This window comes from Brachyhypopomus gauderio, chromosome 6 (assembly GCF_052324685.1).
Source record: "Brachyhypopomus gauderio isolate BG-103 chromosome 6, BGAUD_0.2, whole genome shotgun sequence".
NCBI lineage: Eukaryota > Metazoa > Chordata > Actinopteri > Gymnotiformes > Hypopomidae > Brachyhypopomus > Brachyhypopomus gauderio.
Genome location: NC_135216.1, coordinates 28,922,011 through 28,994,099, shown reverse-complemented (window position 1 = coordinate 28,994,099; position 72,089 = coordinate 28,922,011). Strand labels below are relative to the sequence as shown.

The window sequence follows — 72,089 nt, the reverse complement described above, 5'->3', positions numbered from 1 at the left end:
AAATCACAGCTACATATCTTACAGAATGAGTAGCTATGCCCCTTCATGCTCCTCTTTAGGAAAGTAAATTCCCTGTCCCAGTCGTCAAAGTACTTACACGTACGCTTAGCTTTTTAGGCAGGACTGCCTTCTCTCGTTAAATCCATCTCGGATTTGTTGTTCCAGGTTTGCTCCCACTGTCGACACTAAACCCGCGAATTTTCAATTTTTATATTTTTAAAGCATTCATGTGCCGCGCCAAACAGATTATGTCACTAGCCTCGCGAGAACTGCTACCTGCAGTAGTCTGGGTGGTCTCATCCCTTTAGAAGAATTTGCATTTCGTGCTTCTGTTTCTTTTTGAGCCTGCTTGAAATTTAACTTCGAGATACGTGGACCATTACATTATATTCTTGTTTATTGTTTCCTTGAGTTTTATCCCAGTCTGTACAGGTTTAGGTAGCTTTTTAAGGGTCCCAAGACAACGTGTTGGTCAGATGAACCATGATAACTGTGGGCACAGACTAACCACATGCTAAACTAGTGCACATTTCTTGATCACAAGATTTCCCTTCGTTTTAGGTTAATTGCATTTCAAAAATATGGCTGATTTAAATGTGAATATCTTTGGACTGGCTTGATCAAATTTGACAATTAAGGCACTTTTTGTTTAGTTACATTGTGCTGCATCTAATAAAACTATTTTAAATGTGATTAAGTAATGTTGAAAAAAATGTCCAAGTCACTACATAATGTACAAACGCATTATTTTACAGAATAAAATAAATACAAAATAAATCTAAAGTACAAAATAAAATACAGTATATAAATATGTACAATGTAACATATGTACATACTAGCACCATATATATTAAATAAGTGACTTAGAGTTAAAGTCCTACTGTGTGCTGTTCAGCAGTCTGATGGCCAGGAGAAAGAAGCCATCTCTAAACCAGCTGGTTCTTGACTGAACGCATCTAAACCTATTCCCACTCTGCATCCTCGTGAACAGACGATGACTTGGATGGGTGGAGTCCTTTAAGATTTTAGTGGTTCTCCTCAGGCAGCGGCTGGTATACAGATCCTGGAGGTTTGGCAGTTGAGCTCTGGTAATGTGCTGGGCTATCTGAACCACCCTGTGCTGAGTTTTATGCTCCAGGGGACTCATGTACAAATAATTTCTTAATGAAACCTGGCATACGGACAAATCTAGAAAATGGGGTAAGCAAAAAAACAATCCGAATGTATCAAACCGTGCTTAAGCCGGAATACACGTACATTTCTTTTGTACATCCCAATCAACGTGGAATAGAGTGCACATGAGAGAGTGGCTGACTCCTCCTGTGACACGCCCCCCTATAAATAAGCAAATTCATTAAAATTTGCCCTGCACCAGAGGAGTTTCCTCTCTGATCTATCACAAACCATGGCTGTGTTTGAAATAGCCTACTACATACTACTGGCATACTGCTTGGGCCCCAAATCAGTATGCAGTATGCGAATAAAAAGAATTTTTCCAGTAAGCGAAACATTCCCGGATGACCTACTACTTCTGCGAAATATTCCAGTACGCGAACAGAGCTATCTTCGTGGTGTACTGCATCCCATCATGCAACGCTACGTTCACGTGACCCCGTAGTGTGCTATGCTTTTGTCACACTGGAAACTGTACTGCATACTACTACGGGGAGGAAGAAGAGGAACTTCACCGAATGTGAAGTTGAGACGCTCCTGAATGAGGCAGAGGCCCTGAAAAAATGTTTGTTTGGCACATTGTGGCATCACGGTAAAGCGCAAAAGGTCTGAGTGGGACAGCGTGTGAAGCTGTAAATGCTGTGGGGTCAGAACAACGCACACTGGCAGAAATAAAATAGTGGTCAGACATTAAGGTGGATGTGAAGCGCAGGCTGACTGCACATCGCCAGAGTGTGACCCAAACAGGCGGGGGGGCAGGAGATAGTGCCTTTATAGAAATGTGTGTGCAGTCACTCTGATTACATTAGGGAAACCGGCTATCGCTGCAAATTGTGCTTTAATATTTGCCTGGTCAAGTGCATAATATGGGACTTTATATACCTAGCTGACATGCAGATGATCCCATCCAAAACAGCTGGCATGGCCCAGCTCAAAGATGACTGGGACATCCCCGACCTGTCTGCCAGTTCTCTTTGAAACGAGCCAGTCGCCAGGAAGCCGAGCGTTGTCAGACCTGTAAAGGAACTGGCAATGTACGACTCCTCACGTTTCTCTCACCACATCACACCTGTTCTCCTTCACTCATCACAACATCACAACTGTTCTCCTTCACTCATCACCACATCACACCTGTTTACCTTCACTCATCACCTCATCACACCTGTTCTCCTTCATTCATCACCACATCACACCTGTTCTCTTTCACTCATCACCACATCACACCTGTTCTCTTTCACTCATCACTTCATCACACCTGTTCTCCTTCACTCATCACCACATCACACCTGTTCTCTTTCACTCATCACCACATCACACCTGTTCACCTTCACTCATCACCACATCACACCTGTTTCACTCATCACCACATCACACCTGTTCTCTTTCACTCATCACCACATCACACCTGTTCACTTTCACTCATCACCACATCACACCTGTTCACCTTCACTCATCACCACATCACACCTTTTTCACTCATCACCACATCACACCTGTTCTCTTTCACTCATCACCACATCACATCTGTTCACCTTCACTCATCACCACATCACACCTGTTCACCTTCACTCATCACCACATCACACCTGTTCTCTTTCACTCATCACCACATCACACCTGTTCTCCTTCACTCGTCACCCCATCACACCTGTTTACCTTCACTCATCACCACATCACACCTGTTCTCTTTCACTCATCACTTCAACACACCTGTTCTCCACTCATCACCACATCACACCTGTTCACCTTCACTCATCACCACATCACACCTGTTTCACTCATCACCACATCACACCTGTTCTCTTTCACTCATCACCACATCACACCTGTTCTCTTTCACTCATCACCACATCACACCTGTTCACCTTCACTCATCACCACATCACACCTTTTTCACTCATCACCACATCACACCTGTTCTCTTTCACTCATCACCACATCACATCTGTTCACCTTCACTCATCACCACATCACACCTGTTCACCTTCACTCATCACCACATCACACCTGTTCTCTTTCACTCATCACCACATCACACCTGTTCTCCTTCACTCGTCACCCCATCACACCTGTTTACCTTCACTCATCACCACATCACACCTGTTCTCTTTCACTCATCACTTCAACACACCTGTTCTCCACTCATCACCACATCACACCTGTTCACCTTCACTCATCACCACATCACACCTGTTTCACTCATCACCACATCACACCTGTTCTCTTTCACTCATCACCACATCACACCTGTTCTCTTTCACTCATCACCACATCACACCTGTTCACCTTCACTCATCACCACATCACACCTTTTTCACTCATCACCACATCACACCTGTTCTCTTTCACTCATCACCACATCACACCTGTTCACCTTCACTCATCACCACATCACACCTGTTCTCTTTCACTCATCACCACATCACACCTGTTCTCTTTCACTCATCACCACATCACACCTGTTCTCCTTCACTCGTCACCCCATCACACCTGTTTACCTTCACTCATCACCACATCACACCTGTTCTCTTTCACTCATCACTTCAACACACCTGTTCTCCACTCATCACCACATCACACCTGTTCACCTTCACTCATCACCACATCACACCTGTTTCACTCATCACCACATCACACCTGTTTCACTCATCACCACATCACACCTGTTCTCTTTCACTCATCACCACATCACACCTGTTCTCTTTCACTCATCACATCACACCTGTTTCACTCATCACCCCATCACACCTGTTTACCTTCACTCATCACCACATCTCACCTGTTCTCTTTCACTCATCACTTCATCACACCTGTTCTCCACTCATCACCCCATCACACCTGTTCTCCTTCACTCATCACCACATCACACCTGTTCTCTTTCACTCATCACATCACACCTGTTCTCCACTCATCACCACATCACACCTGTTCTCTTTCACTCATCACCACATCACATCTGTTCACCTTCACTCATCACCACATCACACCTGTTCACCTTCACTCATCACCACATCACACCTGTTCTCTTTCACTCATCACCACATCACACCTGTTCTCCTTCACTCGTCACCCCATCACACCTGTTTACCTTCACTCATCACCACATCACACCTGTTCTCTTTCACTCATCACTTCAACACACCTGTTCTCCACTCATCACCACATCACACCTGTTCACCTTCACTCATCACCACATCACACCTGTTTCACTCATCACCACATCACACCTGTTCTCTTTCACTCATCACCACATCACACCTGTTCTCTTTCACTCATCACCACATCACACCTGTTCACCTTCACTCATCACCACATCACACCTTTTTCACTCATCACCACATCACACCTGTTCTCTTTCACTCATCACCACATCACACCTGTTCACCTTCACTCATCACCACATCACACCTGTTCTCTTTCACTCATCACCACATCACACCTGTTCTCTTTCACTCATCACCACATCACACCTGTTCTCCTTCACTCGTCACCCCATCACACCTGTTTACCTTCACTCATCACCACATCACACCTGTTCTCTTTCACTCATCACTTCAACACACCTGTTCTCCACTCATCACCACATCACACCTGTTCACCTTCACTCATCACCACATCACACCTGTTTCACTCATCACCACATCACACCTGTTTCACTCATCACCACATCACACCTGTTCTCTTTCACTCATCACCACATCACACCTGTTCTCTTTCACTCATCACATCACACCTGTTTCACTCATCACCCCATCACACCTGTTTACCTTCACTCATCACCACATCTCACCTGTTCTCTTTCACTCATCACTTCATCACACCTGTTCTCCACTCATCACCCCATCACACCTGTTCTCCTTCACTCATCACCACATCACACCTGTTCTCTTTCACTCATCACATCACACCTGTTCTCCACTCATCACCACATCACACCTGTTTACCTTCACTCATCACCACATCACACCTGTTTACCTTCACTCATCACCACATCACACCTGTTCTCTTTCAGTCATCACCACATCACACCTGTTCTCCTTCACTCATCACCTCATCACACCTGTTCTCTTTCACTCATCACCACATCACACCTGTTCTCTTTCACTCATCACCACATCACACCTGTTTCACTCATCACCACATCACACCTGTTTCACTCATCACCACATCACACCTGTTCACCTTCACTCATCACCACATCACACCTGTTCTCTTTCACTCATCACCACATCACACCTGTTTCACTCATCACCACATCACACCTGTTCTCTTTGACTCATCACCACATCACACCTGTTCTCCTTCACTCATCACCACATCACACCTGTTCTCTTTCACTCATCACTTCATCACACCTGTTCTCCACTCATCACCACATCACACCTGTTCTCTTTCACTCATCACTTCATCACACCTGTTCTCCACTCATCACCACATCACACCTGTTCTCTTTCACTCATTACCACATCACACCTGTTCACCTTCACTCATCACCACATCACACCTGTTTACCTTCACTCATCACCACATCACACCTGTTCTCCACTCATCATCCCATCACACCTGTTCTCCTTCACTCATCACCACATCACACCTGTTCTCTTTCACTCATCACTTCATCACACCTGTTCTCCACTCATCACCACATCACACCTGTTCTCCTTCACTCATCACCACATCACACCTGTTCTCTTTCACTCATCACTTCATCACACCTGTTCTCCACTCATCACCACATCACAACTGTTCTCCTTCACTCATCACCACATCACACCTGTTCACCTTCACTCATCACCACATCACACCTGTTCTCTTTCACTCATCACCACATCACACCTGTTCTCTTTCACTCATCACCACATCACACCTGTTCACCTTCACTCATAACCACATCACACCTGTTCTCTTTCACTCATTACCACATCACACCTGTTCACCTTCACTCATCACCACATAACACCTGTTTACCTTCACTCATCACCACATCTCACCTGTCCTCTTTCACTCATTACCACATCACACCTGTTCTTTCACTCATCACCATATCACACCTCTTCTCTTTCACTCATCACATCACACCTGTTCTCCTTCACTCATCACCCCATCACACCTGTTTACCTTCACTCATCACCACATCACACCTGTTCTCTTTCACTCATCACCACATCACACCTGTTCACCTTCACTCATCACCACATCACACCTGTTCTCTTTCACTCATCAATCCATCACACCTGTTCTCCACTCATCACCACATCACACCTGTTCTCCACTCATCACCACATCACACCTGTTCTCCTTCACTCATCACCACATCACACCTGTTCTCTTTCACTCATCAATCCATCACACCTGTTCTCCACTCATCACCACATCACACCTGTTTACCTTCACTCATCACCACATCACACCTGTTCTCTTTCACTCATCAATCCATCACACCTGTTCTCCACTCATCACCACATCACACCTGTTCTCCTACACTCATCACCACATCACACCTGTTCACCTTCACTCATCACCACATCACACCTGTTCTCTTTCACTCATCAATCCATCACACCTGTTCTCCACTCATCACCACATCACACCTGTTCTCCACTCATCACCACATCACACCTGTTCTTCTTCACTCACCACAGCACAACTGTTCTACAGTATCTTCACTGGCTCCCCATTTAATACCGGATCCAATTCAAGATTCTTCTACTCACCAACAAGGCCCTAAACAATCTTGCACCTTCTTAATTTAAAATTCCAGTCTGGTTTTCGCCCCCTCCACAGCACGGAGACTGCCCTTATCAAAATCACAAATGACCTCCTTATGACTGCTGACTCTAATTCTTTCTCCATATTGATTCTCCTTGATCTGACTGCAGCTTTTGACACCATTTCCCACACCATCCTTTTAAATAGATTATCTTCCATAGGCATTAACCATATCACACTCAACTGGTTTCACTCTTATCTCTCTGGCCGCACACAGTTCATACAACTTAAATCCTTCAGGTCTCAGTCCTCTCTGGTTTCTTCTGGTGTGCCCCAGGGGTCTGTCCTGGGGCCCCTCCTTTTCATCATCTATCTGCTACCCCTTGGAAATATATTTCGCACATTTAACATTGATTTCCACTGCTATGCGGATGACACCCAGCTCTACATAGCCAGTAAACCTAGCTCTCCATTCCCTCCCTCATCCCTCTCCAATTGTCTGTCTGAAATAAAAACCTGGTTCTCCTCTAATTTCCTTAAACTAAACTCTGATAAAACAGAAATATTGCTCTGCGGTACAAAATGCACACAAATGCACAATCCAAAGTTCACAGTTCCTCTATCCTGATTGACAGCTCCATAGTCTCCCCTCACCACAGGTTAAGAGTCTGGGTGTCATCTTATGGCGCATTTCCACTAGGGCCTGCTTGGCGCGGTACGGTTCGATTCGCGACGGATTGTGAGTGTTTCCATTAGTACCAGGTCCCGGTTAGCCGGTACTTCCGGGTACTATTTTCGTACCTGCTCGCTCGAGGTTCTAACCGTTCCGAAGCGGTACAGTTCTGTGACATGGAGGAACAGCATGACACTGATTGGCCAGGGAGTGTCGTCACAGGTTGCGTCAGGAGAGCGACTCCTCCGCTATGCTATGGACTCCTTAGCCATTTTTAAAACCCAAGGAGCGAAGTCTGTTCCCTGGTCAAACGCCGAGGTACAAACCTTTCTGTTAATAATCAGCGTTTAAAAAATCCAGGGCGAACTGGACGGGGCCACTAGAAATGTAAAGGTTTTTAGCGAGGTTTCCGCACTAATGGCCACTCATGGCTACCAGCGGTCCATTCAGCAGTGCCGGTCGGTCCAAGCTAAAAAAGCTTAACGCAATTACCCGGCGGTGAAGGACCATAACGGACGCAGCGGAGCAAACCGCAAAGACTGGAAATGGGTCCAGCAAATGGATGTCATATACAGTCACCGGCCAGCCAGTAACGGAAGAGAAAACGTGCTGGACAATGTCGGTGCTGGAGGCCATGGAGAATGGTGAGTGTATTGTGATTTCACAGTTTTACTACTAGGCTTGTAAAAGATGTAATATGAACGTAATATGAACGCATCTATTGTAAACGCAGGAATTTAGAGCTGTGTTTGTAGTTAATGTTACCACCACAGTCACTACTGTACAATAGCTAGCTCTTAGCCTTGCTAGTTGCTAGTTAGCTGTAGCCATAAACACAGCATGAGCAGCGATGACGTGCTACACATTTTGTGCAGTTACGCTATATTGTTGTTGCTTTCACGAGAATGCTTGTGTTTAATATTTGTTATTTTTTACGTTCAAGATTCCCCTTCCACTGACGAGGCGAGCGGAGTTGGCGGAAAATGTTTCCTTCAACCGGGCTTTCCTCGGGGTGCTTGGCAAACTTGTGAACACCATGCGAGACAGACGCCAGTAAAAGCACACAAAATGTTGCTATAAATATTTATTTCATATAAAGCTATACGTATATATTTGCTTTTTGCACTTTTTTTAACTATAACTACATTATTTACATATGTTGTACTTTAAATATCTATATTTCATAATAAAGTTTGATTTCATTTGATTGTGTGACTGATGCTTTTTATGCAGGGTGTGTTCAGCCTGTTTGAGTAATACCAAATTATTATCAATAATTAGAGCAACCACATACAATAATGAAGATAAAGATAAATAAGATACAATAATGCTATGTGTTAAGGGGCATCGACCGGTGTTGTGGTCGCATACAAATGATGTCACGACACTACAACCCGCGCGCCAACAGCGACTCCACCCACATTGGGGTGGTTCACCATTGTAATGGAAACACAACGCGACCGTACCGTTCCGTTGCGAATCGACCCGTATCGAACCGTACCGCGTATCGAACCGTACTCTATTCTTGTTCACAGCCTCGTTACCTCCCGTATTGATTATTGCAACTCTCTCCTTTATGGCCTTCCTCAAAAGTCCCTCAATAAACTTCAACTGGTTCAGAATGCAGCCGCTCATATTATCTTTAGAACACCCTCATCTCACCACATCTCACCTATCCTCAAACAACTCCACTGGCTACCGGTTAGATTCAGAATACATTTTTAAATCCTCTTATATACATTCAAGGCACTCCACAATCTGGCTCCACCATATCTCTCAAACCTCCTCACTATCACATCTTCCTCCCGCTCCCTCAGATCCTCCTCCTCCACTCATCTATCTGTGCCACATGCTCGTTTAAGTACTATGGGGTACAGAGCTTTCAGCCGCTCTGCTCCCAAACTCTGGAACGCTATTCCGCCAGACATCCGCAATATAGATTCACTCCCTCTTTTCAAAACACGACTTAAAACTCACCTGTTCAACATCGCTTACTCCCAATGACCTCTTTGTCTGTTTTTTGTTTAGGTATGTGTTGTTTTGGTACTGTATGTGCTGCATGTTTTCTAATTTCTTGGAAAGTGTCCTTGGGTGTCCTGAAAGGCGTTTGAAATAAAATGTATTATTATTATTATTATTATTATTTGTCCAAACTTCTTCTTCCCCACAAACCATCTTGTTCTCTTAGGTCTTCTACTGCCGGGCTTCTAACTGTCCTGACATCTAAACTCTGTGATTTTGGTTGATCAGGCATTTTCCAGACTTACTCTTCGCCTGTGGAACTCTCTCCCAACTGGGATCAAACAATCCATCTTTCCATCTTTAAATCTAATCTTAAAACTCCCCTCTTCTCTCTCGCCTGTGGTCTTTCTTCTGCCTGATCTCCCCTTAACCCTCAATTGCTCACTTGTATAAAAAATGATATAAAAATGTAAGTCGCTCTGGATAAGGGCGTCTGCCAAATACCATAAATGTAAATGTAAATGTACTGCCCCTACACTACTGCCCCTACTCTACTGCCCCTACTCTACTGCCCCAACTCTACTGCCCCTACTCTACTGCCCCTACTCTACTGCGCCTACACTACTGCCCCTACTCTACTGCCCCTACTCTACTGCGCCTACACTACTGCCCCTACACTACTGCCCCTACTCTACTGCCCCTACACTACTGCCCCTACACTACTGCCCTAACTCTACTGCCCCTACTCTACTGCCCCTACACTACTGCCCCTACTCTACTGCCCCTACACTACTGCCCCTACTCTACTGCCCCAACTCTACTGCCCCTACTCTACTGCCCCTACACTACTGCCCCTACTCTACTGCCCCTACACTACTGCCCCTACTCTACTGCCCCTACACTACTGCCCCAACTCTACTGCCCCTACTCTACTGCCCCCACTCTACTGCCCCAACTCTACTGCCCCTACACTACTGCCCCAACTCTACTGCCCCAACTCTACTGCCCCTACTCTACTGCCCCTACACTACTGCCCCAACTCTACTGCCCCTACTCTACTGCCCCTACTCTACTGCCCCAACTCTACTGCCCCTACTCTACTGCCCCCACTCTACTGCCCCAACTCTACTGCCCCTACACTACTGCCCCAACTCTACTGCCCCAACTCTACTGCCCCTACTCTACTGCCCCTACACTACTGCCCCAACTCTACTGCCCCTACTCTACTGCCCCTACTCTACTGCCCCAACTCTACTGCCCCTACTCTACTGCCCCTACTCTACTGCCCCAACTCTACTGCCCCAACTCTACTGCCCCTACACTACTGCCCCTACTCTACTGCCCCTACACTACTGCCCCAACTCTACTGCCCCTACTCTACTGCCCCTACACTACTGCCCCTACTCTACTGCCCCAACTCTACTGCCCCTACACTACTGCCCCTACACTACTGCCCCAACTCTACTGCCCCTACTCTACTGCCCCTACTCTACTGCCCCAACTCTACTGCTCCTACTCTACTGCCCCTACTCTACTGCCCCAACTCTACTGCCCCTACTCTACTGCCCCAACTCTACTGCCCCAACTCTACTGCCCCTACTCTACTGCCCCAACTCTACTGCCCCTACACTACTGCCCCTACACTACTGCCCCTACTCTACTGCCCCTACACTACTGCCCCTACTCTACTGCCCCTACTCTACTGCCCCTACACTACTGCCCCAACACTACTGCCCCTACTCTACTGCCCCTACACTACTGCCCCAACTCTACTGCCCCTACTCTACTGCCCCTACTCTACTGCCCCAACTCTACTGCCCCTACTCTACTGCCCCTACACTACTGCCCCTACACTACTGCCCCTACTCTACTGCCCCAACTCTACTGCCCCTACTCTACTGCCCCTACACTACTGCCCCTACACTACTGCCCCAACTCTACTGCCCCTACTCTACTGCCCCTACTCTACTGCCCCTACACTACTGCCCCTACACTACTGTCCCAACTCTACTGCCCCTACTCTACTGCCCCAACTCTACTGCACCTACACTACTGCCCCTACACTACTGCCCCAACTCTACTGCCCCTACTCTATTGCCCCTACTCTACTGCCCCTACACTACTGCCCCAACACTACTGCCCCTACTCTACTGCCCCTACACTACTGCCCCAACTCTACTGCCCCTACTCTACTGCCCCTACACTACTGCCCCAACTCTACTGCCCCTACACTACTGCCCCTACTCTACTGCCCCTACTCTACTGCCCCTACACTACTGCCCCTACTCTACTGCCCCCTGCTGATCCTCATTTGTGATATCGATGCCTCTAATAACTCTTGAGTCTGCTCTCTGTGCCTTTTTACTGTCCTATGTACTGATGGTTGTAAGCGTCTTTGGGTTTTAGAAAAACGCTATATAAAAATAAAGTATTATTATTATTGTTATTACACACAACCCCCCTCCCAAACACACACAATAAACACAGATCCTCGCAAACACACAACACACACATCCTACCCATCAACACACAAAGATAGTACACACAAGCTGCCCCTCAACACACAATATACACCCCCACCCATGACAGTTAGATTAGTTAGGGTTTATCAGGGTTAGTTAGGGCTCATCATGGTTAGTTGAATAAAAATATCATTTAAAAAGTTTAATACATTCAGAAAGAAAATAATCTTGCAACTCCGCACAGCATGTGACTCTGCTATTTGTAGATGTTTGTTGTGCTGGGTGTTTCAGTCTTACATTTAGCAGTGTGAGAGAATATTACCAGGCCACTTACACCAGACAGCATGGTGATCAGTATGAGGATCCATTTACACATCTGTGTTAAAATCTGAATCATTAAATTGTTCTTTAGGAAGTAACTGCAGTGTTCTGTAAAACACGCAGTGCTAGTCGGAGGTAGTTTACAACACGAGGTTTTCAGAGACCAGATATTTCAAACTGCAGTTCTTCGTCTGTATAAACTACTGTGGATGTTTTATCAGTCTGTGGTTGCCAGTGTCCTATTCTACACTGTGGTGTGCTGGGGGAGCAGCATATCCAAGAAGGACACACACAGGCTGAACAAACTCATCAGACGGGCTGGCTCGGTGGTCGGCATGAAGCTGGACACTCTGGTGACTGTGGCAGAGAAGAGGACCCTGGTCAAACTGCTGGGCATCATGGACGATGCCAGTCATCCTCTGAACACTGTCATCAGTAACCAGAGGAGTCTGTTCAGTGACCGACTGCTCCTTCCAAAGTGCAGGACCAACAGGTATAAAAACTCCTTTGTCCTGCATGCCATTGGATTGTACAACTCCTCTTTGCAGGGGAGGAGAGGCCACAGGAAAATGGACTGATCAATCAACACTAACCGGACTACGCACAATAACCTTAAGGCTCATACAACATATCCAGTGCAATAACATTTTAAATAGTGCAATAAGCATGTGCAATTCATCTTTGGCTCTTTATATTCTATTGTTTTTATATCCTATTGTTTTTAGTATTGTTTATTTTTTATTCTGTGTTTGTATTTATTATTATTAGTAATAGCTTAATCTCTGTTATCACTATCTCTTTTTAATCTTCTATTTTTATCACTGTTCTATTACTGTCATGCTGCTGGAATCTTAATTTCCCTGAGGGAAACCTCCCAAAGGGATCAATAAAGATCTATCTATCTATCTAAATGCTGTAGCATCTGCAGCACACACAGCACTAACACACGGGCCCTGACCTCTGTAGCTCAGTCTGTGGCTGTACCATCTCAGCACTGTATAACTCGGGTTGTCATCCCATAATCTCTTATATCTACTCTGCTATCTTAATACGAAGTTGCATTTATATTAGCAATTACTAATATTCCTTACGTGTAACTGACTCTTTTTCAGATTGTCTACAAAAGATCCATCACCACCCTGAGAATCCGAACATTCATTGGCTCTGTCCTCATATGTCTTGAGCTCTTCAAAATATAGGATAACCCTAACTGCGTACCCTTTAAAACCCTAGAAACCCTGAGTAGATGTGCACGTGATGACAATCAACAGGCCATCTAAACAGGTTACAAACCGAACGGTACTAAGCGATCTGCCGTTGTTTTGCGCCCTCTGGTGTTCAGAAATGTTCAATACATGTTGAATAGCATAATCCACCTCCCTGTGAAACTCCGCTGTTTCTCCTCTATGTTGTAGCCACGAGGAAACTGGAAAGGGGAGGAGAGGAGGAGGAGAGGAGAGAGGGGGAGGAGAGAAGGGAGGGAAAGGGAGGGAAGGGGAAGAGAGGGGTAGGAGAGAAGGGAAGAGAGGAGGGAGGAGAGGAGAGAGGGGGAGGAGAGGAGGGAGGATAGGAGAGAGGGGGAGGAGAAAAGGGAGGGAAGGAGAGAAGGGGAGGAGAGGGGGAGGAGAGAAGGAAGAGAGGAGAGAACTGAAGACGCGATAGAGAGAAAATTATGTTCCTTACTACCCAACACACGGCAATAGGATCTGACAAGCCGCCCGAAACCGCACGGAACCGATCAAACAGACAGGAGTGCAAATCACGCAAACTTCTTACTCGGGTTGGACGATCATCTGCACTAAGGAGATACCGAAGATCAAACAGCACAAGCCGCTGTGTGCAGGGGAGAAACGGCAGCTAGATGGCAGAAAGGAAAGTTAATTAGCGAGAGGAAGACGATTTAGTTTATTCTCAGATTGACGCGATTACATCGCTATACATCGATTATAGTTATATAGTTAAATAGTTTATATGCTGTGTTAACGAATGTTCATACAGTGTTATTTGTTCATTTAAAGTCCCTTATTTTGATCCCACTAACCGAACAGTACTAGAACCATCGTTGGTGTCTTTAACGCAGGGACACCTGGTACTGGTACTGAGTACTGGTACTGGGCCGGTGTAGCACCATCGAGCGGTGTGACGATGTCGGTAACGGGTCTGACATGATCCGCTCCGCCTGCATCACGGTGCATCCTGCCCTGTTGGACTTATTTTGACTTTCCTTCATGACGCTTAGGCCAGTAGGCTAATGTAAGTTAACTCGAATGGTCTGAGATATAATTCAGACTCAAACTCATTGCAGTCGTGTTTTCTTGGGTTTTGTTGCTGGTTTTCGCCGTTTGAGGACAGAGGCTGTCGTGTAAGGTTGTGTTTTCAGTCTTTCAGTGCTGCGTTGTCGGGTCGTTTCTGTCCCAACGAGCGTGTCTAATTTAAACTGGTCCCAGTGTGAAAGAGAATCGGTTTGATCTTTGTGAGAGGGCGGATCACGTTACATCCACACAGGCAGGTAAAAATAGACGCGAGGACTCCGGGAATGTTCATGTCGAGCGACGCAGCATCTGATCCGCTGCCCGTTAACGGGGGAACCACGGACCGTGAAACGGGCACCGACGGGCTTCGGGGGACGAAGCGAGGAGGACCCGACACACCGGCCACTTCGACCGACTTGGCCGGAGCAGAATGCAAACGACCACGGATAGACGGTACCGGGGAGACCGGCCAGGTGAGGAGGATGGGGTGGTTGCTAGGAAACGGTCTGGCGCTGCGCGTGTGCTCATATTACAGAGCCGCGCGCCCATTCTTACGGTAAAGCGTGTTTAGGTGTGTAGCGCGTGTCATAAGCAGTGCTATACACCAAACAAAAACTATGATGGAATTGAAACAAATAATAAAACGTCTTAAATCCTGATATACAGCCTTGCAGAAGTCGTTTATGATAAAAGGTTATATAAATGGATCAGCTGATTTAGCCTAATCAGAATAGCCAAAGCAAGTGTTATTGCTTCTCTTATCTGTCCTGTTGTTACACTTCACACAAAACTGTCCAGCAAGCAGATAGATGACATTCTCTTACACATACAACATTCACTGTGCATTAAGGGGACAGAAGACTTGTTTTATTTCATTTTACACATACACGCCTCAAATTGACAATCCATCAGTTCTGACCTGCTTTCACTTGTCAAATTACACATTGTCTGACCGACTGAAGAGCAGGAGTTAAGCTATCAGGTACAGGCACAGAGGGAACTGGGTTGTCGCCATCGATAGGTACTGCTTACAGAGGTCAGCATTTGCTATCAGAAGGGTTGGTGACTGGGGAGCCGATTAAGGACAAACTAAAGGACTGTATGGAAAGAAAGAGGGAGGTGGGAGAAAACTCTCCTGGTGAAAGCTGTACAACTCATTGGATACAAGGGTAAGATAACTGAACCATCAAATATGGTTAAGATGAGTCTAAAGCTTCCAGGACTAAACCACCACGGATCCACAGAGAGAGAGAAACAGTGAGAAGGGCCAGTGTTGATAGAGAGTATGGAGGGTTAGTGTTGATAGAGAGTATGGAGGGTTAGTGTTGATAAAGAGTATGGAGGGTTAGTGTTGATAGAGAGTATGGAGGGTTAGTGTTGATAAAGAGTATGGAGGGTTAGTGTTGATAGAGAGTATTAGTGGGTTAGTGTTGATAGAGAGTATGGAGGGTCAGTGTTGGTAGACAGTATTAGAGGGTTAGTGTTGATAGAGAGTATGGAGGGTTAGTGTTGATAGAGAGTATGGAGGGTTAGTGTTGATAGAGAGTATGGAGGGTCAGTGTTGATAGAGAGTATGGAGGGTTAGTGTTGATAGAGAGTATGTAGGGTCAGTGTTGGTAGAGAGTATTAGAGGGTTAGTGTTGATAGAGAGTATGGAGGGTTAGTGGTGATAGAGAGTATGGAGGGTCAGTGTTGATAGAGAGTATGGAGGGTTAGTGTTGATAGAGAGTATGGAGGGTCAGTGTTGATAGAGAGTATGTAGGGTCAGTGTTGGTAGAGAGTATTAGAGGGTTAGTGTTGATAGAGAGTATGGAGGGTCAGTGTTGGTAGAGAGTATGTAGGGTCAGTGTTGGTAGAGAGTATTAGAGGGTTAGTGTTGATAGAGAGTATTGAGGGTCAGTGTTGATAGAGAGTATGGAGGGTCAGTGTTGATAGAGAATATTAGTGGGTTAGTGTTGATAGAGTATGGAGGGTTAGTGTTGATAGAGAGTATGGAGGGTCAGTGTTGGTAGAGAGTATGGAGGGTCAGTGTTGATAGAGAGTATGGAGGGTCAGTGTTGATATAGAGCTGAGATATGAGATGGTAGTGGCAGACATATCAGCACAGTAGGGTGTGAAACTGTAAATCTGTGAGGTAAAGGGTTATGGTAAAGGGAGGAGATACACACAGACACAGACACAAATGTACATACAGATACACAAATATACACACAAACCTACGCAGACATTAACAACACACACAGCTAAATACGCAGACTATAAAAAGGCACACATTGTATTTGTCTTGAACCTGTACAAACGAAGCAGGAGTTTGTTCTGCATGGACGGCAGTCAGGCTGGTTTCCAGTCGGGGTTGGACTCCGCCCCTGTGATTCCGCACATACCTTATATGGGCAGGGTTTCTTGGAGCAGGCAAACGGAGTTCGGTTGGTTGGCATCAGGATTTCACATCTCCTTTTTGTGAGTGATGTGCTGCAGTGATTTGGACTCTGAACCGTTGAGCTGAGTCAAAAGGCAAAGCTCTCAACTTACTGGGCAATCTATGATCCGACTCTCACCTATGGACACAAGCTCTGGGTAGTGACCGAAGGAATGAGATCACAAATACAAGCGGCTGAAATGAGTGTAATGTCCAGGCTCTCCCTTGGAGATAAGGTGAGGAGTTCGGTCATTCAGGAGAGACTTATTTGAAGTAGAGCCGCTGCTCCTCCACGTAGAGAGGAGCCAGTAGAGGTGGTTCGGGTGTCTGGTCCAGATGCCACCTGGGTGCCTCCCTGTCAGGTGTTCTGGCATGTCCAACTGGGAGGAGACCTGGGGAAGACCCAGGACATGTTGGAGAGACTATGGTTGTTTTAGGGTTGTATGTTTAGACCATTGCTGTACACACTGATGACACACAACTGTAGAGCTTACAAAGTTCACAAATGATGGTGTGTGGTGGCTGGACTTTACATTGAACAGCTGTGGAGAAGGGTTCCATCCTTATGTGCCTTGGAGTGCACCTGAGTCACACCCTTACCTGGCGAACCAACACCATTGCAGCTGTAAAAAAGGCCCTCCAATGGTTGTATTTTCTGAGGAAGCTAAAGAGGGCGGGCCTAAATAAAGAGGGTGGGCCTAATAATAACAATAATAATAATAATCTTTATTTGTATAGCACCTTTCATACATACATGCAACTCGAAGTGCTTTACAGTATAAATAAAAAGAAACATTAAATGGAAGCAAAGAAAGACAAAAAGAAAATGGTAAAAGAAATTAAAGATAAAAATATTAAAATAACAAAAAGTAAAGTAAATAAGATAATAAAAAAGTAAAGTAAATAAGATAATAATTATCGGGAAAACTATTAAAATAATTAGAACAGATTTAGCTACTCACCCACGCTCTCTCATACAACAAACACTCACACAGAGCGCAACCTCAGTTACCCTGCCTGGTAACCACCAATGGTGCCACCTGTATACCCCCCAGTGGAGTTCGACCGCCAAACCTCTGGACTCTTGTCGAGTTAGATCCCCTGATCCTGACAGTTCCCTATGAACTGTGTCTGGCGTCGCCTGTGTATACATGTACCAGGAGAGAAGTCACAACCTCTGCAATAAGTTTCTGCTGAGTAGAGAGACAAAGTTTAACTAAAAGCAGATCTAAAGAGGGAGCAAAGATAAGAAGATAAAAATAAAATATTAAAATTAAAGGAAGCAAACAAACACAATAAAATAATGAAATAAAGTGACATAAAATAATAGACAACATAATGTAATAAAGTAAATGTCACGCTACGGTCCCCGAACCCTTCCTTTGGGGCGTGTGTTAATGTTGTCTGCGTCTATTCGTCTGCGTCTGTGTACCTCCGTGGGTGTGGGTGCGTCTTGTCATTATCCGTCTCACCTGTGGCTCTTCTCGTCATCACGTGGGGTTGATGTGGTCTGTCTATTTAATGTGCGTTCGCGCAGTGTCTTGTGCTCGTCGTTGTCTAATGTTGGAGTCTGCACGTTGTGTGTGCTTGTTTTCTGTGCGCTAAACAAAGCGCTTTATACGTAATAATAAAAGTGACGTCTGTCGCAACAAGGACTCTGTGTCTCGTCCGTCTGCCGCCGCCCAGCTTCACAGTAAATAAGAGTTAGAGTTTCTTAACTAAAAGCAGATCTAAACAGGAAGGTTTTGAGACTGTTCTTGAAGCTATGCAGGGATGAAATGCCTCTGAGCTCTTCAGGAAGAGAGTTCCAGAGCTTTGAGCCATAGTTGCTAAAAGCACCCTCGCCAATCTTTAATCGGCTTTTAGGAATCACCTGTAGATTACTGTTTGAAGACCTGAGAGACCTTACTGGAACATATCTAACCATCATTTCACTGAGGTAAAGAGGGGCAAGACCATGAAGACATTTAAAAACCATGACTAGAACCTTAAAATCTATTCTAAAGCCGACAGGTAACCAGTGCAGTGAGTGGAGTGCAGGTGTAATAAATAAAGACGCCCCAGGTCCTTCCATAACTGTGTGGTGGAGAGCTTCTGCTTAACATAATGTTATAATGTTATAATGTTTATAATGTTATAATGTTTATAATGTTTATAATGTTATAATGTTTATAATGTTATAATGTTTATGTTTATAATGTTATAATGTTATAATGTTTATAATGTTATAATGTTTATAATGTTATAATGTTATAATGTTTATAATGTTATGTTTATAATGTTATAATGTTATAATGTTTATAATGTTTATAATGTTATAATGTTATAATGTTTATAATATGTATGTTTAAATAATGTTTCACCAGCTCTTCTGGTGATCTTTATATGCATATACATCATACTTATACATTTCAGTACTTCTACATAGCTTAGGTTTAGATTAGGGGTTAGGTTTAGGGGTTAGGGTTAGGGTACGTACTCGCTCCTGGTCTGTCCCATTCATCTCTTGATCATATGCTTCCTTGTCACATGTACATGTGTGTAAAGTCAGTCAAAGTGCTTCTTATTTTCTATCTGTATATGTTTCAGTACAAGCTTTCTCAGATGTTCAGTCTATGTATATGTCTGTGTATATGGTTTTCAGTCTTAATAATGCATGGAGTTGCTATAAATTTTCGTCTAGTGGTTTTTCCTAGAGTACCTAGAGTTAGAGTACCTTGTGTTCAGGACTATCTATACTACCTTGGAGATTCCAAACAACTACATAGCACTTTTGTAAGTCGCTCTGGATAAGAGCGTCTGCTAAATGGGCAACACGGTGGCTTGGTGGTTAGCACGTTTGCCACTCAGCACTGGGGTCTTGGGTTCAAGTCCCTATCTGAGTGGAGTTTCCATGTTCTCCCCGTGTCTGCGTGGGTTTCCTCCAGGGTCTCCGGTTTCCACCCACAGTCCAAAAACATGGAGGTTAGGTAAATTGGCAGTCAACAAATTCTCCCTGAGTGTGTGTCTGTGTCTCTATGTTCAATAGAAACTAGTGTCTGAGTGTGTGTTTGTGTGCTTGTATGCCCAGTGGTGGATGGTGCTCTGCCACTAGGGTCTGTCCTCTCTCCCCTTCCTGCACCCCATTCAGTCCCCCAGGGGGCTGTGGCTTCCGGTGGAGAGTACGCTGTGCGCAATTGGCTGCCGCTTCTCGCCGGTGTGTGATTGGTTGTCTGTGACTTGTACCTGTGTTAAATTGTAAAGCGCCTTGGGAATTTGGAAGGTGCTATATAAATCGAACATTCATTCATTCATTCAAATGCCATAAATGTAAATTTTTCATGGAAGCAATTCTCACCTCTACCCCACTGGCCCTTTCTCCTGTTTTAAGGGTTAAGGGTTCCCGTAATTCTGCAGGTGTACAGGAAGACTGGGTGAGCCCACCCTGTACCTGTGTCCCTACCCACTCACAGAATGGTGCTATGGTGATGTGACCCCACACTGTACCTGTGTTCCTACCCCCTCACAGAATTGTGCTGTGGTGATGTCAGAGGCAGGATTTGAATCCTCAAGGGTGGAGATTACATCACACCCCAAAACATCCGCCAACACTCCTCCAGCGCTCAACAACACACCTGTAAGAACCTGAACTCAGTGGTGAAAGTGATGTGGGTGTGTGTGGGTAAATACATGTGAGTGGCTGTGTGTGTGGTGTTTGTATGGGGGGTATGATTGGTGATGGGTGGTGTGGTGTTAGTATGGGGGGTATAATTGGTGATGGGTGGTGTGGTGTTCGTATGGGGGGTATGATTGGTGATGGGTGGTGTTCGTATGGGGGGTATAATTGGTGATGGGTGGTGTGGTGTTTGTATGGGGGGTATGATTGGTGATGGGTGGTGTTCGTATGGGGGGTATGATTGGTGATGGGTGGTGTGGTGTTTGTATGGGGGGTATGATTGGTGATGGGTGGTGTGGTGTTCGTATGGGGGTATAATTGGTGATGGGTGGTGTGGTGTTTGTATGGGGGATATGATTGGTGATGGGTGGTGTTCGTATGGGGGGTATGATTGGTGATGGGTGGTGTGGTGTTCGTATGGGGAGTATAATTGGTGATGGGTGGTGTTTGTATGGGGGGTATGATTGGTGATGGGTGGTGTGGTGTTCGTATGGGGGGTATGATTGGTGATGGGTGGTGTGGTGTGGTGTTTGTATGGGGGGTATGATTGGTGATGGGTGGTGTGGTGTTCGTATGGGGGTATGATTGGTGATGGGTGGTGTGGTGTTTGTATGGAGGGTATGATTGGTGATGGGTGGTATTTGTATGGGGGTATGATTGGTGATGGGTGGTGTGGTGTTCGTATGGGGGGTATGATTGGTGATGGGTGGTGTGGTGTGGTGTTTGTATGGGGGGTATGATTGGTGATGGGTGGTGTGGTGTTCGTATGGGGGTATGATTGGTGATGGGTGGTGTGGTGTTTGTATGGAGGGTATGATTGGTGATGGGTGGTATTTGTATGGGGGTATGATTGGTGATGGGTGGTGTGGTGTTCGTATGGGGGGTATGATTGGTGATGGGTGGTGTGGTGTGGTGTTTGTATGGGGGGTATGATTGGTGATGGGTGGTGTGGTGTTCGTATGGGGGTATGATTGGTGATGGGTGGTGTGGTGTTTGTATGGAGGGTATGATTGGTGATGGGTGGTATTTGTATGGGGGTATGATTGGTGATGGGTGGTGTGGTGTTCGTATGGGGGGTATGATTGGTGATGGGTGGTGTGGTGTTCATATGGGGGGTATAATTGGTGATGGGTGGTGTTTGTATGGGGGTATGATTGGTGATGGGTGGTGTGGTGTTCGTATGGGGGGTATGATTGGTAATGGGTGGTGTGGTGTTTGTATGGGGGGTATGATTGGTGATGGCTGGTGTTCGTATGGGGGGTATGATTGGTGATGGGTGGTGTGGTGTTTGTATGGGGGGGTATGATTGGTGATGGGTGGTGTGGTGTTTGTATGGGGGTGTGATTGGTGATGGGTGGTGTTCGTATGGGGGTATGATTGGTGATGGGTGGTGTGGTGTTCGTATGGGGGGTATGATTGGTGATGGGTGGTATTTGTATGGGGGGCATGATTGGTGATGGGTGGTGTGGTGTATGTTTGTCAATGGATCAGGATGTGTTGAGGTGAGTGGGTGAAGTTGAATGTATGTGTATCTAAGGTTACTGTATCTAAGATACCACACTAGAATATAATTGTGATTTTCCCCAGATGGGAAAAGTCCTCCACATTTTCCCATCTGTGCAGTGAGAACATACACACACACACACACACACACACACACACACACTAGTGATCACTAGGGGGCTGTGGTGAACATACACACACACACTAGTGATCACTAGGGGGCTGTGGTGAACATACACACACACACACACACACACACACACACACACTAGTGATCACTATGGGACTGTGGTGAACATAAACACACTCACACTGGTGATCACTAGAGGGCTGTGGTGCACACGTGCCTAGAGTGGTGTGTTTGCTCAAGGGCACTTCAGTCATGGCCGGGGAATCAAACCCACAACCCTCTAGTCACAAGACCAGTTCCCTAACCACCAGACCATGACTGCCCCATAAGGATGTGTATGTTACCCCCCTGATCAGATATGTGAGACTCATGTTAGGGTTTGGTTTAGAATAGGGATTACGGTAGGGTTAGGGTTTGGTTTAGAATAGGGATTACGGTAGGGTTAGGGTTTGGTTTAGAATAGGGATTACGGTAGGGTTAGGGTTTGATTGCTTCTTCAGCTGTCTTTGTATTTCCCAGAGCCAGGGTTAGGGTTAGCATAGGGTTATGTTTTGGAAGGTTAATTTGAGGGTAAGTTTATGGTAGGTTTATGGTTAGGATAGGATTAGGCATGGGTCAATATTATGGATTTAATGTTATATAATGTGTCATAACTGAAACTACCTGCTCTCTGCAAAAAATGCCCCCTAACCCCTAACCCTTCTCTCTTTTCCCAGCAGTCTGATGGCTCTTCTCAGGCAGAGGGCGGAGCTCAGTGTAGTGGGGGTGGAGTGATGCGTGTTGATGGTGATGATGGGGTGGAGTCTAATTGTGCACCAAAGCGACTGCATGTGTCAAATATTCCTTTCCGTTTCCGTGATCCTGACCTGCGACAGATGTTTGGGGTGAGACTAACATTACACACACACACACACACACACACACACACACACACACAAACACACACACACAAACACACACACACACTGCCACATGTCTATACGTATCAGACAGTGTATGTTAAAGGTTATCAGTGTGTGTAATTGAGCGATGAACTGGAGGATAGGAGAGACACACTCAAATGTTAATGCTGCCCCTTACTGAATTACTGACTAGTTTGGTACTGATGTACTGATACTGAATTACTGACTAGTCTGGTACAGATGTACTGATACTGAATTACTGACTAGTCTGGTACTGATGTACTGATACTGAATTACTGACTAGTCTGGTACTGAGTTACTGGTACTGAATTACTGACCAGTCTGGTACTGAGTTACTGGTACTAGGGTTAGGGTTAGGGTTACTACTGACTAGTCTGGTAGTGATGTACTGATACTGAATTACTGACTAGTCTGGTACTGATGTACTGATACTGAATTACTGACTAGTCTGGTAGTGATGTACTGATACTGAATTACTGTCTAGTCTGGTAGTGATGTACTGATACTGAATTACTGACTAGTCTGGTACTGATGTACTGATACTGAATTACTGACTAGTCTGGTACTGATGTACTGATACTGAATTACTGACTAGTCTGGTACTGATGTACTGATACTGAATTACTGACTAGTCTGGTGTAACCTGTCCAAGCTGGACGGACTACTTTAACCCAGACTACGCCACCTAGGAGGAAGAGAGCCCTAGGAACTCTTAATAAAATAGTCGTATTTCACCCACAGGTTCCAGATCAGGTGGTGAGCAATCAAAACACTAAAGGATATATTCCACAAATTTATTACAATATAGCATAAAACACCTTGGATCTGCCCTCACAGAAGATGCCGCCAGACAACCTACCAAAAATAAAACCCACCAAAGTAAAACCCACACAGCAAACTAAAATAACCAAAAAGTACACAAACACGTTGCCATTAAAATATAATCCACCACAAATCACACACGGAGTCTACCGGCAACCACCGGAGGGGACTGTCCACACAACACTATACGGGAAAAATAATAAAATGATAAAAGTCCAGGGGAGGAGTCGACGAGGAGTCCACCACCAATCCAATTGGTCCCGCGTCACCGTTTCGGCCACGTCGCGCTGAAACACAGGAGAACTGGAGCAGTACTCGATCGCAAAAACCACAGCCCACAAGAGCTGTGGAAGCAGTAAATCTCTAATCGCGGCTTTAATTCGCAGCAACTATACTCACGCTTTGCCCGGGAGCAAGCAACGCCTACTCCCAGTGAAGCGGTACACAGCGCAGGTAGAACTCACTCCGGCAGTCTCAGCCAGCGGCATCACCCACGGACTCCTCGCTCAGGCGATGTCACTATGGCGTAACCTGATGCCCGCCGTCTGCCGTTCCACAGTCAAACCGACGTGTGGTAGTAATCACTCTTGTCGCGGTTTTTCCAGTTAAACCAACCCCGGACGAAACTGCTCCATGTCCTTTAAAAAGCGCGCTCCTCTCCATTTATCTTCTGTCCCCATTTATAGGGACAACGTCCAGACTCCTCCCCTCCTAACAGTCCACACCAGGTAACAATCCAATCAATTACAACCAGAATTGCACTGATTAAAACATTGTCACTCCTCACACCCCCCCATTCTTTAATCTTGTCAGTCCCTGACAAACACACAGAATAGGGATGGGTCACTCCCTATAACGGGCAGGAGGTTGTCCGAAGTTTGTCCGCACTGAACGTCGGGGAACATCCAGTCCATTTCCTCCTTCCGGGGCAACATTCACATACAACCCACATATTGGTACAGGGGGTTCACAAACAATCACTTCATCCCTTACCTCTGCAGGTGCACCTTCTGGGCTCGACACGCATGGCTTCAAAGCATTCCGATGTAAAACTTTTTCTTTCCCACCCTGCTCTGATCTTAAATGGTAGACCACCCCTGTCTCCCCCACTAAGCCTATAACCACATAGACTTCTGGATTCCAAAACCCCCCCCATCTTGCCTCTACCTTGTCTTCCCCGATCTCGAATCCACACCCTCTCTCCAGGCAGTAGTGGGGCAGCATCAGCTCTACGATCATACTGACGCTTACCCTGGGCAGCAGCCACACTGGCTCTCCGTCTGGCTAGCTGGAAAGCATATGACATTTTTCCATTATGCACCCGTACCCACTCTCCGTGGGTTAGCCTATCTACAGGGGAATCTATACCCAGTGTAATGTGGACAGGCAGACGACAGTGTCGTCCAAACATCAAGAAGGCAGGGGAGAAATTAGTAGCACCATGCACAGTATTATTATAGGCTAAAAGCAACTCTGGGAGGTATTCAGGCCAATGGTTCTGTTTTTCTTCCTCCAAGGTCCGCAACATGTTTAACAGAGTCTGATTCAACCTCTCTGTTCTACCATTTCCACTGGGATGATATGGGGTAGTCCGACTTTTGACTGTCCCATACAAAGTACACAGCTCCTTTATCAAGGCAGACTCGAAATTTGGACCTTGATCAGAATGGAACCGCATGGGGCACCCAAAAGTACTAATCACATGGGACCAAAGCACTTTCACAGTGGTGAGGGCTGTTTGATCTCGTGTTGGGATGGCCCATGCATAACGTGTGAACATATCTGTGATCACCAGAATGTTCTGATAAACATCGCTAGGTCTACTTAAAGAAAGGAAATCCAATGCTATAACCTCCATGGGAAAAGATACCTCTATTGGGTTCAAAGGGGCCCGAACCTCGGCTCTGTCTTTCTGCAGACTGCAGGTTGCACACCTCGCCTGAAAGCCACGCACCTCCTCTTCCATCCTTGGCCAGAAATAGTGCCTGCGAATATTTGGCAAAGTACGCTCAACCCCTGCATGCCCTGCAGCTTCATGATGTTTCCTCCATACCTCTTGGCACTTGGAGGCAGGGCAGACGACCTGCAAAAACAACTCATGAGTATTAGGATCTATAGCCTTTCTCCACAGCACATGGTCTTGAACCAGTAACTTCCTCCTCTGCTGCAGAAGGCGGTTAGCACGAAGGGGTAATGCTCTACGCTCATCTCTACTGGGTACGTGCCCAGCCTTGATATAACCCTTAACCTTCTCAATATCAGGGTCACCCTCTTGATACGTTTGCCACTCCTTATATCCCACAGCCTCTTCGAGTTGGTCTAGAGATGCCTCTACCACTTGCACATCAGCCTTATCCACAGAAACTGTGGGTCGGAATAATCTGGAAAGCGCATCTGCGCCGACATTTTCCTTACCAGGGCGGTACTTCACCTCAAAATCAAATGATGACAGTTGGGCCACCCACCGCTGCTCGGTTGCTCCCAGCCGGGCAGTCTGCAAATGGGCCACAGGGTTGTTATCTGTGAACACAGTAAACTTTGTACCCATTAAGTAATCTTTAAACTTCTCCGTAACCGCCCACTTCAGTGCCAACAGCTCCAACTTGAAGGAACTATAATTAGAGTCATTGCGTTCGGTAGGGTGAAGAGTTCGACTGGCATAAGCGATTACTCGCTCTCTACCATCCTGAACCTGAGCCAAGATGGCACCCAACCCTTGATTGCTTGCATCAGTATACACCATGAAGGGTAGGGAAAAATCTGCATAGGCTAAAATAGGGGCCTGCGTCAGCGCCACCTTCAACTGATCAAATGCATCTTGACATGCTGCCGTCCACTCAACCTTCTGTGGTCGTGAGCTAGCAGCCGAAGTACCAGAGAGGAGCCGTGTCAATGGCAAAGCCATCCGGGCAAACCCTGGAATGAACCGCCGATAATATCCAGCAAGGCCCAAAAAGGCTCGTACCTGCCTCACAGTAACTGGGGCAATACAATCCTGAACTGCTGTAACCTTCTCAGGATCGGGCCTCACCCCTCGGCTGTCCACCACATGTCCCAAGAACTTGACTTCCCTCTGTAACAGCTTACATTTATCAGGCCGCAACTTCAGCCCATGTTCCCACAACCGCATGAAAACTGCATCTAGGTGCTGCAAATGAGTTGAAAAATCAGAGGAATACACAATAATGTCATCCAAATAAACCAATGATGATTCAGTAAGCAACCCACTCAGACACTGCTGCATCAATCGCTGGAAGGTAGCCGGCGCATTGCACAATCCGAATGGCATCCGCTCAAATTCATATAGGCCTAGCGGAGTAACAAATGCCGTCTTTTCCCGATCTCGGGGGTCCATACCCACCTGCCAATATCCACTAGCCAAATCCAAGGTAGAAAACCACCTAGATTGAGTCAATGTTGTCAAAGTTTCCTCAATCCTAGGCAAAGGGAAAGCATCCTTATGTGTAACAGCATTAAGCTTCCGATAGTCCACACAAAATCGCCAACTCCCATCTTTCTTCCTAACCATCACAATCGGTGCGGCCCACGGGCTAACGCTCTCCCGAATAATACCTTTATTCAGCATCTCAGCCAGCAAAACCTTCATCTCCTTATACATCTTAGGAGGTAAAGGGCGGTGCCTCTCTCGAATTGGCGCAGCGTCACCAGTCAAAATCTGATGCTGGACCACTTCAGTTCTTCCAAAATCCTCATCGCCGGTAGCAAACACCTTGCGCCATTTCTGCAAAAAAATCTTGAACTCACATTGTTGTTGTGAAGTTAGATCGGCATCCCCAACTAGGAGATCCATCATCTGACTTCTATCCTCAGGGACAGTGGTAGCAACCTCGACAATCTGAACCTGTACAGCCCCATCAGGTTCAGAGATCAAATGAAGATCTCGTTCCCCACATACTTCAGCCTCATCTACTCTGAATAACCGGCCCAACTTCTGATATCGCCCAACCGACACAACGTAAGGATTGACATTACGTATTCGTACTGAAACTTGACCATGCCTTACTGTGGTGATTGTTCGAGCTACCTCAATTGGAAGGGGTCCTGGCATTGCCTCCACCAACCCACAATACTCTGCTCCATGAGGTCCAGTCCGCACACAGCCCAACACCACAACTTCACTCCTGGCAGGTATTTTAATCCCATGGCGACTGGCAGGCCACACATACCCCACAAACCCATCTTTTGATGCCGAACTGGACTGGCACAGGGCAAAAGCCTGAGTCCAACCCTGTTGAGAGCAGCCAGTTAAAGAAGCAGTCGGCTGCTTCTGAAAAAGGGCTTCCCAGCAGTCAGCAACAACGTTCATACCAATAATAAAAGGGCTAGACAAATGCTCATCATGTACGATCACTACTCCACATGAGGGAATTTTCACTCCTTCTACCTCAAAATCCATTACTGCATATCCCGTGTATGGGATCTTAAGTCCATTAGCTGCTCTAAGGGTTAACACTGTCGGAACTTCCTGAAGGCCCATGCCTCCAAATGTTTCATCATACACACCTTGTCGCATTAGTGTCACTTGCGAACCTGTGTCCACAAGCCCAGTGAGTTGAACACCCCCCACATAAACTTGCACCCATGGACACTCCCCAATTATCCTATCAGTGGTCCCGATGTGCCCCCCTATTCCTGCAGCTTGGACCTCAGCAGCAGGAACATTTAGTTTAAAGGTGGTCTAATTTCAACACCATTCCTACAATTTCGGCCCAAATGACCTGGTTGATTACACCGACGACAAATTGGCCTCCCCTCTGGATCCCATGAATCGGTAGCCAAGGGAAGACGCCGTTTCCCTACAGCTGGCCTATCCGACCTAGATCTAAAAGGCATGGGACTTGTAGCTGATTTTATCTCTCTAAGTAACTCACGTGTCAATTCTTTCATCTGTCCATTCACTTCTCCCAGAATCTCACGCTTCAGTGTTTGTCTCCAATCCTCTTCCTGTGGGTAAGACTTAACACTTGAACATGCCCCCCTAATATAATCCCCTGTACCTGGGAGCTCAGGTCCATGGTGTTCCCCATCCAATAATTCAGCCTCCCGGCACACTGCCGAAAAGGACTCCTCAGGGTTCCGCCGTACATATGTCTTAAGGGCTTGTCGCAGGCTTCCATTATGGAGACCCAATAATAATTGATCACGTAATTGAGAGTCGGAGGGGGCCTCAGCCTCATCGCGTCCCCGTAGTCTAACAAACAACTCCCTTAAACGTAAAATAAAAGCTCTCAGTGGTTCACCATCTTTCTGCATACAACCAAAAAATCTGGAACGCAAAACTGCAAGGCTCATCTGATCCCCATATAGCCCATCTAAAAACTGCAAAATTTTGCCAGTTCTATCCCGCTCCCCTGGTTCTAAAACATTTACTTCCCGTTTAGCATCGCCAGTTAATGCGCCAATAATTAAACTAACTTGTTGAGCCTCCGTATATTGTGTAACAGCCAATACCCCTTGGATCTGCTCTTTCCATTCTGAATAATTAAGTTCCCCTTTTCCCCCATTGAATTTTGGAAGCCAAGGTGCACCTGCAAATATAGGCATCATCATTTTAAAAGAAAATGTATTAAATAATAAAAAAACCTACTAAGATTGCTCACAATACCTGATCCTGCCGACTGCGCCAGAAATTGTAACCTGTCCAAGCTGGACGGACTACTTTAACCCAGACTACGCCACCTAGGAGGAAGAGAGCCCTAGGAACTCTTAATAAAATAGTCGTATTTCACCCACAGGTTCCAGATCAGGTGGTGAGCAATCAAAACACTAAAGGATATATTTATTACAAATTTATTACAATATAGCATAAAACACCTTGGATCTGCCCTCACAGAAGATGCCGCCAGACAACCTACCAAAAATACCCACCAAAGTAAAACCCACACAGCAAACTAAAATAACCAAAAAGTACACAAACACGTTGCCACTAAAATATAATCCACCACAAATCACACACGGAGTCTACCGGCAACCACCGGAGGGGACTGTCCACACAACACTATACGGGAAAAATAATAAAATGATAAAAGTCCAGGGGAGGAGTCGACGAGGAGTCCACCACCAATCCAATTGGTCCCGCGTCACCGTTTCGGCCACGTCGCGCTGAAACACAGGAGAACTGGAGCAGTACTCGATCGCAAAAACCACAGCCCACAAGAGCTGTGGAAGCAGTAAATCTCTAATCGCGGCTTTAATTCGCAGCAACTATACTCACGCTTTGCCCGGGAGCAAGCAACGCCTACTCCCAGTGAAGCGGTACACAGCGCAGGTAGAACTCACTCCGGCAGTCTCAGCCAGCGGCATCACCCACGGACTCCTCGCTCAGGCGATGTCACTATGGCGTAACCTGATGCCCGCCGTCTGCCGTTCCACAGTCAAACCGACGTGTAGTAGTAATCACTCTTGTCGCGGTTTTTCCAGTTAAACCAACCCCGGACGAAACTGCTCCATGTCCTTTAAAAAGCGCGCTCCTCTCCATTTATCTTCTGTCCCCATTTATAGGGACAACGTCCAGACTCCTCCCCTCCTAACAGTCCACACCAGGTAACAATCCAATCAATTACAACCAGAATTGCACTGATTAAAACATTGTCACTCCTCACACTGGTACTGAGTTACTGATACTGAATTACTGAGTCTGGTACTGATGTACTGATACTGAATTACTAAGTCTGGTACTGATGTACTGATACTGAATTACTGACTAGTCTGGTACTGATGTACTGATACTGAATTACTGACTAGTAAAGGATATGTGACTGCTATTTGGCCACTGCCACTACACTATGTTAAAGTCTCACAAAGCTGTGTTCCCAGACATTTAAATACATCCACTAATGAGACATCTATTAGAGTTAGGATTAGGGTTATCTCAAATAGGGTTAATTAGAGTTATCTCAATTACCGTTAGGGTTAGGGATAACTGCATTAGGGTTAGGGTGAACTACATTGTGGTTAGGGTTGGGGTTGGGGTTAGGATTAGGGTTAGGATTAGGATTAGGATTATCTCAGACTGGAAACGTGTTAACCTAACAATACATGAATAGTACAATTATATATGAGCACCAGATACCTACATTGATAAAGGTGTTATTGGATAAACAAGTATATGCCCACCCTGTCCATTATATGTCATTTAAACATCCACAGAGCTCAAATCAAAATCAAATCAAATTTATTTATAAAGCACCTTAAAATCAATGTCATTGGCCAAGGTGCTGTACACAAGTAGGAGCATAAAATACATATAAAAGACAACCACAATTAAAACAAAAACAAGCTCTCAACACACACAACATCTCAGACTGGGTTAAAAGCCAAAGAGAAAAAATGTGTTTTAAGAGCACATTTAAAAGCAGAGAGTGAGTCAGCCTGCCTGATATGCAAAGGGAGATTGTTCCAAAGTTTTGGGGCAGCGACTGAAAAGGCCCGGTCACCTCTCATCTTCCTCTTAGTCTTTGGGATGACTAAAAGTTACCGATCAGCTGACCTGAGTGAGCGTGAAGGGGCGCATGAGTGGAGGAGGTCAGATAGATACGATGGGGCAAGGCCATGAAGACCCTTAAAAACCAATACAAGAATTTTAAAATCAATCCTAAAACGAACTGGGAGCCAGTGAAGTGAGACTAAAATCGGTGTGATGTGCTCACATTTTTTGACACCAACTAAAAGTCGAGCAGCAGCATTTTGTACCATCTGTAGTCGGGTAAGTAGTGTCTGGTTCAGACCAACATAAAGTACATTGCAATAATCCAAACGAGTTGTGATAAAAGCATGGATTAAAATCTCAAACTGGTGCCGTGAAAGAAATTGCTTCACCTTTGTCAGTTGTCTCAATTGAAAAAAGCTGGACTTGACTACTGACTTAATCTGAGCATCAAATTTTAGATTACTGTCCAGTTTTACACCCAGATTTGTTGCCGTCTGTGTCTGATATTGATTCAAAGGACCAAGATCAACATTAATTTTGGCGGTGTCACTAGGTCCAAACAGCATGACCTCAGTCTTCTCATCATTCAGGTGCAAAAAATTTGTGGACAGCCATGCCTTGATGTCTCCAATGCACTTTAAAAGATGGTCTTCAGAATATGCATTTTGCTGCTTTAATGGAACAAAAATTTGACAGTCATCAGCATAAAAGTGGAAAGCGATGTCATGTCTCCTAAAAATCGATCCCATTGGCAGTAGATACAGAGAGAACAGAAGAGGGCCAAGTATAGAGCCTTGAGGTACCCCACATGTAAGCGGTGATGTACAGGATTCAGAAGCTCCAATATGGACACAAAAACTTCTCTCTGATAAATAGGATCTGAAACAATCTAAAACAACACCCTTAATGCCCACCCAATTTTCCAAACGAGACAGAAGGATCTGATGGTCCACTGTATCGAAGGCCGCTGTTAGATCCAACAGGACCAAAGCAACACAGTGACCAGAGTCAGTGGATAAAAGAATGTCATTAAAAACCCGCAGCAGTGCTGACTCAGTACTGTGACAGGATTTAAAACCGGACTGGAACACTTCCAGGGTGTCATAATTATGTAAAAATGCACTCAGCTGGCAGTAGACAACTTTCTCTAAAATTTTTGAAAGAAATGGAAGTTTGGAAATTGGTCTAAAATTGGACAGTTTAGAGGAGTCTAGATCAGGTTTTTTCAGAAGTGGGGTTACCACTGCATGCTTAAAACTGACAGGCACTATACCATTAGCTAAGCTTCCATTAATAATATTAAGTAAATAAGGTGCCAAGGTGGGAAGGACCTCTTTAAAAAGTCGGGGTGGAATGAGGTCATTTGGAGACCCAGCAGGCTTCATAAGACCAATGATATCTCTCAGTGATGGCAAAGTGACAGGCTCAAACTGGTCAAAAACAGCTGGGCATGTCTCAGAGATCAGAGGGTCATAAACGGGAGAACTAATGAGGGCCCTAATGCTAGAAACCTTATTAATAAAAAAGCTCAAGAAATTCTCACACAATTCAGTGGAGCTCTCCAGGCAAACCGATTGTGGTGCATTTAGGGCAGAATTTACAGTTTTAAAAAGAACGCGAGGATTGTTACAGTTAGAAGAAATAATATCAGAAAAGTACTTGGATCTAGCAACTTTTACAGATTTCTGATAAAAATGCCAACTGTCACGTAACAACTGGAAGGACACCTGTAACTTGTCCTTCTTCCACTTACGCTCAGCTCTCCTGCAATCGCGCCTGGCAGCGCGCGTATGCTCGCTTATCCAAGGCTCAGATCGAGGTTTGGAAGATCTAGTTTTCAGCAAAGCCACAGTATCTAAAACAGTCTGGCAGGTGGAGTTAAATCGAGAAGTGAATGCCTCGACATCGGAATTAAAATCAAGAGACTCAGAACGGCTGATCGTAGCATTAAAGGCTGCCAAGAACCGAGCGGCGGTAGAAGAATTAAAAACACGACAGTGCCGTGTAGCAATGCGAGATTTCACCATATGACATAAGAAAGGCATGTCAAAAATAACAGGCATATGGTCAGAAAAAACTGCGTCACAAACCTCCAAGTTAGAAACAGTAAAACCATATGTTAAAACAAGGTCAAGAGTGTGCCCACGCTCCTGTGTTGAACCAGACACACTCTGTACAAAATTAAAAGAATCAATAAGATGTAGGAAATCATTGGCCAACGGTTTCGAGGGACAGCATACATGAATATTAAAATCACCAACTAATAAAATCCGATCATAATATGGCATTAATTCTGCCAAAAAGTCTGCAAAGTCCCCGATAAAATCTTTGTTATACTTAGGTGGCCTGTATACAACAGCGCACAACACTGGGGATGCAGAGCAAAGTTCAAATAAGTGAACCTCAAAGCTGGAATAAGATGTTGTCGGATTGACCCGTTTACATTTATACTGTTCTTTGTAAACAGTCGCTGTGCCTCCGCCGCGTCCTGAATAAGTGCAATCGGGTGGCAGAAGTTCACAAAAGCACTAGACTCACCAACAGCCAACCATGTCTCGGTAACACAGAGAAAATCCAGACTGTGGGACGTAAAAAAATCCTTCAGGATAAACGTTTTGTTGGCTAGTGATCTAGAATTTACCAGCGCCATCCTGACAGCAGCCGGAGCATTAGCTGACTGCCGGGCCCGAGCAAGAGGCTGCAGGTTGCATAGGTTCACCCCACGGCCGCAGAGGTAAGGAAAAGAGACGCCTGTCAGTTGCACCTTATCCGAGCCGATCAAAGAAACCAACGTGGAGGCGATCGGATCCAGGAAGCGCCATGAAATGAAACGAAGAGAGGCCGACTCAGTAGCTCCAGAGAAGGTGACAGAAGAGCACGCCAAGCTGACTTTAAGTTTTATCAACCTGCCGCCGCGTTTACCACGACGTCTGCGCCTTCTGCATGCAGATAGAGCTGGAAAACGGCGGAGGCAAGCTGGTATACTCAAAGGAGGTGGTAGGTAGAAGGTCCTCGGTCCGTCTTGATTGAAACGTTCCCAGCATACGCATGATTTACGTATATTTAAGAGTGTTTGGCGATCATATACCAGTAGAGAGTTGACATTCAATATAACAAGCAAACAAAACAGCAGGAACACAACCACAGTTCGTAGAGACAGAAGGCAGGCCACAGACACTGGCGCCATCTTGTCCCAAGTCTTGACCAGCACTCATTTAATTGACTCAACTGACATGAAATGAGGGTTTCCTAATGGATTTTGAATGTTTGCATGATAAAATTGTATATGTGGTCTTAACATGTTTTTGTTTGGCAGCCTGACAGCACAACATATTTCCCTTCAGGAAAAAAACAGTATTGATTGAATGGTAGATGTCTAAGATTTTAACTTAGGGTTACCCTACCCTAACCCTAACCCTACCCTACCCTACCCTAACCCTACCCTACCCTAACCCTAATCCTACCCTTACCCTACCCTAATCCTACCCTAACCCTACCCCACCCTACCCTAACCCTACCCTTACCCTACCCTAATCCTACCCTACCCTACCCTAACCCTACCCTACCGTAATTCTACCCTACCCTAATCCTACCCTACCCTAATCCTACCGTACCCTAACCCTACCCTACCCTAATCCTACCCTACCCTAACCCTACTCTAACACTAGCTGAGTGGGGAAGGGTTGGCCAGGGTTCTGCTGTGGTGTAGCCTCAATGTCTAAGTGTTCTGCAGATAATACAATACTTCTCCATGGAAGAGGAGCCTTGGACCTGAGTCTGCTATCACTCTAGAGCTCACACTGTCTCATTTACTTTACAGCAATTTGGGAAGATTTTGGATGTAGAGATCATTTTCAACGAGAGGGGTTCTAAGGTGAGTTTGACAGGGGTAATAGGAGGGTTTTAATCTGGATTTCTGTGTGATGGTGCCATGAAGAACACTATGTGAGAGTCACTAATCACTCAGATAGGTAAAACCATGTGATCAGTGGAGATAAGCATGTGTAGCATTTTGTGCCTTTTGTTAAAGTTCATTGATATTTTTTTGCTTTATGTATATACTGTATATTGTAATCAGCGTGGTAAATTTGAATACTGTAAGATTATAAATGGAAAGTTGCCTAATGCTAATCATTTGAAGCTAAGCTAATGAGGTGGAGAAAACCAGAGACTGACAATTATATTCTTTTTTTTTTTACTGTAATCTCCAAACAGCGTTTTTATTGTTTTGACTGTAATCTATGCACAGGGTTTTTACTGTTTGACTGTAATCTCTGCACAGGGTTTTTATTGTTTGACTGTAATCTCTGCACAGGGTTTTGGTTTTGTGACGTTTGAGTCAAGTGTGGATGCAGAAGAAGCCAGAGAACACTTGCATGGCACGCTGGTGGAGGGGAGGAAGATTGAGGTACACAGTGTTTGTCTTCCTCACAGATACATTCAGTCATACATGCTATAACACACACCGTTTATTTTAGTCAAGTATACATTACAATAAGGTGGCCTGTGCATTCACTAAGGTTGGGGATATTATGTTAGGGTTGGGGATATTATGTTAGGGTTGGTGATATTGGGTTAGGGTTGGGTATATTATGTTAGGGTTGGGTATATTATGTTAGGGTTGGTGATATTGGGTTAGGGTTGGTTAGGGTTGGGTATATTATGTTAGGGTTGGTGATATTAGTCTTGCTCTAGTGGGTCACACTGGAGGTTCTTGTTTAAATGTCATATGAACATGAGAAACTACACACACTGCTACCCCACAACCCCACACACACCTCTACAACCACCCCGTCCTTCTGATGTTATCTGAATACCCCGTGTACCACACACCCACATACACCCCTCACTCATATACCCATACACACATCCATACCCCCAAACACACTCACACACCCACCCCCATACACACCCCTCACTCATATACCCATACACACATCCATACCCCCAACCACACTCACACACCCACCCCCATACACACCTCTAAATACACCACATCCCATACACCCTCCCATACACATGTGTGTGCATGTTTGGAGATGTGTGTGTATACACATGTGTGTGCGTGTTTGTGTTTGTAACTGTGTGTTTTGTCTGGTTTAGAGCTGTTGGGGTTGAGGGTGCGTGTCTATAAGCAGTAGGTAGTGTGTATGTGTGTGATTTTGAGCTGTACAGTGTGTGTGTGTGTGTGTGTGTGTGTGTGTGTGTGTGTGTGTGTGTGTGTGTGTGTGTGTGCGTTTGTGTGTTTGATGATGGTGTATGTGCATGTGTTTGATGATGTATGTGGGTGTGTGTGTGTGTGTGTGTGTGTGTGTGCATGTGTGTGGTTGATGTATGCATGTGTGTGTGCAATGCATGGGCTTTTCTCCTGCAAGTTGCTATGCAACTAGATGACAAGCATGCACAAGCCCCTCCCTTACAGGAATGTTTTTAATTTGTGCCCTTAAAGCTCTCAGCCAATCAGCAAGCAGTATTCTGTCTAAAGCATGAAACACCGACCAATCACTGGTTTTTATGTAAGGGAGTCTCTCTGAACTTGAGTGTGTGTGTGTGTGTGTGTGTGTGTGTGTGTGTGTGTGTGTGTGTGTGTGTGTGTGTGTGTGTGTATTTGTGTGTGTGTGTGTGTGTGTGTGTGTGTGTGTGTGTGTGTGTGTGTGTGTGTTTATTTTAACATTAGTATGATGCATGATGAACTATTATTTGTTTTGCTCCTTTAATCCAAATTAAATGGTGAATGTTGTTGTTGACAGTTCACACGTGTGGTAACATATGATATGCTTTAAGACTATGGTCAGTGAAAATTAATCCATCACACACACACACACACACACACACACACACACACATACAAACATCTCTAATGAAAACATACCATACTAACACTAACCATATCCAGGGCTTAATTTGAGCCGGATCCTGTTGGAAGTCTTTCATTTTGAAGGGTGCGTTCCGGGAACTGTCTGCCTCGATCCAGTAACTTTCAGGCCTACTAATTATAAGTTATGAAGAAATCTGTCTGCGTTGAACCAATTGATTGAACAAATAATTATATAAAATACATTTTTTTTTACATTTTTCTATTCCGCCTTTCCGTGTCTCCCCTATAAAATTTTTTCAGTTTTAGTCAGTTTTTTCAAATTAAGCACTGACCATAACCCTAACCTAGCTAGCCAGACTAGGTATTTCGAATCAGGAAACAATGGTTTCCACTTCCTTCTGTTAGAGGTAAATACTTAGTGATGTCATGATTATTTATTGATCATGTTGCAATAAATGACACATGAATCTCCCAATCATATAGAGAAGTGGCAGGTGTAAATCTGTATATATATGTATATAAATGTATATATATATATATATATATATATATATATATATATATATATATATATATATATATATATATATATATATATATATACATTTTTCTGTTTCCCTTGATGATTTGTGTGTGTTGCCAGTCTCCACAGTAACCACTTGCTGTTCCCATGGCTTCGGTAAGTTGCGTGAATATGGTATCACTGACTGACTCTGTGTTAACGCATAAGCAGATATTATCTTTTAATGTTTTAATCATTCATTTAATTAAAATATTAATTATTGCGTTGGTGCAGAAGATTCCTCATCCCCATTCATCCTTAGATTTCATCCTGAGATTCAGTCATTATGAGAGATTTGTGTATAATGAGATTAGAATGTACTGAGATTAGAATATACTCAGAATGTACTGAGATTAGAATATACTCAGAATGTACTGAGATTAGAATATACTCAGAATGTACTGAATGTATGTGATATGTGAAGCATAATAAGTGCCATTGTGTTGACTTAGTTGTTGGTTCACCTTTTTGACACACACGTACAGTTTGTTAACATTATACCATATGTCTTACTTGCACTAACACTGCATAAAGAATTAGTGTGTAATTCAACTGTGTTTAGATTTCTCACCAATAACCTGTTGCACCTGTTTACACTCATACACATTTGACCCCAAACCTTGACTGCACCCAGATCTGTAGCTTCAGCTCAAGACTTTCTGTACATCACCTGCATATCTCTACTGTCAGAATACATTTTAGACCAGGTGGTATGTATAATGGATGGAACTTGTCAGTCATCCTTAATAGACCAGAGGTTCATAACAAACGTAACATTGATCTCAACTATGTGTGTGCAGTTCATATTGTGTATAGAAGAGAGTTGATGTTGTGTGTTATAGGAGTGACGGTCTCGTTGTAGTGTAATGTGTTCTATTAGAAATATGTTCACCTGGTTATACAACATGTACTTCACCCTGTGGGCTGTAGAGGGCAGCAAACGCTTTCACTTTACCAGATCTTTTCCTTTCACTGTTTTTTCCACTACTGTAATTTTAGTTGTTTTGTAATTTCTGATGTAATAATATTGCTTGGCAGTGTTTTAGTGTTTAGTTTTAGTGTTTAGTGTTTAGTCTTCATGTGATTTTTCTGTGTTCTTTATTTGATGGTCTGTCTGTTGGGGATGAAGGTTGCTGTTCCCTTTCTCTTTCCCATGGTGTAATTCATAACCCCTAACCCTAATCCCTAACTCTACCCTAACCCTAATCCCTAACTCTACCCTAACCCTAACTGCTCTCCCCCACATGTCAGAAATATTGGGGAATGGGCCCTTAATCAAGATTCTTTATGAATGATGCACTTTGGTATTAGTTTTTTGTTTATGTATTGTGCACTTTGGTTTAGTCTGATTATTTGTTGGTTTGTGTGTTTGCGTTGCTTATATAGATGAAGTGTATCTCTTTGTTCTTATATAAATTAAGCGTATCTCTTTGTTCTTATATAAATGAAGCGTATCTCTTTGTTCTTATATAGATGAAGCGTATCTCTTTGTTCTATATAGATGAAGTGTATCTCTTTGTTCTTATATAAATGAAGCGTATCTCTTTGTTCTTATATAAATGAAGCGTATCTCTGTTCTTATATAGATGAAGCGTATCTCTTTGTTCTTATAGATGAAGCGTATCTCTTTGTTCTTATATAGATGAAGCGTATCTCTGTTCTTATATAGATGAAGCGTATCTTTGTTCTATATAGATGAAGCGTATCTCTTTGTTCTTATATAGATTAAGTGTATCTCTTTGTTCTATATAGATGAAGCGTATCTCTTTGTTCTATACAGATAAAGTGTATCTCTTTGTTCTATATAGATGAAGCGTATCTCTTTGTTCTATACAGATAAAGTGTATCTCTTTGTTCTATACAGATGAAGCGTATCTCTTTGTTCTATACAGATGAAGCGTACCTCTTTGTTCTGTATAGATGAAGCGTATCTGTTCTTATATAGATTAAGTGTATCTCTTTGTTCTATACAGATGAAGCGTATCTCTTTGTTCTATATAGATGAAGCGTATCTCTTTGTTCTATATAGATGAAGCGTATCTCTTTGTTCTATACAGATGAAGCGTATCTCTTTGTTCTATATAGATGAAACGTATCTCTTTGTTCTATACAGATGAAGCGTATCTCTTTGTTCTATACAGATGAAGCGTATCTCTTTGTTCTATACAGATGAAGCGTACCTCTTTGTTCTGTATAGATGAAGCGTATCTGTTCTTATATAGATTAAGTGTATCTCTTTGTTCTATACAGATGAAGCGTATCTCTTTGTTCTATATAGATGAAGCGTATCTCTTTGTTCTATATAGATGAAGCATATCTCTTTGTTCTATACAGATGAAGCGTATCTCTTTGTTCTATATAGATGAAACGTATCTCTTTGTTCTATACAGATGAAGCGTATCTCTTTGTTCTATACAGATGAAGCGTATCTCTTTGTTCTATACAGATGAAGCGTACCTCTTTGTTCTGTATAGATGAAGCGTATCTGTTCTTATATAGATTAAGTGTATCTCTTTGTTCTATACAGATGAAGCGTATCTCTTTGTTCTATACAGATGAAGCGTACCTCTTTGTTCTGTATAGATGAAGCGTATCTGTTCTTATATAGATTAAGTGTATCTCTTTGTTCTATACAGATGAAGCGTATCTCTTTGTTCTATACAGATGAAGCGTATCTCTTTGTTCTATATAGATGAAGCGTATCTCTTTGTTCTATATAGATGAAGCGTATCTCTTTGTTCTATACAGATGAAGCGTATCTCTTTGTTCTATATAGATGAAACATATCTCTTTGTTCTATACAGATGAAGCGTATCTCTTTGTTCTATACAGATGAAGCGTATCTCTTTGTTCTATACAGATGAAGCGTACCTCTTTGTTCTGTATAGATGAAGCGTATCTGTTCTTATATAGATTAAGTGTATCTCTTTGTTCTATACAGATGAAGCGTATCTCTTTGTTCTATATAGATGAAGCGTATCTCTTTGTTCTATACAGATGAAGCGTATCTCGTTGTTCTATACAGATGAAGCGTACCTCTTTGTTCTGTATAGATGAAGCGTATCTGTTCTTATATAGATTAAGTGTATCTCTTTGTTCTATACAGATGAAGCGTATCTCTTTGTTCTATACAGATGAAGCGTATCTCTTTGTTCTATATAGATGAAGCGTATCTCTTTGTTCTATATAGATGAAGCGTATCTCTTTGTTCTATACAGATGAAGCGTATCTCTTTGTTCTATATAGATGAAACATATCTCTTTGTTCTATACAGATGAAGCGTATCTCTTTGTTCTATACAGATGAAGCGTATCTCTTTGTTCTATACAGATGAAGCGTACCTCTTTGTTCTGTATAGATGAAGCGTATCTGTTCTTATATAGATTAAGTGTATCTCTTTGTTCTATACAGATGAAGCGTATCTCTTTGTTCTATATAGATGAAGCGTATCTCTTTGTTCTATACAGATGAAGCGTATCTCGTTGTTCTATACAGATGAAGCGTACCTCTTTGTTCTGTATAGATGAAGCGTATCTGTTCTTATATAGATTAAGTGTATCTCTTTGTTCTATACAGATGAAGCGTATCTCTTTGTTCTATACAGATGAAGCGTATCTCTTTGTTCTATATAGATGAAGCGTATCTCTTTGTTCTATATAGATGAAGCGTATCTCTTTGTTCTATACAGATGAAGCGTATCTCTTTGTTCTATATAGATGAAACATATCTCTTTGTTCTATACAGATGAAGCGTATCTCTTTGTTCTATACAGATGAAGCGTATCTCTTTGTTCTATACAGATGAAGCGTACCTCTTTGTTCTGTATAGATGAAGCGTATCTGTTCTTATATAGATTAAGTGTATCTCTTTGTTCTATACAGATGAAGCGTATCTCTTTGTTCTATATAGATGAAGCGTATCTCTTTGTTCTATACAGATGAAGCGTATCTCGTTGTTCTATACAGATGAAGCGTACCTCTTTGTTCTGTATAGATGAAGCGTATCTCTTTGTTCTATATAGATGAAACGTATCTCTTTGTTCTATACAGATGAAACGTATCTCTTTGTTCTATACAGATGAAGCGTATCTCTTTGTTCTATACAGATGAAGCGTATCTTTGTTCTATATAGATGAAGCGTATCTCGTTCTATACAGATGAAGCGTATCTCTTTGTTCTATATAGATGAAGCGTATCTCTTTGTTCTATACAGATGAAGCGTATCTTTGTTCTATATAGATGAAGCGTATCTCGTTGTTCTATACAGATGAAGCGTATCTCTTTGTTCTATATAGATGAAGCGTATCTCTTTGTTCTATATAGATGAAGCGTATCTCTTTGTTCTATACAGATGAAGCGTATCTCTTTGTTCTATACAGATGAAGCGTATCTCTTTGTTCTATATAGATGAAGCGTATCTCTTTGTTCTATATAGATAAAACGTATCTCTTTGTTCTATACAGATGAAGCGTATCTCTTTGTTCTATATAGATGAAGCGTATATCTTTGTTCTATACAGATGAAGCGTATCTCTTTGTTCTATATAGATGATGCGTATCTCTTTGTTCTATACAGATGAAGCGTATCTCTTTGTTCTATATAGATGAAGCGTATCTCTTTGTTCTATACAGATGAAGCGTATCTCTTTGTTCTATATAGATGAAGCGTATCTCTTTGTTCTATACAGATGAAGCGTATCTCTTTGTTCTTATATAGATGAAGCGTATCTCTTTGTTCTATATAGATGAAGCGTATCTCTTTGTTCTATACAGATGAAGCGTATCTCTTTGTTCTATATAGATGAAGCGTATCTCTTTGTTCTATATAGATGAAGCGTATCTTTGTTCTTCGTGATGTGCTGCGTTTCCCTGTGTGTCTCTTCACTTCCTCCCATTCCTGTATCTCTCCTCATCCCATTTCCTTATTTTGAATGGAAGTGCCGCAACATTTTGATTGGTCTCAATGCTGCATCTGATGCTTGCTGATTGGCTGACTTTTTGCTTTGTTTTATTTTATTGGTCCCTTTACTCTCAATTATATGATGTGCCCATATTTGGAGTAATTTCTTTTGTCAGATGAAAAATTTTAAGGGAAACATTTTTTTCTTACTTTTTTTAATTGGAACTACTCTGTCCTAGTAACTTTAATCACTATGATAATCAGCAGAGAGGCTTGTCCTCACTACACTATCAGTCAAACCTCAGACACACACACAAACACACACACACACATTCTCTCACACACCGTGGAATCAGTCCAAAAGTATTCTTGCAAATCTTGAATTTCTAATTCGTTGCGGAGAATGTCACTTGTTCGAACAGCAACTACTGCTGCAGTGAGCTCCAATCTTGGTATTGTTGTCACCTTGGTTGGTGTGACTCTTGATTTTCCCATCACGAGAGAGCAATGAACTTCATCAGACTCACTAATAACTCGCAGGTAAGAGCATTCACCGTATCCAGAGAAGCTTGCATCAGAAAAATGGTGAAGCTCATACCGCTTGATTTTGTGGAAAGTTGAGGGTAAGTAGCATCTTTTAATTTCCATTTCAGACAGCTTGGGAAGGTCTCTAATCCAGGACTCCCATTGAGGTCTCAGGCTTTCTGGAAGTTCACTGTCCCAGCCAATTTTTTCTCTGCACATTTGTTGGAGAACTTGCCTTCCAAGAAGTACGAAAGGTGCTATGAATCCTAATGGATCGTACACAGAGGCAACTGTAGAGAGCACGCCTCTTCTTGTGAGTGGATTGGGTTTCACTTGTACTCTGAACTTGAATGAATCGGAGGTGATGCACCACTCTACGCCGAGCACTCTTTCCATTTGAGGTAAGCTTAAGGTCATGTCTTGATCCTTGACAGTGGCACGTTCTTCTTCTGGGATGGATGCCATCACATTCTCATCATTAGAGACAAACTTGTGGAGCCTTAACTTTCCGGAGGAACAAAGTTCCCTTGTTTCCTTGACTAGCTGAATGGCCTCCTTCTCAGTGTTAACACTTGCCAGACCATCATCTACATAGAAATTCCTCTGAATGAAACGTATGGTGTCTTTGCTGTATTGACCTTGCCCTTTTGCTGCCAGATGTTTCAGGCCGAAGTTGGCGCAGCCAGGAGACGAAGCTGCTCCAAACAGATGGACTTTCATTCTGTAGGTTGAGGGTGTAGTTTCCAGATTGCCGTACTCCCACCATAGGAATCGTAAGTAATCCTGGTCTTCCTTTTTAACGTGAAACTGGTGAAACATTCTTTCAATGTCACAAGTTACAGCGATAAAGCCTTTTCGGAATCTACACAGGACTCCCACCAACGTGTTTGTCAGATCGGGCCCAGTAAGCAGATGGTTATTGAGAGAGGTTTCTTGAAACTTAGCAGAACAATCGAATACTACTCGTATTTTCCCTGCTTTCTGCGGATGGTAAACACCATGGTGTGGGATATATCATACAGGGCTGTTATCGATCTCTTGCTTGGGTACTTTCTCTGCATTGCCACGTGAGATTATGTCGTCCATAAAGTTTACGTAGTCTTTGAAACATGTTTCGTTCTTGCTTAGTCTCCTTCGAAGACAATTTAGACGGTGTATTGCACACAAGTAATTGTTTGGTAGTTTTGGTCTTTCCCCTTTGAACGGTAATGGCATTTCATAATGACCATCATCCTTTTGCTTGATGTTTTCTTTCATCTTTGACAGAAACTTGAGATCGTCTTGAGACACAGAATCCTCTTCTCCCGCTCTTTCTGAGAAGTCTGATTCAAGAACCTTTAAGATGTCTGAAGGAGTCATTTCTTTGATTTTGGATCTGTTCACATAGTGCACTTCTGTTTTTAGGTTGCTGCAAGGCTCGATGTATGGAGTCACTTGCTTCACCACTACGCGATGACTGATCCCGATTGCATCTCCATATTCTACAAGGGGGTTTCCACAGCCAACTATACTCCACCCCAGATCTGTGCGCTGTGCATAAGGCTCATTTTCTTTGCCGGAGACAACTTCTCGTGGAAGTAAGGCTTGCGAGCAATTGTAGCCGATGAGCAGACCTACTTCACAGTCTTGTAAAGGTGCCACATCTTCTTGGAGGTGTTCTAGGTGAGGCCAAGCTTTGGCAGTTTCACCAGTTGGGATGTGAGTTTGGTTGACTGGAATAAAGTCACATGTGTAGGCTGGTGGCAAGGAGATCTTCTTGCTGGAGTAAAAACCACGGACTTGTAGGTCTTTCATTCGTTGGGAGCTCACTACTGTGGTTGAGGTCATAGTAGAGAGCTTCAACTTGACTTGTTCTTTGTCAGCTTCTAAAGCATCAGCTACTTCTCTCAGGACAAAGGTTGTGTCGCTTTGAGAGTCCAACAGAGCATATACCAGTACCTCCTGTGCTGGCTGCTTGACTGAAGACAGCCAAACAGGAAGTACAGCAGACGTCTGTGTATTAGCTTCTTCGAGTATTACTCTGTTTGAAATAGCAACTGTGGCCGTATCTTTAAGTTGCGTTTCTTGAGGCTTTTCTTTATTCTTTTCTTGACTTGAACTTGACCTTTCATGACTTGAATTACGTTTAACTTGTGGTCGTCTTTGTTGTTCCTTGTCTCTGTCTTCATGCAAACAAGTGGGGTGCCTTTTGTTGCAGGTGTCACAAACACTCCTACTGTTGCAGCTCTTCGAGACATGACCTGACTTGAGGCATCCAAAGCACAGCCTTTCAGTTTGGACAAACCTTATTCTGTCCGCGATTGTCTTCTCTAGGAACTTTCTGCATTTGTGCAAAATATGCCCAGTCATCTTGCAGAAAATGCATGTCTTCACAGTTTCTTCATTAGAACTTGTTGTTAGTGTCTTTGCTTTGACATTTTGATGTCTTTGTGGCTTTAGTTTCTCAGTTTCACCTTGCTTTAGTGATTGCAAGGATGTCACTGGGTTACAGGCGATTTTCGCTTCTCTGGTGAGGAATTCAACAAACTGACTAAAGGAAGGGAACTTGTTACTTTTTTCATCAATTTCAATGACTTTCCTACTCCATCTCGCAATAAGCCAATCTGGTAACTTTGACAGAATTTTTCTGTTTTCATTGCAGTCATCTAAGATCTCCAATGCCTTAATGTGGACCATGGCAGCCTCACAACTGCGGAGAAAGTCGACAAACTCTCTGAGGTCGAAGCAGTCTTTAGCACCAATCTTTGGCCACGTTTGGAGTTTGTCTCTGTATGCCTTTGCAACTGTGAACAGATTTCCGTATCTTTCCTCCAAGATCTCCCATGCTGAAGCATAAGCAGATTTAGTTCCAAGCAGAAAGTATCCTTCAAGTGCGTTCTTAGCTTGACCACCTACATATCTACGGAGGTAGTATATCTTCTCTTTGTCTTGAATATTTTTTTGATCAATAAGTGTTTCGAAGGAGAGCTTCCAATCACTGTACTTCAGTGGATCCCCACTGAATACTGATGGTTCAGGAACTGGGATTCTGTTAGCACTTAAAGCATCTGCTAAGACTTTGACTATCTCAGGTGTGCTTTGATTTGTGGAGGTTATCACAGCTTGAGGGGCAGGAAACATTGGCGGGGTTAATTGCCTTGTGGGGCCCAACTCATGAGTTAGGGTGTCCCTTTTATTGGGATGTCCTTTATTTCCATCCGATTCCTGATCATACACTTGCATTCTTGCCCGTGCAGAAGTTAGTTCCTTCACTATCTCCAAATGCTGTATTCTTCTCCGTTTGTCCTCCAAAGTCCTTTGTAGAGCGTTGTACTCTTCCTCAAGTTTAGCTTTCATTTCAGCTTTCTCTTCTTCTCTCTTTATTCTCCTCCTCATCTCCTCAGCTTCTTGTTCTAGCAGACATTTCATGGCAGCTGCCTCTTGAGCAGTAAGCTTCCTTTTAGCTTCTGCTTCTAGATGCTGTATTTCCAGTTGTTCTCTTTCTTGTTCTTTTAACACTTCCAGGACAGCTTGGCTTGCAGCAGCATCAGCAGCAGCTTCTTGGCGTTTCACAGAAGACTTTCTTGAGTATTCTGAGGCATCTTTAGGGATAGAGGAGACAGAACATAATTCACTCTTGCTTGAGTTCCAAAGAGAGCTGGCATCTGGCCATTCTTGTTGTTCTCCCTCTAAAACGTTTCCACTCAGATGGCACGATGCTCTGGATACAATGAAACTTGAAATCTCTACACACCGGTCAACTGTGCGGCGTGTGTCTTGGTCTGGAGCTATGATTCCACGTAGCGCTTCATAAACGTGCTGGAGGTCAGCACAGAGGCCTCTAACATCACCCATGATATCATTCAGGACATTTTCAGATAAGGGCTCTGAGGACTGTGACAATTGCTTCTTGGCTAATTTTGCTTGTATTCGCCATTTTTGATAGATGTAGTTGAATCGTTGCTGGAGTGCCTTGATTTTATTATCTTGCATTTCTTTGGCCTTCTCTGTTAGTGTGCGAATTCGTTCACCACGTCTTGGATGTGGCACTTCGTTTTGCCGCTCTTCTTCTTGTGGCACATCAGCAGCATCTTCCATTTGATCTTCTGAAGGGTCTTTATTTTCACTGTCCCTAACATTGTCCCTTACCCTGGGTGTGGTCTTACTTAACTCTGCCATTATCAATGAATTGCCTTTTAATGGAATGTCTGAGTGTGAATTGTAAATAAATCTGGTGTGTAAATAAATCTCTGCATGAATTACTAGGTCCCTTAATGTGCAAGTATCTCTTATGACTGTGAATGCCTTATAGGTGAGTTTGTTTACTCAAAAATAATGTCATAAGCTAATAACTAAAACTAGCAAGAAAGAAGTATCACTTCAAATATCATTTAAATGTGTGTTTCTGAAATGTGTATATCTGTTTAAACAGAAATTATCATTAACTATAATTATCAATATTTTAAAACTCAAAATTCACCTTGAAAATGTAAATAAACCTCTGTACCTTTGATATACATATTATTAACCAAAATTGCATATAGTAAATAACCTTCAGTTGTTATCAAAACACACACTTTAAATTGGAACTTTAAATATAGTGGGAAATTTCACCCTTCAGCTTAAATCTTTAAACTAAGCTTATAGCAGCTTTAATGGCAAGACTTAGTTCACCTTAACTTAGCAAGTAAGTTGCATTCATCGCCCACATAGCAGTGTTAAGCATTCACAGGAATCCCTTAAGCAACTTTCATAAAGCCCTCTTCTTAGCTCACTCTTATCAGTGTCCAAGTACTTAATGGCTTTGATTTGAAGCTGTTGCTCGTGCGGTACGTTGACGTGCGCGATTTTCACTCATCTGCTTGTCCGGATGAACACTCGCTGCGCCGGCGCGACCGCGTTGAGATTAGCTGGCTCGTCGTCTTCTGTATCGACCACTTGCGTCGATAGACAGTTCAAGTTTTCACTCTGACTCCCTCCCGATGCACAAGCAGACACAAGTGGTTTTCTTTAACGGGTTTTACTGAAGTCTTCTCCACATCAAACCGTGAAAACTAATACACAGTATTAGACATAGAAACACCACGTTAGCTAGGTAGCATACATGATAGCAAATAATGTAAAAGGAAAATAACGTACAAACTTCACAAAATACCTTGTTGGCTGCATGCTAGGGAAGGAAATCGTCTTGGAGTCTTCTTAATTTCGTATGTACCAATAAACATTAATTTACCTTCTTACAAAGATAGTTTATGGCTGATCTTTAACTTAATATGAGCATCTCTTTACACGCCCTGCACCTGACGGCGCCAGCTAGCAAAAGCCAAAAACTCATTTTTACGCTTTTCGAACGTAAACGGCGTCTCGGCGGAAGTGACAAAATAAGAGACAAAATAGTTAACAAAAATAGAATCAAATAAGAATACAGAAGATTACTCAAAAATACATTGACTTGGAAATCACATGTAAACATGTAATCTTTATAGTAGCTACAGTAACAACACCCTTTGATAGATCAACAAACCCTTTGATAGTGGAACACACCCTTTGATAGGTCAACATACCCTTTGATAGGGGAACACACCCTTTGATAGGTCAACACACCCTTTGATAGGGGAACACACCCTTTGATAGGTCAACGCACCCTTTGATAGGGGAACGCACCCTTTGATAGGGGAACGCACCCTTTGATAGAGGAACACACCCTTTGATAGAGGAACACACCCTTTGATAGAGGAACACACCCTTTGATAGTGGAACACACCCTTTGATAGTGGAACACACCTTTTGATAGAGGAACACACCCTTTGATAGAGGAACACACCCTTTGATAGAGGAACACACCCTTTGATAGGTCAACACACCCTTTGATCACATCCTGAGACTGTTGCCGTTAGCTTAGTTGCTCTGTTAATCATATGTGTTTGTTTAGGTAAATAATGCTACAGCCAGAGTGATGACCAATAATAAGATGATTAGTCCATACCCCAATGGAGATACTCTTCATCCCCTGCCCTATGGTACACACACACACACACACACACACACACTCTCTCTCACTCTCTCTCTTTCACACACACGCACAAACCTAAACACCAAACCACTCAAAATGCTTTCACTGAACTAGAACATAAAAAATGGCAATGGTAAGTGTGTGTGTGTGTGTGTGTGTGTGTATGTGTGTGTGTTCAGCAGGGTGGAAACTAAGCTCTGTGATGGGGGCTGTGTATGGGCCAGATCTCTACTCAGGTATGTTGAGCTCCACACTAAACTATGCAGCTGCTAGACCTGTGATTGGTTGTTCATCCAAAGATTTTGGTTCTTTGTGAGAATCCTGGAAGGTGTGTGTGTGTGTGTGTGTGTGTGTGTGTGTGTAGTTCCAGTGTTGCGGGGTTCACAGCTGAGAGGTCGACCATTATACGGCACTGTCAGAGCAGCGATACCTCAACACACACTTCCTGCATATCCTGGGTAACACAAACACACACACCCACACACACACATACACATACACACACATATACACACACACACACACACACACACACACAACCGTTCAAAAGTTTGGGGTCACCTAAACAATTTTGTGTTTTCCTTGAAATCTCATACTTTTATTTATCAAATGAGTTGCAAAATGAATAGAAATATAGTCCAGACACTGACAAGGTAGAAATAATGTTTTTTTTTATTTATTTGAAATAATTTTCTACTTTAAACTTTGCTTTGGTCAAAGAATGCTCCCTTAGCAGCAATTACAGCATTGCAGACCTTTGGCATGCTCCCACAACAGCTCAATTGGGTTGAGATCTGGTGACTGCGCTGGCCACTCCATTAACGATAAAACACCAGCTGCCTGCTTCTTCTCTAAATAGTTTGTGCATAATTTGGAGGTGTGCTTTGGGTCATTGTCCTGTTGCAGGATGAAATTGGCTCCAATCAAGCGCTGTCCACAGGGTATGGCATGGTGTTGGAAAATGGAGTGATAGCCTTCCTTATTCAAAATCCCTTTTACCTTGTACAAATCTCCCACTTTACCAGCACCAAAGCAACCCCAGACCATTACATTACCTCCACCATGTTTGACGGATGGTGTCAGGCACTCATCCAGCATCTTTTCAGTTGTTCTGAGTCTCACAAATGTTTGTCTGTGTGATCCAAACACCTCAAACTTTGATTCATCTGTCCATAACACTTTTTTCCAATCTTCCTCTGTCACTCTGCCCTGAAGGCCAGCATCCCGGAGTCGCCTCTTCACTGTAGACGTTGACACTGGCGTTTTGTGGGTACTATTTAATGAAGCTGCCAGTTGAGGACCTGTGAGGCGTCAATTTCTCAAACTGGAGACTCTAATGTACTTGTCTTCTTGCTCAGTTGTGCAGCGGGGCCTTCCACTTCTCCTTCTACTCTGGTTAGAGCCTGTCTGTGCTCTCCTCTGAAGGGAGTAGTACACACCATTGTAGGAAATCTTCAGTTTCTTGGCAGTGTCTCGCATGGAATAGCCTTCATTTCTCAGAACAAGAATAGACTGTCGAGTTTCAATTGAAAGTTGTCTTTTTCTGGCCATTTTGTGAGTTTAATCGAACCAACAATTGTAATGCTCCAGATTCTCAACTAGCTTAAAGGAAGGTCAGATTTATAGCTTCTCTAATCAGCAAAATTGTTTTCAGCTGTGCTAACCTACTTGCACAAGGGTTTTCAAGGGTTTTCTAAATATCCAATAGCCTCCTTACACAGTTAGGAAACACAATCTCTCTCTCTCCCTCAGTGTGGTGTATCAAGATGGGTTCTATGGAGCTGCACATTTATATGTGAGTGTTCAGGAACAAATGGGATTAGGATTGTTTTCCACACCCTACTCACTCTCTCACTCACTCTCTATTTCTCTCTCATCCTCTCACTCTCACTCACTCTCTATTTCTCTCTCATCCTCTCACTCTCTCTCTATTTCTCTCTCATCCTCTCACTCTCTCACTCACTCTCTATTTCTCTCATCCTCTCACTCTCTCTCTATTTCTCTCTCATCCTCTCACTCTCTCTCTATTTCTCTCTCATCCTCTCACTCTCTCACTCACTCTATTTCTCTCTCATCCTCTCACTCTCTCTCTATTTCTCTCTCATCCTCTCACTCTCTCTCTATTTCTCTCTCATCCTCTCACTCTCTCACTCACTCTCTATTTCTCTCTCATCCTCTCACTCACTCTCTATTTCTCTCTCATCCTCTCACTCTCATCCCCTCTCTCTCAACCTCACTTCCTCTCTCATAATCTCAATTTCTCAATCCCTCTGTTATTCTCTCTCCCCCTTTCTCATAACCTCCATCTCTCTCATTCTCCCCATTCTCTCTCTCATAACTTTCATCTCTCTCTCCTCTCCCCCTCTCTCTCATAACTTCCTTCTCTCTCTCTCTTCTCTCTCTCTCTCTCTCTCTCTCTCTCTCTCTCTCTCTCTCTCTCTCTCTCTCTCTCTCTCTCTCTCAGGGTGGTTATGCTTCATACCGCTACACTCAGCCATCTGCAGTAACTGGAGCTCCAGTGACTGCGGCTGCCTACAGTGACGGGTGAGTGAAGCCTTGAGGTGCTGAGGGCAGTCTGGGGTTCACCTGACCACAGTGAGGGTTCACCTGACCACAGTTCACCTGACCACAGTTCACCTGACCACAGTGAGGGTTCACCTACCCACAGTTCACCTGACCACAGTGAGGGTTCACCTACCCACAGTTCACCTGACCACAGTGAGGGTTCACCTAACCACAGTGAGGGTTCACCTACCCACAGTTCACCTGACCACAGTGAGGGTTCGGGAAGGGTCACCAATCCTCACCTTCACCCTTCCAGTCTTAATGCTGTTAGGGCCTTGTTCTGGGGTTGTTTGCTGGCTAGTTAAGGTTCTGTGGGAAGTAGCATATCCTCAGCTCAGCTTGTGTGTGTGTGTGTGTGTGTGTGTGTGTGTGTGTGTGTGTGTGTGTGTGTGTGTGTGTGTGTGTGTGTGTGTGTGTGTGTGTGTTTTACCCAGTTATGGGCGTGTGTATGCTGCAGACCCCTACCACACACTCACACCTGCTGCCACTGCCTATGGAGTAGGAGCTATGGTAACACACACACACACACACACACACACACACACACACACACACACACACACACACACACACACACACACACACACACACACATCTCTTACTACATATCCCTCTCGTGTCTTGCTTTCACTGTATCCAACTCTCATTCTGATTCTCATTTGTCTCTCTGACTCTATCTTCTCGTCCATTGTTATATATGATTGCTAAAGAGGTGGTTAACCCTAGCCCTAACCCCTGGAACTAACCCATATTCTTCAGTATATCATAACCCTAGTTTTCTTCAAACTCTTTTCTGACACTCTTGATGTCCAGATTTACACAATGATGTTAATCTCTCTAGAATTTGAATGCCAATCTCTCTCCCCCCGCCCCTCTGTCTCTCTCTCTCCCCCGCCCCTCTGTCTCTCTCTCTCCCCCCCGCCCCTCTGTCTCTCTCTCTCCCCCCCGCCCCTCTGTCTCTCTCTCTCCCCCCATCTCTCTCCCCCAGGCTAACCTGTACAGGGGTGGTTACCGGTTAACCCCTTACTGACTGGCAGCTGTTTTGTATTTAACTGGGTTTTTAAAGATTTTAATTTTTTCTGTAGTTCATTAAACCATCCATTGCACAGCTAGTTTCACTGTTTCTGTGGAAACAGCACCCTAGATTAGATGGTTTTGAACTAAAAGCTGAGAGACTGATGGGAGGATGTCCTGATGGGAGGATGTACTGATGTCCTGATGGGAGGATGTACTGATGTACTGATGTACTAATGTCCTGATGGGAGGATGTACTGAAATACAGAAGAACATATTTGAAATGTTTTAAATTTTATGCTGCAGCAAGTGCATAAAACACTTAAGACCTTCAATTCTAGAAAACACACATGGCCCACAAACACACACATTGGCGTGCACACATAGACATCAGGTGGTGCTAAAGCACCACCAACTCTGCCCTTTATCAACGAAAGTGCCCTTTTGAAACTTAGGTTTAAAAAAAAAAAATTATTAACATTTTACTGAGGTCGGTTTGAATTGATCTTTTGAAAACCTGAGCGATTAAAAACAATGCCCTGAAATGAGCCACCACCTCGCACACACCCGACCTCTCTCTTCCTTTGTCACACCAGATGCGCTGCAGCCATAGTTGCCAGGTTCGCGGTTTTCACGCCAAATTTGGCTAGTTTGAAAATCCAGCCGCGGGTAAAAATTCTGGGGTCGCGGGGTGCGGTTTTTTTGGGCTACTTTTGAGTTGGGCTACCACGGGAGTTACAAGTCAACACAAAGAATCGATCGCGATATAATACTTAATTTGTCTCCATTTTAAACACTCGCCACTTTCCCCCCATCAACAACTTACACTCGCCACCCCACCCCGTCGACAACTTTTCACTACTTTGGGCTTTGGGCTAGTTTAGGCTGCTGAAGGGCGGGTTTTACACTGATTTTGTGCGGGATATTTTTGTAGGACCTGGCAACCCTGGCTGCAGCAGCAGTTCAGTTCAGCGAGTGGAAGGAAGCGTCATCAGCACAGCACGCACGGTCACAGATAGACTTCTTCTCCCGTGCCCCACCAGTCAGCAGGTTACATCAAGTCATATCGTACCGTTTGCCCTCTAAGCCCAACGTGAAATCATTTTCTTGTGCAGTAAAATGTCTCATACAGCACCAAACTACTAAGCATTTTTAGCCGACTGGTCACCTGATAAACTAGTCGCTCTAGCCCAAATCAATGATAGATAACGTGAGGACGACCACATACAAATAATTAAGGTAGAGTTTGCAAATCTGTGTGTTAAGCTGAACGTTTTGTTAGGCAACCTAAATTAACACATAGGCCCTTTTCACACTTCCGCATTTTTTCTTCCGGAAGCTCTCGTTGCAGGGTAAAGTTACTTCCGTTACACATTAAACAATGGCAGAGTCCAATAACAAGAGCTTTTGCAGTGCACCAGGGTGCTCGATCTCGAAGCAAAAACAGTCGTATCTCAGTTTCTACGGTTTTCCGGCTGACGACGAGCAGAAAAGAAAATGGGTTTGTGCAATTAGGAGGGATGAAGGGGAAAACTTTGTGATACGGAGCATCTTTGTGTGTAGCCAGCATTTCACTGCTGCAGACTACATAGCAGGAAGCTCGCGGCTAAAAGTTGGTGCTGTTCCCTGTTACTGTTCCCAGTACTGTTACTGTTCCCAGTACTGTTACTGTCCCCAGTACTGTTACTGTTCCCAGCCGGTTTCAGTGGAACAGTTGCTGTCCGCGTTTGAAAGATCAAGCTCTCGGCTGGGAGTACACGTACGTCCGCTAGCATCTAGCTGTTACCCGCTAGCATCTAGCCCCGGTTCGCTAGCTTCTAGCCCCGGTCCGATAGCATCTAGCCCCGGTTCGCTAGCTTTTAGCTCCGGTTCGCTAGCTTTTAGCTCCGGTTCGCTAGCTTCTAGCCGTCATCCGATAGCTTCTAGCCCCGGTTCACTAGCTTCTAGCCCCGGTTCGGTAGCTTCTAGCTGTCATCCGATAGCTTCTAGCCCCGGTTCGCTAGCTTCTAGCCCCGGTTCGCTAGCTTCTAGCCCCGGTTCGCTAGCTTCTAGCCGTGATCCGATAGCTTCTAGCCCCGATCCGATAGCCTCTAGCCTCGGTTCGCTAGCTTCTAGCCCCGGTTCGCTAGCTTCTAGCCCCGGTTCGCTAGCTTCTAGCCGTGATCCGATAGCTTCTAGCCGTGATCCGATAGCTTCTAGCCCCGATCCGATAGCTTATAGCCGTGATCCGATAGCTTATAGCCGTGATCCGATAGCTTCTAGCCCCGATCCGATAGCTTCTAGCCCCGATCCGATAGCTTCTAGCCCCGATCCGATAGCTTCTAGCCGTGATCCGATAGCTTCTAGCCGTGATCCGATAGCTTCTAGCCCCAATCCGATAGCTTATAGCCGTGATCCGATAGCTTCTAGCCCCGATCCGATAGCATCTAGCTAGAAAAGAGCAAGCTCTCGGCTGGCAGTACACCACGAACATCTACTAGTCGAGAGTTTGCTCTTTCAAATGCGGACAGCAACTGTTCCACTGAAACGGCTCTGAAACTAGTTGTGATCCGCTAGCATCCAGCTCTGCTCGGTAGCATCCAGCTCTGACCATCACTTTGCTGTCGACTATATTGGACACTGAATAAACAATAACACGTAATAACTTGGTGTGTGTCATGAACTTTATTGATACTGATGTAAACCAAACAATCAATAGCTGACGTCCCTTGGCTTGCTAAAGCTGGGCGTACACTGTACGATATTTTAAATCATATGCTTAGCTCCAGCTCAAACTACGACTAAATCGCAGGGAGAGTCGGCTCGTGGAGCTGCTTCAACAGTGCGATACTCTCACGAGGAGCGATTTGAATTTCAAACATGTTTGATATTGCGACGCTGCGATTTCTGATCGGGAGTTGGTCGTGAGGTGTGAATCGCTCCTCGTTCACCTGTGTAAACTATATGATGCACGACATGCGATTGAGCCGAAACTCAGCCCGATCGCAAAAATAGTCGCACGAGTGAAAAATCGGCTGAAAATGGGCCAAAAATCGCACAGTGTACGCCCAGCTTAACCTAGCTAGATATTGTTAACTAAAGCTGTCAGTATCATTTGTAATATTATAATATATATCATAATAATATAGACTGTTTTACCACTCCGTAGGATGACTAATGGAACCAGCTATACCTTAAATAATAGTTACCTAGCTAGTGCTAGCTGGTGTTAGCTTACCCTGGTATAAGTGAATAAATTATTCTACAAACAATTTGTAGCCTCTATTTAACTTGGAACCGTTCGTTGTTGAATGTTCTCCAACGATACTGGAAACGTATATAAAATTCAGTCTCGGCAGCGACGACAGGGATGAAGTAAACACACGCTCCATGCTGAGGTGAATTGACAACAACTATCTTCTGCGAGTACCGGAACTTGTTTTACCCGGCGGTGACGTATTTCCGTTTTGTTGTGAAAAGGGCCTATTCGTTTGTGAAAGAAGAAACGGGCGAACGTTAATTGTTGAGCGGGGGGTGGGGGGGGGGGCGAATGTGGGTTGTTGAGCAGGGGGGGAGGGGGGTTTGTATATCGCGATCGATCGGCAGTGGAGGGCAACATAGGTATGGATCGGAGGTAAATAAACTAGATTTTTTTTCTTGCCGTGTGAAATCGGAAGTGTGGCGTGTGAGCGTGTGAAAACGGTCAAATGCGTGTGTCACATGCTCAATGCGTGAGACTTGAGAGCCCTGCTATACTCCTTCTCCTACTTTTTGGTCTTTTTACCAGAGGTGGGACCAAGTCAGTGTTTTGCAAGTCTCAAGTAAGTCCAAGTCTTTATCCTCAAGTCCTGAGTCAAGTCTCAAGCAAAGACAGTCAAGTCAAGTCTCGAGTCAAGTCTCAAGCAAAGACAGTCAAGTCAAGTCAAGTCTCGAGTCAAGACAGGCAACAGTCAAGTCAAGTCCCAAGTCTGAAACTTGGAATTTCAAGTCCTTTCGAGTCTTTTTTTTTTTAACCAATGTTGCAGGTATATTTTAAATGTAAATAATAGACATGTGTTCTTTTTAAAATCTGTATTCTCCTCAAATCTTGATAAAACATGTGCAACTGAAAACACGAAGTATAAAAAAAAATTTAAATTACACCTCTTTATTGCACAGTTCAATTTGTTAAAATTAGCTGCAAAAATATTCATACTTTAAACTACAATTTTCCAGAAATAAATATTCTGTGAAAAAGTCATAAGTAGAACTCCATCTTCAAATAAAAAGTGCTGATATTTTCACAGTACAATACAAAGAACCATAACAGCATTTTTCCCCTCTCTTCTCTTATCTGGTTTCTTGGAGAACATGTGTGTCCATGTGTGAGTGACACAAGACAAACAAATATAAGAACTGAACAATTAACAGGAATCTGCAACTTTAGACATTTCAGTAAACTATTCTGCATTGCATTTGCAAAAGACCAAACTGGCCAAAAGTCTGTAGGCTATGTCATTTGTGCACGATGAGGCCGTAGAATGATGTCCCCATAGCTGAAAACTCGTTCTACTTTTGTCAATATATTTTTTTCTCGACGTAGATGTCTTCAAATACACAATCCATGCTGAGATAGAACTGGATATGATGGTGACAGAGAGGCTCTCTTTCCCGAGTTCAGATACAGAACCCAGGTTTGCCAACTCTCACGCATTGAGCGTGAGACACACGCATTTGACTGTCTTCACACGCTCACACGCCACACTTCCGATATCTCACGCCAAAAAAAAAATCTAGTTTATTTACCTCTGATCCATATCTATGATTCAATGAGTTACTAGTTCGCTCTGGCACCAACCACTGGCGATCGATCGATCGCGATATAATACTTAATTTGTGTCCATTTTACACCCCGCCCGGTAACAATTCACGTTTGCTGACCCCCCCCCCATTTGATTGGTTGTGCTGCAGCTCATGCACACACACACACACACACGTACAGAGTGTGGAAAAGCAGAGGATCGGTCTGCGTCAAAAGGACGGAAATGAAATTAATGGGGCGTACTTTATAAATATTAATATGCGCTTTAAAATTTAGATTTGGGGTTAAAAAAATCAAGTCTTTGCAAGTAAACAGGTTCAAGTCCAATTCAAGTCCCAAGTTATTGGTGTAAAAGTCTAAGTCTGAATATTTTTTCAAGTCAAGTCAAAAGTCTTAATATTAATGACTCGAGTCTGACTCGAGTCCAAGTCATGTGACTCGAGTCCCCACCTCTGCTTTTTACTGTCTTAATTGTAGGCCTATATTGATTTACTAATAGTAAAATATATGCAACAAGGCCTGCAGACAGTGGAGGATAAACAGAAGTTAACTGAAGGACTTAACAATGACTGTATATAGTTAATATTGGATATGGATTTTATCAGTTGGCGGTGTGACTTTTTCCATTGAAATCTCACGTTTAGAGAATGTTACAAATAGAAGTCAAATTTCATTCAACATGTGCTTGTAATTTTTTTTATAATGAAGTGCGCTAAAAAGTGCCCCCCCCCCGCCCGAGCACTTGCCCCCCAAAATGTCTGTGCACGCCACTGAATACACACATACACACACAGTCAATTTCAATGTTAATTCAAATGCACATACACTAAGCTAAAAGACCTCTACCTGTAGCTGATTAAAGAAACAATAAAGAAACACCATGAAAACCCTTTAATTGCTAATGAAATGGTTAGTTAATGTTAGGGTTAGCTAATGTTAGGGTTAGCTAAGTTTGGGATCAGCTAAGGTTAGGGTTATGGTTAGCTAAGGTTAGAGTTAGCTAGGGTTAGGGATAGGTTCATGGTTAGGGTTAGCTAGTGGTAAAGATATATATATATATAAATATATATATACACACACACACACACACACTCACCAGCCACTTTATTAGGTACACCTGTCCAACTGCTCATTAACACAAATGTCGAATCAACAAATCAGATGGCAGTAACTCAATGCATTTAGTCATGTAGATCAGTGATTCTCAACTGGTGGGACACGTTCTGGGTGGGTCGCGGACAGTTTGTAAAAAAATTAATATGCTACTCTTCTAATTTTGTACTCACCTTTTATCCTGAAAAAATACAGAGAGGCACCCGTCAGACATGACAGGGCTCCAGATTGCGACTACAATCGTCGCAATCGCGACCATAAATTTAAATTTGCGAGTAATATAATTATTTCACTTCCCATCAACAAATGCGGGAATCTGATCACCAGCGTGACTCGCAAAGCAGCGGAGCGCTAATCGCTAAGCGTTGAAAATGGCCAAGCGAAAAATATCGCATTTTTTCCGGTCTACATCTCTGTCGGACCAGAGACCGTATCTCTGTGTCGGACCCAAAGAGGACACACTTCTTTATAGCTGTACATAGTTTTAAGGTAATTTTAATGGTATCAAAAATCACTCGTATGCATACTAGTAAAGTTTGTTTCACGTCCACATATTCTTAATTCTTTCTTCAATAACTTTGACAGTATTAGCAAAAGTGCCAGAATATGAAAATTCTTATTTCTGGCAACTAAGACAAACATCTACAACTTTGTTTACGTCAGGAATAGACGTATTTTAAATAGCAGACAACATGTTATTTTAAATGTGCAACTTTCACCACTGCAACGTCTAAGGCACCGTCTACAAATTACCTTAACACGGACGCAAGGGGCGGTCGTGGAGGCCCCAGAACACTACATACTCTGTTTTTTAAAATAATTTCAATAACTTTTAAAAGGTCCTTCATAAGACCACCAAACAAGTTGTATTACATAAAGTGCATGGTGTATGGCAACCTACAACTTTTTTTTCTTTAATGGGTCGCGACTTAATGACAATGAGAAAAAGTGGGTCCCGGGCTGAGACCAGTTGAGAACCCCTGATGTAGATGATTTAAGTGACTTTGAACGTGGCATGTTGGTACCAGACGGGCTGGTCTGAGTATTTCAGAAACAGGTCAGAGGAGAATGGCCAGACTGATTTGAGTTGACAGAATGGCAATAGTAACTCAAATAACCAGTCGTTACAACTGAGGCATGCAGAAGAGCATCTCTGAACACACAACACGTCGAACCTTGAGGTGGATGGGCTACAGCAGCAGAAGACCACAGCTAAGAACAGGAACCTGAGGCTACAGTTCACACAGGCTCACCAAAATTGGACAATAGAAGATTGAAAATTTTTTGCCTGGTTCTGCTGCGACATTCAGATGGTAGGATCAGAATCTGGCATCAACAACATGAAAGCATGGATCCATCCTGCCTTGTATCATCGGTTCAGGCTGCTGGTGGTGGGTCAATGGTGTGGGGGATATTTTCCTGGAACACTTTGGACCCATTAGTACCAACTGAGCATCATGTCAATGCCACAGTCTACCTGAGTATTGTTGCTGACCACGTCCATCCTTTATGACCACAGTGTACCATCTTCTGATGGCTACTTCCAGCAGGATATCGCATCATATCATAAAGCACGAATCATCTCAGATTGGTTTCTTGAACACGACAAGCACCTTTGGGATGTGGGGAACGGGAGATTCACATCATGGATGTGCAGCTGACAAATCTGCAGCAACTGTGTGATGTTATCATGTCAATATGAACCAGACTCTCTGAGGAATGTTTCCAGTACCTTGTTGAATCTGCCATGAAGGATTAAGGCAGTTCTGAAGACAAAAGGGGGCAGCAAGGTGTACCTAATAAAGGTATAAACAAGGTGTACCTAACAACCTAATATAGTGGTCGGTGAGTGTGTGTGTTTTGTATGTGTGTGTATATAATATATACTGTGTGTGTGTGTGTGTGTATGTATCTATATATACAATACAAACACACACACACACACACACATATATATATATATATATATATATATATATATATATATATATATATATATATATATATATATATGAAAGTGCAACTTTACAGTAAATCACAATTTCACAATAAAAGTCCCTAGGATTAGGTCCCTAACCATAACCCTAGGTCCCTTTTAAAATGGTTATGAATAGTTGGTCAAATACACATTAATTAAGAGAACATAACCTGTTGCTTGCCAAATATCGAGCCCACGTTCAACAGGTCAGTATTGTCCATTTAGGTGTTTGACCTTATTGATTAACATTAATGAACTCAAGTTATAATTTATCAAATAAATGATTTATTAATGGTTACTGTAAAGTGACACTTTACATTTTAAAATATGAAATGAAGAAAAACTATTTTCCCCTCACACTGACTCCTCCAGCTGCAGGGTCAACATGTCTCATCTCATACTGCTTTGGGAAATGTCACTTGTAATGATGAGTGATATGTGATTATATTACTGTTATCTTTGATGTGATAATATACAACTAAGTCCTTTAACCTTTGTTGGTGGTTTTAAGTATGAGTGTTTCCATTTGTTCTTTACTATTGTATTGGCACAAATGTTTATTGGCCAGCTTTGCTATCAGAACTAAAACTGTCTCCTGATGGTGGAGTCCTGTTTCATTTCACCTCGTGGTGGTAAAACCTTACCAGCCCAGCCAATCACAGCACAAAGTCCAATACAGTACAAAGCACTGACAACCCTAACCCTAAATTACCCAGGAATTCATCCATGTGCTTCACACTGTAGTGATTGGGATTTTGGTGCTCAGTATTAATTTATTTCTTATAACTTTATTGTCAAATGGTATGTTTTATAAAAGTATCTGAAGGTCTGGATAGTTTGATTAACATCCAGGATAACACCACTTGTGTGTTCAACACTGTAATAAAGGACCATAGGTTAGGGTCAGTAATAAAGGACCTGTGATTTTTTAAGGTGGACCTGCATGGTGTAAAGGGTAAAAACATACAGTTTGTTGCTGACGCTGAGACCCTTAACTTTGTGTGTCCAGATATCAGCAGCAGGGAATAGACACACCCACTTCCTGCTATCAGCTAAATGGGAAAAATCAAGCCATGATTGCTCATCAGTTCCCCCTGCTGGACACTGCATATATTGTACAGATTTAATGTGCCTCAGACGTCAAATTGGGTTTAAGCAGAGTTATCCAGCTTAAAGAAAGATACAGTGCCAGCTATCTGCAAGACTTAATGTCTCACACACTAAAATACACTAAATCATTACATCAGGACTATTTTTGCCTGAGGTATCCAGTGGGGGAGGAGAAATGAACCATGTCAGTATCTGTAAACCCTGTTAGTGAGTGTAGATATTTTTATTTTTGCCATTGTGTTACTTTGATTTGCAAAAGCATCTTGCACACACTATTATGCTTAATGCATTTCTCTTGTTTTTAATATTAGAATTGTGTTAATATTAAAAACACTGTGTTATTTATAATACAACAAAATTCATCCAAACAAATGGACGAGTGGAGGCATACCACACCTACGTGTAACTATGGGAGGAGTTATCAAACCACACCTACGCGTAACTATGGGAGGAGTTATCAAACCACACCCAAGCGTAACTATGGGAGGAGTTATCAAACCACACCCATATTCAGGTGAGGAAGGTGAGTTTATCACATTGGGTAAATTCAGTATAAAATGTTGCATATTAATAACAATAACAACAAGAAAAGTGACAATAACAACAACAATGATTACAATAATAATACACAATCATAAATAGCATATTAATATGTGTGTGTTTAAATAAGCTTCTTTTATTAGACCAAGCTGCAGGAACATGCAGTGTGGCGTAACTGCACACAAGCAACAGAGGTGGTGTGAGTGAGAAAGGGTGGAGAAGTGGAATCTGGAGATGCAGTTTAAATGATGCCGTATTTAGCCAGGTCACTGAGCTCCATATCTCCAAAGGCCTCCCAGGGACACACCACCGTGAAGTCTGGGTTATAAGAGAGGGAATAGAAGGGAAGCATTTGTTTAGTTACTTCCTTATTTGTTTGTTCATTTATGGCACACTGAACGGCTAGTATAAACAGCAGTCTTGTAAGCTAGCTAGCTATAGTTTGGATAACTACATAAAATAGATAAACAGAGGAGCAAGTCAGAGCAGTGACCCTTGAAAACCATCAACTATCTCTGCCTCACCCAGGACCAGCGCCATGAAACTAGTCAGTCCGGCCAAGAACCCACACGTTCACCAGAAACAGCCCTCATCACGTTGACTGAGGAACTTCATTCTGCCAGAGCAGCCAAATTCTTCTTATTTTGACACAGTAACCACAACATCCTCGTCCCTCTTCACGTCAGCCTCTGCATGGGTCCACATCAGTAGTTCCTCTCTGAAGCATCAGTCCCATCATGTGACATGGAGAAGGTCCACATGTGTCACGTTTGCCCCCCCCCCCCCATCATTGTCTTTGTTTTCCATGTACAATTTCTGAAACCACTAACCCATGTAGCCTATCTATTGACCAGGTGCGCTAAACCTTAAGCACATTCTCTGCCTTACACTCATTTAGAAATGCTAAAACACACTTTTTTGCAAAACTTTAAACACATTTGTTCGCATAAGACACAACATTCAAAACTGAAAACCATGTGTTTCCTTTAGAAAACACTGCCATGTAACTGCCAGACTCACCTACCAAAATACCAAACCCAGTTCTCACAGGTTACAACACTTCTAGCTAATTTGTAGACATCAGAGCCTAATTCCTATAAAGAGGCCACAAGTTGCAAATCTTGTTCAATACTGCATAGAGATGATGATGAAGAGTACGAGAATGAGGAAGAGGATGAGCAACCATAATGTATGAGATCAGAGTCACTCTGGTTGACCATGTGGTCAAGCATGCGTTGGGTTTTCTGGAGGTAAAGGGTCCAACCTTATCTGTGCTGCTACACTGTAGCATCATTCAGACAATTCAAAATGAGAATAGATAAGTAGACCTGTCCTCTATACATACTACGTCATGTACTAGACTACCCCTCTATACATACTACATCATGTACTAGACTACCCCTCTATACATACTACATCATGTACTAGACTACCCCTTGGTGGGTGGCTATCCACTTCAGAACAGAAAGAGACCATCATCAATATGGTCAGAGCAAACAACTGTATACGTTTCCGACAACTTCAACAGCACATAATTACTGACAACGTCACCATCAGCAACATCCATTCAGTGAGTCTATCCAGACTGGGACAATGCAAGTTTTCACCGGTTCACTGAACAACCACGATTTGTTGTGATTCACCTTTGCTAACACCATGTAGACCTGTATTACGTTCCTTTGCTAACACCATGTAGACCTGTATTACGTTCCTTTGCTAACACCATGTAGACCTGTATTCCGTTCCTTTGATATCACCATGTAGACCTGTATTCCGTTCCTTTGATAACACCATGTAGACCTGTATTCCGTTCCTTTGATAACACCATGTAGACCTGTATTCCGTTCCTTTGCTAACACCATGTAGACCTGTATTCCGTTCCTTTGATAACACCATGTAGACCTGTATTCCGTTCCTTTGATAACACCATGTAGACCTGTATTACGTTCCTTTGATAACACCATGTAGACCTGTATTACGTTCCTTTGATAACACCATGTAGACCTGTATTCCGTTCCTTTGATAACACCATGTAGACCTGTATTACGTTCCTTTGATATCACCATGTAAACCTGTATTACATTCCTTTGATAACACCATGTAGACCTGTATTACGTTCCTTTGATAACACCATGTAGACCTGTATTACGTTCCTTTGCTAACACCATGTAGACCTGTATTCCGTTCCTTTGATATCACCATGTAGACCTGTATTACGTTCCTTTGATAACACCATGTAGACCTGTATTACGTTCCTTTGCTAACACCATGTAGACCTGTATTACGTTCCTTTGATAACACCATGTAGACCTGTATTACGTTCCTTTGCTAACACCATGTAGACCTGTATTACGTTCCTTTGATAACACCATGTAGACCTGTATTCCGTTCCTTTGATATCACCATGTAGACCTGTATTACGTTCCTTTGATAACACCATGTAGACCTGTATTACGTTCCTTTGCTAACACCATGTAGACCTGTATTCCGTTCCTTTGATATCACCATGTAGACCTGTATTACGTTCCTTTGCTAACACCATGTAGACCTGTATGAGGTTCCTTTGCTAACACCATGTAGACCTGTATTACGTTCCTTTGCTAACACCATGTAGACCTGTATTCTGTTCCTTTGCTGACATTTCTTCTTATGGCTTCTCCTACAACTGCTATGCTGATAATCCTTCTTCCAACCTTCTGACTCTCAGGTTTCCTGGCGCATATCAGCATGCTTGATTGACATTTCTTCAAGGTTGAACCCACCACTTGAACCTCAATCCCAGCAAAAAAAAAATGCTTCTGTACACCCCAGAACCTTAATCCTAACCATGACATCTTTTGAGAACTACCTGGTATCACCATAGGAAACTATCCATAGCCTGAGAATAACTTTAGACAGCCAATTATAATTCTCAGTTCATGTTTCAAATCTTTCAATATTACAATTTTCTGTGTGTATGTGTGTGTGTGTGTGTGTATGTGTGTGGTGTGTGTGTGTGTGGTCTGTATGTCTGTGTGTATGTGTGTCTGTGTTGTGTATATATGTGTGTGGTGTGTGTGTATGTGTGTGTGCGTGCGTGTGGTGTGTGTGTGTGTGTGTGTATATGTGTGGTGTGCGTGCGTGTGGTGTGTGTGTGTGTGTATGTGTGTGTATATGTGTGGTGTGCGTGCGTGTGGTGTGTGTGTGTGTGTGCTCCCACCTGTTCCAAGTCCTTCCATTCCAGGAATGTCATCACCAAACCTGAAACAAACAGATCAGTAAAACACTACTGACTCACACTGTAACACTAATAGTATGAGCGTGTGTGTGTGTGCGTGCGTGTGTGTGTCTGTGTGTGTGTGTGTCTGTGTTTGTGTGTGTGCGTGTGGTGTGTGTATGTGTGGTGTGCGTGAGTGTAGTGTGTGTGTGTGTATATGTGTGTGCGTGCGTGCGTGTGTGTGTGTGTGTGTGTGTGCGTGTCTGTGTTTGTGTGTCTGTGTGTATGTGTGTGTGTTTGTGTGTCTGTCTGTGTGTGTGTGTATGTATGTGTGTGTGCATGCGTGCGTGTGTGTATGTGTGTGTGTGTTTGTGTGTCTGTTTGTGGGTGCGTGCATGCGTGGGTGTGTGTGTGTGTGTGTGCGTGCACGTGTGTGTGCGTGCGTGCGTGTGTGTGTGCGTGTGTGTGCGCATGTGTGTGTGCGCGCGCGTGTGTGCGTGTGTGTGTGTGTGCGTTTGTGTGTGTCTCACCCTTTCTGTCCAGGTTTAGGGGCCTTGCTCTTAAATGTGCGGGTCTGCCTCTGTTTAAATTTGGGTGGGCCTTTCTTAGGTGTAGTGGGTCCGGCGCCACCTGCTGGCAGAGTCAGGCCACTTCCTGCTGTTCCTGTGTTCATACCTTATCTCAGAGACACAGAAATATAGACAGACAAGCAGAAAGGAACAAGAACCACACGTGTAAGTTTATATATGAATATCAATGATCTTATATCAATATTTATATGAATATCAATGATCTTATATCAATGACTCTCAACTGGTGTGACACGTTCTGGGTGGATCACGGATGGACAGCTTGTAAAATAATAATAATTATTAATGCTCTTAATGCCATTATACTCGTCTTTTATCTTGAAAAAAGACAGAGAGGCAAACATCAGACATGCAAACCATTTTTGTTGCTATGGTAACCACTAATTGTTTACCCATTTAATTTGTTATAGCATTTTTATTAAATAAAATAAAAGTGGGTTGTGACTTAATGATCATGAGAGATTGTGGGTCCTGGGCGGAGACCAGTTGAGAACCCCTGTGTTGTATACATGAATCACTATACCTGTGTTATATATATGAATCACTATACCTGTGTTATATATATGAATGAAAACATTTTCAGGTTTGACATGGCTTCAAATAAAACCTTCACTACAGAAAAACACTCAGTCTGACTAACAGACAGCACAGAAGCACTACGCAGTTTTATGAAGAAGATGGCTCAAGTTTAGAATTGAAGTTGTAAGTTCAGGTCTGATGCAGTGATGTAGGAAACATGATGAAGTTTGATGCTCACACTAATGTTTTATCATTACAAATAAATGTATCATAATACACCAGTTAATAGTTTAGGTTATATCTGTGAAATCTTGTGAGTCATATGGGCCCTCAGAATGTTAAATTCCTACATTAGCATAAGTTAACTCACTAGATCGAAGAATTATATTTACTCGGAGGAGGAAACATTTATGTGTAGCTAACCTTCGTTACACTCCATGCCTGCTTGAACTCATGAGAGCAAAGAGGAGAGTGACTGGAACTACATTATGGCCCAAACTGGAACTACATTATGGCCCAAACTGGAACTACATTATGGCCCAAACTGGAACTACATTATGGCCCAAACTGGAACTACATTATGGCCCAAACTGGAACTACATTATGGCTAGAGGTGTCAATTCCAGCAAGCTTGAGCAAAATCCTGGTGAGGACTTTTAATTTCTGAACCTGGTATTGACACCACTAATTATGGCCCAAACTGGAACTGCATTATGGCCCAAACTGGAATTACATTATGGCCCAAACTGCCTGCTCTGAATCAGGTGTTTTTCCACATCTCCACAATTCCACAGAATCTACTGTAACTCTGCTGTGCTCTTCTCTATATGTGGCTCTAACACATACCTTTCTGGTGTGTTTCTGTCCTATTAGTTCTTAATACTCTTAATACGTCCTTATTTGAGCAGTGTGTCTGTCCTCTACCCACGTAAACCCCACTCTCCCGTTTATCCTCTTCCTTCTGGACTCTCATGCTCTTTTTAAGCTTATTAGGTCAAAGTTCACCCTGTCCTGTTCTGTTATGTAACTGTAATCTTTAATGAACTGAGCATAGCTGTCTCAGAACCATGCGGATTGACATTAAACACTCAGATCTATAGCGAAAACATTTTATTTACATTTATATAAATTTTATTTATGTAATTATTTTTGTAATTATTTGAGGTGCATCAGGCTTTACTTCCATGGCATTCAGACAACACATATTCAGTTCCATAGTCTCTAACCAGAACACTGAATATATGTACATATATACATACATGTATGTGTATACGTACATAACAGCTGTATATGTATATATACTTAGAATGGGTCTCCTAAAACAGGTCATGATGTACATAGTGCCAAAGTGTTACACTATATACTGACCTTAGCCTGTAAAACTCATTTTGTCCTGAAAATTGTTTTTTTTTTGTGTATATATTCCTGCATTTTCTGTTTGATTATTAATAAATACACTGAGAAAGATTTATATTTTGTAATTATGCCATTGCTAAAATACCAAAGGTATTTACAGTGCTGTAAATACATACCTGCTTAGGTAAGTGATGTGTGAATGTTTGTCTTACCTGTACCTGTACAAGGCTCCTTCTGTACTGTCTGTGTCTGCTGTGAGAAAAGTGATCAGACTTCCGCTCTGTCTCCTTTTTAGAGGACTTCTAATCTCTTAATCCTTCTTTCCTCCCCACCTGTTTCCAGTCGCCAACCCTGCTCTCCTCTTCCTCACCCTGCCTCTCTCATATACCCCACACCCCTCTCCTGTACCCCACACCCCTCTCATGTACCCCACACCCCTCATATACCCCACACCCCTCTCATGTACCCCACAGCTCTCATATACCCCACACACCCCTCATATACCCCACACCCCTCTCATGTACCCCACACCCCTCTCATATACCCCACACCCCTCATATACCCCACACCCCTCTCCTGTACCCCACAGCTCTCATATACCCCACACCCCTCATATACCCCACACCCCTCTCCTGTACCCCACACCCCTCATATACCCCACACCTCTCATATACTCCACACCCCTCTAATATACCCCACACCCCTCTCATATACCCCACACCCCTCTCATGTACCCCACACCCCTCTCATATACCCCATTAGATGTTAATGGTGTTTGTAACCGGGGTAATTATTATTAGGTATTATTGATCAGGTGGTAACCTTGAATAATTGTTTATTAGAAAGCTGAAACATGTATGTGTGCACAAGATTTCTACAGAATATTGTACATTGCTGAAACATGTATGTATACAGAGTGTGTGTCACGTGTGGCACCACCCACACCTGTCAGTCATGTCCTCTCAAGGTTTCTTCCTCATGCAAAAAACTAGGGAGTTTTTCCTTGCCACTGTCGCCCTTGGCTTGCTCACTGGGGGCTAGGACTCGGCACTTGTAAAGCTGCTTTGTGACAACAACTGTTGTAAAAAGCGCTATATAAATAAAATTTGATTGATTGATTGATTGATGTCTTTGTTTAAGTTTAAGTATTTGTCAATTGTCATTTATTTGATGATGATGATGATGATAATTCTTTATTCAGTCAAATAATTATCACATAATACACTGTAAAAAATCTTTGTTTGCTTATGTTCTGTGAATATAAAAATGTATGTGGGCAAAGCATGAAACATAAAAATAGTTACTCCAAAAACAAAAAACGAATTGTGCCATCAGCTGCTGCATTTTTATCATTCAACTTAATATTTTGTGTTCAGTGAATGAGCATTATGGTTCTCAGTCAACATGTCAAGTCCAAAGTAAAAAACTGTGTTGGGCGAGCAATAGTGGTAGTGGTGAAACTAATGCGCATGCTCAAGAGAAGATTTTCTTGGCGCCTTCTGCACCACAACTAAAATGAAGACCCAGCGTTTCACCATTTATCTAGAGGACTTCAAACGTTCACTGAGTGAAGTTAATGTGGATCTTTACTACGCTAATGGCCGGTTCAGACTACACGAATTTAGCCCGATTTTGACCCGATTTTGTCGGAGCCGACAAATTGCCTGCGTCGGATCCAAATTTCAGTGTCGCGAGCGACAAAGGTCCGTGTACTATAACATAGTCCACGAGCAATAATTTGACGTGAGCGACGCCGTCGGACTGTCCGACGAAAAGACTAGCATGTTAGAATTTTTTGTATTTTATCGCCTAGTTTGACATGCTCCACAATGTGCTCCCTGACGCTGACCAATGAACCCTTTTCACATTTCTGGGTTTGGAATGCGGAAGTAAAAAATAGCAGGGTAAACATCGCGGGTAGAACGTAGAGACAATATGGAGCAGCATAGCAAGTGCTACTGCAGCGTGCCTTTCTGCTCAAACAACAAACGGAAACAACCAAACCTGAGTTTCTACGACTTTCCAAAGGACAAACATTTACGTTGTAAATGGATATCAGCTATTAGGAGAGAGGAAAGTGCCACATTTACGGTTGTGCGCGGCAGTACATACGCACTTCAGGTCGGAGGAGCTGTATGTGAAAGAGGGAGGAAGCAGAGCCAGGCTAAAGAAGGATCAGTTCCATCACCATTCACCTGCAATCATTTTGGAAGTCGACATGAAGATCGTCTGACACCTTACGAGAGGGCAAGTACTCGTCTCGGTTTGAACACTGAAGCTGCCACGGGAGAGAGAGAGAGCAGGGAAGCTATGCTAACCGAGCCGAATGCTAATGCTATGGAGCACGATTACTGTCGTCCACCATCTCCTGGTGAGTAACTTTACAACTCCTATATACACTATTATACACAATGCAGATCCGAATACACAAGCCAGCTACCTAAATAACCATGTGAATAATTAATACTTACTTGAGTAAGTCTTAAGATACGATACTTAACAAAAATATTGGAGATGCTATTCTTACCTGAATAGCAGTCTAAATATGCAATACTTACCTAAATAACAGTCTAAATATGCAATTTGTACCTGCATAACAGTCTACATATGCAATACTTACATGGACAACAGTCTAAATATGCATTACTTGCCTGAATAAGTTCAAGTTCAAGTTCAAGTTACTTTATTAGTACCCGTGGGTAAACTGGTTTTGCAGTTCATGAGAAAGGTATAGATGTCCATACATATAGACTACAAACACATAACACATATACATAAAAAAAGAAAAAAACAAAAAAACAGATAAATAAAAATAAAATAAATAAAAAGGTACAAACTGTACTGACATAACTGGTATGTGGAGGAAGGGGGATTACCTCTTGTTTAACAGTGTAATCGCAGCTGGAACAAAACAGTTTTTGAACCTATTTGTTCTGCAGCCTGGTACCATCAGTCTCCGCCCAGAGGGAAGGTACTGGAACTCACTGTACAAGGGATGTCTACTATCAGCTAGGATAGCCATCGCTATCCGCTGTAGCTGTCTTGCATACAGTGAAGAGGGGTGTAGATGTGACTCGCCAGTCAGTTTACTTGACCATTTCACTATTTGATTTAGGTTGTTCTTGTATATCAGAGGAACGTGGCCGAACCATGAGGCCAGAGAAAAGGACACAATTGATTCAATGAAAGTGCGGTAGAATAAAATCATCATGGTCTTATCAACATTAAAATGAAACAACTTCCTCAAGCAGTGTAACCGCTGTTGTCCTTTCTTACATACAACTTCAGAATTCTCCTGGAAGTTTAATTTAGAGTCAATTATTGTCCCTAAATATTTATAAGATTTAACTTGTTCCACTGTTTCGCCCTTCATAATGGTGGTCTCATATCTTAGGTGTTTCCCAAAGTCAATGTGCATGTCTTTTGTTTTTGATATGTTTAACTGAAGGTGTGAATCCTCACACCATTGGACAAAGTCATCTATTATTGGTCCATGGCCTCTTTCGTCCTTCTGTAAAAGGCTTACGATGACAGAGTCATCAGCATATTTCATAATGGTCCTATTAGCATATTTGCTCTGACACATGTTTGTGTACAGAATAAACAAGAGGGGTGAAAGAGCACACCCTTGTGGTGAGCCTGTGGAGGAGCAGAGCTGATCAGACATAACTCCGTTTACCCTAACCTTTTGTGTCCTGTCTGTTAAAAAGTCCAATATCCATCCAACAAGGTTAAAGCTAATATCAAATTGTTCTAAAAGACGATTAACTAGAATATGTGGCTGAATTGTATTAAAAGCAGATGAAAAATCAATAAACAAAATTTGAGCATGGGACCCACTTCCTTCAAGATGTTTGAGAAGAACATGGAGTAGTGTAAGGGTGGCATCTTCTACTCCTCTATTTGGCCTATAGGCAAACTGCATGGGGTCCAATGCATGTTCAGTATATCTTAAAATTTGTAGCCTTATCAGCTTTTCAAAATTCTTCATTAAGATTGAAGTTAAAGCAATTGGTCTAAAATCATTCAGATTATTTGGCCTACAGCATTTGGGGACGGGAACCACAACAGCATGTTTC

The 72,089-nt window shown here is 43.2% G+C and overlaps 2 protein-coding genes across 7 annotated transcripts; one reads left to right on the top strand and one right to left on the bottom strand.

The window, feature by feature from the left end:
• Positions 1 to 13,969: 13,969 nt before the first annotated feature.
• LOC143517597 (RNA binding protein fox-1 homolog 2-like) lies at positions 13,970 to 52,938 on the top strand. 6 transcript variants are annotated; one of them, XM_077010296.1, is made up of 12 exons: positions 13,970 to 15,025; positions 20,480 to 20,587; positions 22,976 to 23,143; positions 35,275 to 35,328; positions 35,770 to 35,862; positions 49,169 to 49,256; positions 49,432 to 49,485; positions 49,614 to 49,707; positions 51,002 to 51,044; positions 51,714 to 51,793; positions 52,249 to 52,324; positions 52,803 to 52,938. In XM_077010296.1, the coding sequence occupies exons 1-12, from the start codon at positions 14,837 to 14,839 to the stop codon at positions 52,842 to 52,844; spliced, it is 1,089 nt and encodes a 362-aa protein (XP_076866411.1). In that variant the 5' UTR covers positions 13,970 to 14,836; the 3' UTR covers positions 52,845 to 52,938. The 6 variants fall into 6 exon arrangements, 4 of the variants coding, with proteins under 4 accessions (XP_076866411.1, XP_076866410.1, XP_076866413.1 ...); XM_077010295.1 differs by having other exon boundaries at positions 49,429 to 49,485; XR_013131992.1 differs by lacking the exon at positions 52,249 to 52,324 and having other exon boundaries at positions 49,429 to 49,485; positions 50,465 to 51,044; positions 52,803 to 52,816.
• A 9,471-nt stretch (positions 52,939 to 62,409) lies between these two features.
• pde6hb (phosphodiesterase 6H, cGMP-specific, cone, gamma, paralog b) lies at positions 62,410 to 70,564 on the bottom strand. The gene is made up of 4 exons (XM_077010294.1): positions 70,206 to 70,564; positions 66,076 to 66,220; positions 65,549 to 65,589; positions 62,410 to 62,667 (listed from the first exon to the last, which is right to left on the bottom strand). The coding sequence occupies exons 1-4, from the start codon at positions 70,228 to 70,230 to the stop codon at positions 62,591 to 62,593; spliced, it is 288 nt and encodes a 95-aa protein (XP_076866409.1). The 5' UTR covers positions 70,231 to 70,564; the 3' UTR covers positions 62,410 to 62,590.
• Between the last annotated feature and the right edge of the window lie 1,525 nt (positions 70,565 to 72,089).

Excerpts from the sequence above, each read along its gene's own strand:
- pde6hb (XM_077010294.1), bottom strand. The coding sequence starts at position 70,230 with ATGTCGACTTCCAAAATGATTGCAG. Across the intron at positions 66,221-70,205 it reads GACTTCCAAAATGATTGCAG|GTATGAACACAGGAACAGCA; the intron begins GTGAATGGTGAT and ends CTCTGAGATAAG. Across the intron at positions 65,590-66,075 it reads CCTAAACCTGGACAGAAAGG|GTTTGGTGATGACATTCCTG; the intron begins GTGAGACACACA and ends TGTTTGTTTCAG.
- LOC143517597 (XM_077010295.1), top strand. The coding sequence starts at position 14,837 with ATGTTCATGTCGAGCGACGCAGCATCTGATCCGCTGCCCGTTAACGGG. Across the intron at positions 35,863-49,168 it reads TGGAGGGGAGGAAGATTGAG|GTAAATAATGCTACAGCCAG; the intron begins GTACACAGTGTT and ends GTGTTTGTTTAG. Across the intron at positions 52,325-52,802 it reads CCTATGGAGTAGGAGCTATG|GCTAACCTGTACAGGGGTGG; the intron begins GTAACACACACA and ends TCTCTCCCCCAG.